The 67,682-nt window shown below is 32.3% G+C and overlaps 7 protein-coding genes across 15 annotated transcripts; 3 read left to right on the top strand and 4 right to left on the bottom strand.

Annotated features, from left to right (window-relative positions):
- Window positions 1-4,102: 4,102 nt before the first annotated feature.
- On the top strand, window positions 4,103-7,731 carry LOC137824386 (rhamnogalacturonan I rhamnosyltransferase 1). The gene is made up of 8 exons (XM_068630022.2): window positions 4,103-4,877; window positions 5,128-5,195; window positions 5,304-5,392; window positions 5,566-5,731; window positions 5,828-6,117; window positions 6,209-6,413; window positions 6,493-6,650; window positions 7,280-7,731. Exons 1-8 carry the CDS (start codon window positions 4,565-4,567, stop codon window positions 7,524-7,526), a joined length of 1,536 nt encoding a protein of 511 aa, XP_068486123.2. The 5' UTR covers window positions 4,103-4,564; the 3' UTR covers window positions 7,527-7,731.
- Window positions 7,732-19,793: 12,062 nt separating this feature from the next.
- LOC137824387 (transcription factor BIM2) lies at window positions 19,794-23,538 on the top strand. 2 transcript variants are annotated; one of them, XM_068630023.2, is made up of 7 exons: window positions 19,794-19,994; window positions 20,179-20,275; window positions 20,411-20,480; window positions 20,578-20,673; window positions 21,319-21,749; window positions 22,820-22,949; window positions 23,238-23,538. In XM_068630023.2, exons 1-7 carry the CDS (start codon window positions 19,898-19,900, stop codon window positions 23,346-23,348), a joined length of 1,032 nt encoding a protein of 343 aa, XP_068486124.2. In that variant the 5' UTR covers window positions 19,794-19,897; the 3' UTR covers window positions 23,349-23,538. The 2 variants fall into 2 exon arrangements, with proteins under 2 accessions (XP_068486124.2, XP_090150657.1); XM_090294531.1 differs by lacking the exons at window positions 19,794-19,994; window positions 20,179-20,275; window positions 20,411-20,480; window positions 20,578-20,673 and adding an exon at window positions 21,167-21,225.
- Window positions 23,539-25,363: 1,825 nt separating this feature from the next.
- Window positions 25,364-30,884, bottom strand: LOC137826026 (O-fucosyltransferase family protein). The gene is made up of 10 exons (XM_068631869.2): window positions 30,337-30,884; window positions 29,808-29,892; window positions 28,786-28,856; window positions 28,608-28,696; window positions 28,252-28,495; window positions 27,708-27,820; window positions 27,523-27,613; window positions 27,315-27,443; window positions 26,604-27,151; window positions 25,364-26,293 (listed from the first exon to the last, which is right to left on the bottom strand). The coding sequence occupies exons 1-10, from the start codon at window positions 30,526-30,528 to the stop codon at window positions 25,831-25,833; spliced, it is 2,025 nt and encodes a 674-aa protein (XP_068487970.2). The 5' UTR covers window positions 30,529-30,884; the 3' UTR covers window positions 25,364-25,830.
- A 9,433-nt stretch (window positions 30,885-40,317) lies between these two features.
- Window positions 40,318-44,601, top strand: LOC137823968 (phosphatidylinositol 4-kinase gamma 7). Of its 2 annotated transcripts, XM_068629371.2 has the most exons (4): window positions 40,318-40,515; window positions 40,718-40,806; window positions 42,013-42,076; window positions 42,196-44,601. In XM_068629371.2, the coding sequence occupies exon 4, from the start codon at window positions 42,262-42,264 to the stop codon at window positions 44,185-44,187; it is 1,926 nt and encodes a 641-aa protein (XP_068485472.1). In that variant the 5' UTR covers window positions 40,318-40,515; window positions 40,718-40,806; window positions 42,013-42,076; window positions 42,196-42,261; the 3' UTR covers window positions 44,188-44,601. The 2 variants fall into 2 exon arrangements, with proteins under 2 accessions (XP_068485472.1, XP_090149592.1); XM_090293466.1 differs by lacking the exon at window positions 42,013-42,076.
- An 858-nt stretch (window positions 44,602-45,459) lies between these two features.
- On the bottom strand, window positions 45,460-50,034 carry LOC137823967 (calcium/calmodulin-regulated receptor-like kinase 2). 3 transcript variants are annotated; one of them, XM_068629367.2, is made up of 8 exons: window positions 49,649-50,034; window positions 48,922-49,311; window positions 48,508-48,661; window positions 47,534-47,660; window positions 47,248-47,330; window positions 47,103-47,174; window positions 46,091-46,294; window positions 45,460-45,976 (listed from the first exon to the last, which is right to left on the bottom strand). In XM_068629367.2, exons 2-8 carry the CDS (start codon window positions 49,242-49,244, stop codon window positions 45,674-45,676), a joined length of 1,266 nt encoding a protein of 421 aa, XP_068485468.2. In that variant the 5' UTR covers window positions 49,245-49,311; window positions 49,649-50,034; the 3' UTR covers window positions 45,460-45,673. The 3 variants fall into 3 exon arrangements, with proteins under 3 accessions (XP_068485468.2, XP_068485470.2, XP_068485469.2); XM_068629369.2 differs by having other exon boundaries at window positions 48,922-49,398; window positions 49,486-49,896; XM_068629368.2 differs by having other exon boundaries at window positions 48,922-49,398; window positions 49,649-49,858.
- Window positions 50,035-54,282: 4,248 nt separating this feature from the next.
- On the bottom strand, window positions 54,283-56,076 carry LOC137827041 (uncharacterized). 4 transcript variants are annotated; one of them, XM_068633241.2, is made up of 5 exons: window positions 55,928-56,076; window positions 55,790-55,833; window positions 55,529-55,688; window positions 54,985-55,043; window positions 54,283-54,783 (listed from the first exon to the last, which is right to left on the bottom strand). In XM_068633241.2, exons 1-5 carry the CDS (start codon window positions 56,037-56,039, stop codon window positions 54,511-54,513), a joined length of 648 nt encoding a protein of 215 aa, XP_068489342.2. In that variant the 5' UTR covers window positions 56,040-56,076; the 3' UTR covers window positions 54,283-54,510. The 4 variants fall into 4 exon arrangements, with proteins under 4 accessions (XP_068489342.2, XP_068489343.2, XP_068489344.2 ...); XM_068633242.2 differs by having other exon boundaries at window positions 54,283-54,780; XM_068633243.2 differs by having other exon boundaries at window positions 55,553-55,688.
- Window positions 56,077-62,694: 6,618 nt separating this feature from the next.
- Window positions 62,695-65,073, bottom strand: LOC137824425 (Galactose oxidase/kelch repeat superfamily protein). 2 transcript variants are annotated; one of them, XM_068630068.2, is made up of 2 exons: window positions 64,909-65,073; window positions 62,695-64,786 (listed from the first exon to the last, which is right to left on the bottom strand). In XM_068630068.2, the coding sequence occupies exon 2, from the start codon at window positions 64,638-64,640 to the stop codon at window positions 63,324-63,326; it is 1,317 nt and encodes a 438-aa protein (XP_068486169.2). In that variant the 5' UTR covers window positions 64,641-64,786; window positions 64,909-65,073; the 3' UTR covers window positions 62,695-63,323. The 2 variants fall into 2 exon arrangements, with proteins under 2 accessions (XP_068486169.2, XP_068486170.2); XM_068630069.2 differs by having other exon boundaries at window positions 62,695-64,653.
- Between the last annotated feature and the right edge of the window lie 2,609 nt (window positions 65,074-67,682).

Below are 67,682 nucleotides of genomic sequence, written 5' to 3'. Positions count from 1 at the left end.
TATGGATAAAAATATCTGGAAGCCACTAATCACCTACGGATAAAAATATCCGAAATGCAATAATGAATTATGGAAAAATTTATGCAGAACGCAATAGTGAATTATGGATAAAAATACCCGGTAGGCATGTCGTACTTTGATGGTTCTTTCGATGATGTTTCCTTCTCCGACTTCAGAAGCTCTCCGTCGTGGTTACTGCTCTGCCTGCGATAATGAAGGTCACGGTGGCTGCAAACGAATGGAGAAGAAGATGATGGCTCACGGTGGCTGTAAATGAATGGAGAAGAAGGTGGCTCATGGTGGCTGTGACAGCTATTTCACTCACAAAGGAAGAAGAAGAAGAATAGGGTTAAGTGGTATTCTGAAATTCATTAAGGATAATTTTATTTTTTTCTTATATATAATTGGATTGCCAGTTAAAATGTGTTTGGTGCATGGAGAATGAGCCTATTGACAAAGGTAGTAGTAAATGTTTTGCACCTACAGCATAATAAAACTTTACTCGACAAGTAGTATAACAAAGTTCAGGGTTTAGGTTTTCCAAAAACTATAATTATTAATAAATGTAGTAGTAAACAATTTGCACGTAAAGTACTAAAAGATTTACTTTATAGGTATGGTAACAAGATTCAGATCCCAAAGTCTATCTAAGTTGATCCGATTGAAATCTATTACTAAATCACAGCATCTTTGTTTTTTGAACTCCATTATTTTCACTTCCATTCCCATTTTTTCCATCCCATATGAGAAATTAATAAAATATCTTATAAGTAAAAGTTAAAAATCAAACTATACTCATCCATTATTCACATTGCGTCTCTCTATACCTTCATGTCCTCTTCGTCTTTTCTCATTCCTTCTATTTGACAAGAAGTTCCCATTTTTTAAATTGCAAAAAAAAATTCTGGAATATATTTTTCCTAACTTCAAATCCACACTTTTGAATCACGTATATATTATAAAATGGTTTAATCATAGTTCTCGGATTGTTTGATCAGAAATTACAGTAAAATGGTGTTTCTCTCAAATCATACAATTTAAAATTATCAAACGTATAATTTCAGATTATACAACTTCATATTTTGTAACATGCAAATTGTAAAAATAAAATATACAATTATTATATTTTGAATTATCCTGCCCTGAAGACTCTCCAATAGCGTAAAATAGATGTCTTAAATAATAGTTTTCTTAACCATAAAAAAGGTAAATTATTGATAAACAATAAATTACTTAAATAATAAAATCACCAAATCTAAGATACACAAATAAAATAAAGAAATAATTTAATAAAATAAAACATAAATCCACCATTATATATTTATCCAGCTTGCACAAATTAACTGACTTAGACTTTTGGAAAGTAATGAAAAAAAACAAATATATCATGAATACTAAATGAGTCTTCAGATTTAGTTATTAAAAGAAAGTACTTTCAATAGAGTAATCTATAATACAATTTTGTTATACTTTTTATCTTTACCGACTATATACACTGAAAACCAAATTATATTTTAAATTGTATAATTTACAAATATATAATATATATAATAATTTCAAGTTATATAATTTAAAAAAAGACCTCATTCTTTTCATTCCGAATTAAGTAATTGAAAAGTTATCATCAACCATTTCAGGACACAAGTGTCCAGAAATAATAAGGATTTAAAGTTAGGAAACATACACTGCATAATTATTTTTGACAGTGACAGAAATAAGAGATAAAGAGGAAGAGAATGGAATGTATATATAGAGCTACATGGTTATATGAATAATAGATGAACTGTGCTTGACTTTTTAACTTTTACTGAACGATATTTTAGTATTTTTCCATGTTATGGGGTGTGTAGAAATGATGGAGATAAGGAAGAAAGTGTGACATTGCCAAGTCTTTAAGCTTGAATATAATATAGTATACAACAAAAGTGTAAAACCAAAAGGAAAAGTGTTGCACCATATGCCTGTGACTTAAAATAAGTATTGTCACATGCTGTTTTTTGTATGCAGAAAGGCTACTTTTACTATCACGGGAATTGATCAACTATGCCACACAACTTGCAAAGCAACGTCTCTCTTCCCAACTTCGCTTTCTAAATCAACTCCATGTGAGTGTCACCCAACAAAGCTCCTCCTCTTTTTTTAACTATTTAATATGAGTGTGATATATTCTTAGTGTACACTTCCCATTTGGGATCGAAATCGGATCAGTCCCACAAGTATAAGTATAAATATTCTAGTCTATCAACGTATTCAAAATATATTAAGGATTAAGAAATGATTAATAAGAGTAAATCGTATGGAAAATTAGGTGATACACCTTTAATCACGATCCATACAGTTGATCTCGACTTAACCGTAATCAAATTCGTTATAAACATATAACTTTCAAGAAAAATACTTTATTATTACACTAAATACAGAATACTCATTTAAGCGTTCGAGCATCTTTTGTACGTGTTCTTCCAACAGAGAACGGACAAAGTAAAAAGAGCTTGGTTGGAAGAGAGGAATGAGAACCAAAGACAGGAGTGTAAGTCTATGAAGTCCAAGAAATAGAAAAAATGAGCATGTGTTAACCGATCGAAGTGAAGGAGTAAATTGTTCAATTGGTATGAGTTATCTCATGACCAATGAATCTTGATAATTGATTTATTGAATATATTTAATGATGGTCATTCCAAAAGTCTTGAAATTGTAACTCTCTTATTTGCTTATTGTTTTCGCAAGTGCTCATTTTGTATCTACACGAAAGAGAGATAATTAATTTTGATTTTCTCAAGAGTGGTATCATAACTTGGTTTTGATACGAGATGGAAGCAGACATTACTCATGAGAACTGGTGTGACATGTTGACCAAGGCAATTTCTGTTAAGAAGTTAGGGGAGCTGAATTTTGTATACCTCAATTAATTCGGGAAGGAGGGAAATTGTTGGAAATATTTCCTTACTTTAACGAGGAACATAACCAATGAATCTTGATAACTTATCCATTGAATATATTCAATGATGATCATTCCAAAAATTTTAAAATTGTAACTCTTTTATTTGTATGTTGTTTTTGCAAATACCTATTTTGTATCTGCATTAAAGAAAGAGAATTAGTTTGATTTTTCCAACAATATTCTCTTAAAATGTAGAATTCTTTCAAGTTAACATTTCTGATTTAATATTTTAAACTCTTCTTCTTAGCAAACACTTAGAAACAACCTAAACCTCACTCCATAGATAAACAATATAAAAATAATGAAATCCTTCCATGGAATATTCTTAACTTTTGTTTGATTCAATTCTGAATATTTTCCATTTTAGGTTGTATTGTTGTCTCATCATCACTGTGCAGTTATCGTTGGTGAGTAATAAATGAGAAGGAGGTGGTCCTTCGTTAAATAATGCATATAATGATTTACTCCTATCACATACAGTGTGTAGAGAGAGATTCCAAATAGATGAAAATCATTATCAGTAACTCACGTGCCAGTTCAACTTTAAAATAACTTCTTTTGGTTTTATTTTAATTTTTAATTATAAAATGTTACAATTCCTTTTACTTTATTTTCTACTTTTGAAAAGCTTATTCAGTTTTCAGTGAAAATAACCTTTTCTTATTGTTTTATGCTTTTCAGTTTCAATTATTTCATAGAAAATAATTATTTCCATAAGTACTATGTTGCCTTCTAGAGAGATTCATAAACTGTGCTGTTATTAGCTTTTTGTTCTTAAATTAGAACCTTTGTTTTGCATAGATTTACTATTAAATGCGAAAAATATTCTCATTATTTCTCCCATATCAAATTTTAAAAAGTTAAACATTAACATATGTGACTGTGATTAGTATTTGGTATGATAGTCTTTATTTTAGAAGTTTATCAAACTCAGACTTTCACCTTATAAAAATAGATTTTGTTTTCTTAATTTATTTAAATTATACATGAAATTATTTTTCTGTAGACATCTCTAAAGTGTTTAATTTTTTATTTTTTTTATTAATAAAAAAACGAATAATAAAATAAAAATTAACAGAAATACATAAAGGAGCATTTCCATGTCATAATGCCACGTCATCTCTCCCCGTGATTAACATTTGAATTTATATTTGTGAGTCCGAACACTTTCTCATTGTGTTTTTTTTTTGTCTGGTTTCTGTTATTTGTTTGGAGTTCAACGGTACTCTCTCATTCTACCCATCAAGATTAGAACCAGTTGAAGGAATTCCAATAGGAACCCACATATTCTTTTCTGCCTTTTCTTCATTCTTTGACACTTCAAGCTCATACAGTCATATGAAAGCCACATTGCTGATGTTGTAGTTGCTCAAGTTTTGGAATTTCAAGGTGTAGGTGGTGTGAGTCAGTGCAGTGCATCACCTTGTCTGGTGGGTGGGTGGATAACAATTTTTGGCCTTAGAATAACCTTAGCCTTGGCTTTATTAGCATTTATTTTATGTTGGAGGACCCAAAGAGGAAGTGGCATTATCTAGTTTAGCCTTGGTTTGTGAGCATTTATTAAGTATCACTTAGTTCAAGGAGTTTTATAAGAGTTTTGAAGAGTTAAGTTGAAGTAAGAGTATGATACCAAAAGCAATGGTGTTGAGATGGCCAAAAGAAAAAGACTACTGTGAAAGTGATGGGATAAAGATGGAGCTCAAAGTTTTGGCTGCAGAGAGAATTGAGAAGCATGAGAGTTTCATTATAAGGCCTAGAATCAAGGTGTGGATGACTCGGGCCATTACAATTGTGGTACTTTGGACTAGTCTTGTTCAGCTGATTGCACTAGGGGAATTGTTGGGGCCAAGTTTGTTGAAGGGCATGCCTCATTGTTTCAGTACCCCAGCTGTAGAGAAGGATTTGGCTCCAGCCAAGGTTTTGCTCCCACCCAAAAGTGAGTTCTAGGCCTGTCTTATGAATACTTATTTGTGGTGCTCTTCTGAGTATTATGAATTTGAAAATACAAAAAATTGTCACATGAATGATGATTTGCATATCTGTTTGATTTGATGCTGGTTGTATGTTCTTTCTTCAGCAGTCTTTCTCATTTCATTTCCCCCCACACCTCTAATTTTCTCCTTTTGTGCTAAAATTTTATGATTTCTCATGCATGTCTCTTCTGAATTTGATCATTTCTGTCACAGGAACTTATAGGAATAACGGTTATCTTCTGGTTTCATGCAATGGAGGACTCAACCAAATGCGAGCAGCAGTAAGTTCTTTGTTTGGGGATCTACACTGCAATCAGCATAACAATTGGCATTAAGAGTATGATTAATTTCTTTTGAAGTCTTTATTCCTCACATTTTTTTTCCTGCAGATATGTGACATGGTCGCCATTGCTAGACACTTAAATGCCACTCTCATAGTTCCAGAGCTGGACAAGACCTCTTTCTGGGCTGATTCAAGGTTTTCAGATCTTTCATTTTATCATAACTTCAATTTTTTTTTTCTAATAAAAGCTTTAGTGTTAGACATATCTTGAATCTTAGGCTGGCACCTCAAGTAACATCATAATTTCAATTTTTGAAACGCCTAGTTTTTGGACTATTATGATTGAAATTGTTCCCTTGATTTGGCAGTGACTTCAAAGATATATTTGATGTGGATCATTTCATTACCTCCTTGAGAGATGAGGTTAGGATACTAAAGCAGCTACCACCTAAGGTCAAGATAAGAGTTGAAAAGGGACTATCCTACTCAATGCCACCCATTAGCTGGTCTAATATCTCATACTATGAAAACCAGGTGTCTGCTTGGTTCAAATTCTCTCTGCAAATATCAGATTTTCACTTGGCATTTTATTGTAAGTTAGCAACTAATTGTCCTTAACTACTTAAACAGGTCCTTCCTCTGCTGCTGAAACACAAGGTCCTTCACCTAAATAGAACAGATGCAAGACTTGCAAACAATGGACTACCTGCTGAGATTCAAAAGCTACGATGCAGAGTAAATTTCAATGCCCTGAAGTTTACTTCTCAGATAGAAGAACTTGGCAGAAGGGTAGTCAAGGTTTTGAGGCAAAAGGGACCTTTTGTTGCACTTCATCTTAGATATGAGATGGACATGTTGGCCTTCTCTGGTTGTGCTCATGGTTGTGACAAAGAAGAGGAGGAGGAACTAACACGAATGAGGTAAACTGAATCATACATTAATGAGTTGCAACATCCATTTTGTTTCTACTGTTTTCCTTTGAATGTAATTTTGGCAAATGGTATTTCTTAGATATGCATATCCTGGGTGGAAGGAGAAAGTTATTAATTCTGAGCTTAAGAGGAAAGATGGTATATGCCCTTTAACACCTGAAGAAACTTCCCTAGTGTTGACAGCACTTGGAATAGATCACAATGTTCAAATTTATATAGCTGCTGGAGAAATATATGGTGGAGAGAAAAGGATGGAAAGTTTACAAGGAGATTTTCCTAATCTGGTGAGTAGAGAGAAGCAAATAATATATGCTGTATTTATGCTAATTCGTAGCACTAACATTATCTCTGACTCTAAATTAGGTAAGGAAAGAAACTTTGCTGGAACCTTCAGAATTGATGTATTTCCAAAATCACTCCTCACAAATGGCTGCAGTGGATTATCTTGTTGCTTTAGAAAGTGATATATTTATTCCAACATATGACGGAAACATGGCTAAAGTTGTGGAAGGCCATCGCAGGTATTATTACCTTGTCGCCAATGATGTCTTTTAAACAAACTTAGAACTGTTTTGACTTCATTCACTATTTTCTTAGATGTACAATGATGGAAGAGTTCGCAGAATTAGCTGCACTTTTGACACAACCTGTTACTTATAGATAATAAACCAGATTTAAGGGTCATTGTACGCAAGTAAATAATGAACCTCTTCTGCAAACTCTAGTAACTTCACAAATTACACTATTAATCAATAAGACACCATGATTGAACTTTTAAGGTAGGTAGTTATTGTTAAAATCGACAAACTTGTCATCTATGATAATTTGTGATTAATTGGCACTGGTATGACTTTTAAGAGACGATTAATGTTAAAGTCAATAAACTCACCATTCATGAGAATTTGTTATTATTGACATGGAAAACTACACACATTTAGAAATAACATTTTCTAATATAGGTGTAAATTTTATAAGATTGAGTTTGACTTAAAAATTCACTTCGTATCAGAATTATTTAGAGTCGAGAATAATGAATACCATTTACTCTTTTCTATTTAGATTTTTCATTTAATTTATATGATATCATGTGCAATGATGAGATCTAGATTATTTTGGCTAATTATCTGGAATTATACTTGCTTCTCTTCAGATTTCTAGGATTCAAGAAAACTGTACTACTGAATAGAAGGGTTCTGGTAGACCTAATAGATCAATACTACAATGGGTTGTTGAGTTGGGATGAGTTTTCCACTGCTGTGAAAGAAGTTCATGCCAATCGTATGGGAAGTCCTAAAAGAAGAGCTATCATTCCTGAGAAGCCCAAAGAAGAAGACTACTTTTATGCCAACCCTCAAGAATGTTTGCAATTGCTAGATGAACCATTGAAAACCTCATAATCTTGGCTCTCACTTAATCACATTTCAGAAGGCAAAGCTAATTGTTATTAACTATTTTGTACATAAAATAGGCTCCAAATGAACTAATAAAGAATCTTGCTTTAGGCTTCTTGTACAAGGAAATGGAAAAGATAGAGGAATTTATTTTCTTTGTAGCATTTCCATATACAGTTCTTTATCATATGAATAATGACATATTTTCTTACTCTATCTTCTTACTGATTCCCCTAATACTTTATTAAATAAAAAATAATATTAAATGTATTTAATGTTTTGATAACATAAAATACATTCAATTTTTTTTAATTAGAGGATTTATAAGAAGATTTTATTGGGACTGTTCTCGTTTAAAAGAGACTGAGATAATGGCTAAACAATTCACTTTTTCGCTTCGATAGGTCTTATGTGTTCCTTCTTCCACTCTCCAGACTCGTTCGTTTTGTCCTTCCTTCATATTCTCTCGTTCCTCTACTTGTTGGGAATCCCTCCTTAATTTAGTGGAAGACCATGACCAATGAATATATTCAATGATGGTCATTCCAAAAGTCTTGGAATTATATCTCTTTTGAAGATGTGATAAGCCATTAGCTCTGATTTTCCCAATAGTGATATTAGAGTATGGTTCTGTTACAAAATGGAAGGAGTTCATTATCCGTGACAACTGGTCCAATTTGTTGACCAGGCCAATTTTGGTTAAGAAGCTAAGAGACTTAATTATTGAGAATTCCTCCTTAATTTAGTGGGAGACCAATGAATATTGGTAACTAATCCATTGAATATATTCAATGATGGTCATTCCAAAAGTCTTTGAATTATAACTCTCTCTTGAATTTAGTGGGAGTTCTTTACTCGTCGTGACAACTGGTCTGACTTGTTGACCAAGGCAATTTCTATTAAGAAGCTAATAAACTTAATTGTTGGGAATCCCTCCTTAATTTAGTGGGAGATCATGACCAATGAATATGGGTAACTGATCCATTGAATATATGCAATGATGGTCATTCCAAAAGTCTTGGAATTATAACTCTCTTTTAAAAATGAGTAATGAGCTTTAATTATTCACTATCTTTTTATATGATAAGTTTTCCTCCCATTCTCTACATAAAGGGAACTTGTGGGAAGAGAAAAAAAAAAGCAAGGGGAAGAGAAACATAGAGAGAAATGAGAGAATAGATAACCACTATAATGTTGAGATTAGAAATCTCAGTGAAATTAGAAATTTCAGTGAAATTAGAAATATCAGTGAGATGCTATCCACCATAATGTGAAATTAAAAATCCCAATGAGATCAAATAATTAGTAACATATCATATCAGTGGTGGATCAAATAATTATATATATATATATGAGATGATGCATGTGGACCAAACTATGATTTTATCCTCTTCAAATTTGTAAGTGAAGAAGGGTATTGTTGTAAATTGCGACTTCAATTTTATATTGTAACAGTAATAACTGTATGTTTAATGTTTAAGTAATGATTAGGATCCTAAATAAGTGTTTCATATCTTAATCAATCAAAATAAGGAGACATGTTATTCTCTCTATTCACAGATCCCTAAATTTAAACAAATGCTATAATCAATATGGTGCCTGGAAGACAGTGTTTATGAGTTAGTGATCCAAAAAAGGCTTAGAATTTCTAGGAATAAGCACTTTCCAATGATATACTCTCTTTTTTTATATCTACATTTAACTATAACGTGAAACCAAACATTTAAATTGACTTTTTTATTTAAAACAAACTTCAAATTTAAATGGAAATAATGTTACAAGTAAAAAATTTAAACTCCTTTAAGTGGAATTTGATGAAATTTCATTAGAATTTGATTCTATTGCCTCAGAAACATTATTTATTTTCCATTTTTAGTTAATTTTACTGGTTTGTCTTGTTTGTTTTGTTTTGTAAAATAATGAAAATGGATAAATAAGTTTTTTTTTTTCATGTGAGGCTATGTAATTTACTTTCTTTTTATTCAATGCTTCATGATGAGATCATAACCAAGGAGGATTTTGAACAAAACTCATTATTCCTAATACATATATTTATGGGAAAAAAACATTAATAAAAAACACGTTATTTACATATATTTATGAAAAAACTTTTAATTTATAATTAGACATCCTCAAACTATATCCTAGCTTCAAACAGATATCTTAAATTTTAATTGTATTCCAATTAATTCTTAAACTTCATTTTTTTGAATAGAGTCCTACAAATTTTATTTTATTTTAATTATTTTATAAAGCTAATTAAATTTTGTTATAATTTTTTAAAGAGTTTTAAGTTAAATAATAATAATAATAATGGTAATAATAGTAATAATAATAATAATAATACTAATAATTTCAAGAAAATTGTTTAACAATAACACTAACAGCTTTAAGTTAAATAATAATAATAATACTTTAATGAAAATTATAAAAAAAATGTAATAAGTTTAATGTCTATTTGAAAATAAGATCAAATTTAAGATCGATTGAAACAAAATTAAAACTTAAGATGTCTATTTATTAATGAATAGTATTAGCAACAATTAAAACAGAATTTAAAGTTTGGAATAGTAAAATTTAACTAATGAAATGGTATTGTTAATTTTAAGCATTCTAAATTATAACATAGCCTAACCTAATTTGATTTTAACATATGCTAATGTCATGTGATTGTCCCAATGTTACTTTTTTGGTATTCCATTTTGACTTACCTTACTTCTGCCTTAAGTACTGCAAAATAATTTATGGACACCTACTTTCGATCACAGCTTCACAGAAAAATAATAAAAAAATGCAAGTGTAATAAATGAGACATATATGATAAAAAAATAATAATATATGATGATAAACTTTTTCTTATATCATTCTGATTTATATATGTAGTTATATAATTTTAAAATAGAATAAGATATTCATAATAAAATATTTGAAATTACGCACATTGCGCACGCACAAACCATTTTAATTATTCTTAATAGTCCAAATATACAAAATGTAATAACATAATATCAACATTATAAAAAATAAAATAAAACATCCAAATTTAAAAGAATTAGAACTTACTTAGTACGAGAAGACAAAAAAACAAAAGATAAAAAATAAACAATAATGACAAGTGGAAAATCAAGGAAGTGAATATAAAAACTGAAATAAAAAAACTATAACTGGAAGTAAAAAATGTGAAATGTGTAGCTGGACAAATGAATAGTTTTAATTCAAATTTTATAAATTTTATGATTATTTTATGTTCTTACAACAAGGACCAAGAACACTTGAAATGGGTTAATCAAGACTAATCCTTCAATCTTGGGCTGAATACTATCTTGGGCCGGGTACTTCTCTCCTTGATGAAAACTCTTGGCTTTTCCTCTCGGCTGGTGCTCTCGGCTTCTCCTCTCGGCTGGTGCTCTCGGCTTCTCCTCACAACAGGTGGGGGTACCTGCAAGTCGCTCTGATGCCAAAGTCAGAAAAGGTTTAACGTTCATCAGATAAAATCACTCTTACCTTTTTCTTGTGCTGACCTCCTATTTATAGGGTTTCGTTGATGGGCCTTTTACAGTACTTTTGGACTTTCTTCTCACACCTTTTTATTACTTTTACACCCCCTTGTGCAAGTTCCTTATTTAAATTGGGCTTTATTATGATTTTTATTATCCTTTCAGGTTTCGGTTTAAACCTCTCGGTTTCAACCTTTTTCCCTTGTTTACTCAATGTTGTTCTCGGCCTAAACCTCTCGGTTTTAGCCTATCAGTACACTAGTCCCCGAGACAAAAATATTTTTATTTCAAGTTTAAAGAAATATTTGTGTCTTAATATAATATAATAATGTTTGACGTTTGATTTGATTTGATATGGAACGCTTTGATTTCTGCGCTTTATTTGGCTCAGTTTTCATGACTTGACAGGAACTTGCTATTTTGACCGTTAGATGACATATGTTTGAATGGTGCCACATTGTTTATATCGTTTGAAATTCTAGGGTTTTGCCTGGGCTATAAATAGGTTTGCCATTGGGTTTTTTATGATTGTGTGAGCTTTGCTGCTGTTTAGAAGGAAGCATATTGTCAATCTTCGTTCAATTCTTGCGAAGGTAATGTCTCTTTCAAGTTCTTCTGCTACTGATGAATTTTCAAGCACGGGTGGTGAATCAACTGGCCGAGTGGTTCGAGAAGAAGTTCCTCCTGAGTCAAAATCTTCTTCTGCTACTCCATCTTGTATGAATGATTCAAGTGGAGCTCCTGCTGTTGATGTTCCTCAAGAATTTGGATTTATCATACCCCAGAAAAACCTTCGTCCTGGTTATCAATGGGTCAATCCTAAAGTCCGAGAGTATTTCTCGAAGTATCGTTCTGCTAACGAACTTCGGAGTTTTCTTTCCCGTTCTCAAATTTATTATTCTGATATTGAAAATGATATCATTTCATTTCGGCGTGTTGGTGATGTTGATAATGTGTGTCATGGCCGAGAAGGTGATAGCTATGAATTTTTTTATTTTTATGCTTGTTTTTTCAGAGATCTTCATATTCGATTGCCTTTGAACAATTTTCAAATGGGCGTTCTTAATTTTCTTAATGTTGCTCCTACTCAGCTTCATCCTAATGGTTGGGTTGCGATGCAAGCATTCAGTATTTTGTGTAAATTATTGTCACTTTCTCCTTGTCCTTCTGCGTTTTTATACTATTATAGTTCTCGGCCTGGTAAACGGCCAGGGTGGCTATCCCTTATTAGCAAGTCCAATGTGTGTTTTCTTAAGCCTTTTACGTCGTCATATAAGGATTTTAAAGGAAGTTTTTTCAAAATTCTAATAGAGCCACTAGGAAGAGAATATTTCTTTAATGGAAATTCTCCAAAATTTCCTCTGTATTGGACGAAAGATCCTGTGAAGTTTAACTCAATATCCTTTCATTCGATGGGTGTGGCCGATCGTCATGTTATTGAAGTTTTTAGTCGTTTCTCGTATCAAGTTCCCACTCGTGCTTTGCTTCAGTTGTATACTTCATCACATCCTCGAGAAGATCTTACTGGTACGTGGTTATTCCGCATTTTCTTGCTTTTTAGGATAAGTTTTTTAACTTTGCTAAATTTTTTGTTGATTTTCAGCTCTGATGGCAAGTACTAATCCGAAAGCTCGATCTTACTTTTCGAAACTGCTTAACAAAGTGGGTGATGTTACTCCCCGACGCGAGAATGTGGTAAATCCTGTTGTGGAAGTAGAAAACGTGGAGCCAGTTGCTAATGTTGACGTGGTGGAACCGACAAGTAATGTTGATGTTGCTGGTCCTTCGAAGAAATCAAAGAAACGGGATAGGAGCAGCAAGAAGTCACATTCATCTTCTCGGCGCCATCGCCATAGTGGAAATGTTTCGTGTGAACCTCTTCCCGAAACTATTTTTAGTGCTACGAATAAATATGCAAAATTCGTTCAAACATCTTTTAGTGAATCAACTTACAATATGCTGAAAAATATGGATGTTGCTTCATTAGCGGATTTTGTTATTGAATTATCAAGTAGAAATCTTTTGATTGGAAAAATGATGAAAGAGAAGAATGGAAACTGCGTGTCGTTGTCCGAATTTGAGAAGCTGAAGAATGATCTTGCTGAGTATAAGGATAGAATGAACTCTTTATCATTAGAGTTAGAAAAGGTGGTAGAACAGAAAGAACAACAAGAAATCGAGAATGAAGGTCTTGGAAAAGAAATTTCTGATTTGAAGAATGAAAACCTGAAATGTATTACGGAGAATGCTCAATTGTGCAAGGAGAATCAACTTTTGACCGAGAAGGTATCGGCGCTATCTTCTGCTAATGAATCTGACAAGAACACCATCAAACTTATGGATGAGGAGATTAACCAGCTAAAGACCAATGTTTTTGAAGCCGAAAGTTTTATATTTGATCAACACAAACTTGGCTTTGAGAAGGCTCTTCAACAAGCAAAATACTTTTATAAAATTCCTATTGATGAAGGTAATTTTGATGTTAAGAAGGACTTTTATAATGGTGAGCTAGTTCCTGCTAATGAGATTCCAGATAATGATGCTGAAGATATTAACATTGAAAATTAGGTATAGGGTTTTAAGGTTTAGTTTGTCGGATACTTCTCGGTTACTTGTGGAGAAGTATAATTGTTTTGGAATGCTAAGCTTTGTTGGATATTTGCATTCGTGATGTAATTCCTTTTTTTGGGAACTTTTGTTAATATAAATGTTTAAGCTTTTGTGGTTATTATCGTAATTTTATCCTGTTATGTTCTGATAATTCTGTTATAATCGTTGAGGCTTGCTAATTTTCAGTTCTTTTGTTGAAAGCGTTAGAAATGTTAGAATTATTTGAGTTTACCTCTCGGTTTGGAGCATGAAGATATTAACCGTTATGACTTGGACCTTTCGGTGTTTTTTTTTTTTTTTTTTTTTATTTGTCAAAAAATTGTGAAGTATAAAATTATTAATCAAAAACCTTTAATTTATTAAGGTTGATTCGTAATTGATATATTATTGACTGGAATATGCAACTGTCGGTTTAGTAATGTAAGTTGTACGAGTGACTTTCGGTTTTTGGAATTGTGTTTTAGCTCTGATCTTTCGGTTTTCGTTTGAGATAAAATGTTTTAAGATTGACAAATTTTAAAGGAAGATTCTGATAGCAGGGATTTTCAAAAAACGAAAGCTAATTCTGATCTTTCGGTTTTCGTGTTTTTTGAAGATTTTCATGAGCATTTGTTTGTTCGGGAGGGATTTCACCTGAAATGAAAGCATCCAAGCCCGAAAAAGCTATGTAAATCAATTCTCGGGTGGGATTTCACCTGGAATGAAAGCATCCAAACCCAAAAAAAAAACTGTAAATCTATTCTCGGGTGGGATTTCACCTGAAGTGAAAGCATCCAAAGCCGAGAGTTTATGTAAATCTATTCTCGGGTGGGATTTCACCTGAAGTGAAAGCATCCAAGGCCGAGAGACGAAGAATGTATATGTACATAATGAAAGATAACAAAACGGATTGTTTCTTGAGAATTCCTCTTCATTATATGATAAGTAATTTACATCTATTCTAACTGAAATAAAATTTTAGATGACTTGCATTCCAGGTTCTCGGTATCATTTTCTCTTCCAAAGTTTCTAACCTATAAGCTCCATTTTGTAAGTTTTCTAGCACTCTAAAAGGTCCTTCCCAATTGGATGCCAATTTTCCATGTCGTGGATCCTTTTGAGCATCAGTTCGCATTCTCCACACCAGATCCCCTTCTTTAAAAGCCCTAAATCTGACTTTTGCATTGAATCTCTTCATTGCTCTTCGTTTGACTGCCGTCTCTTTTATTTTTGCTTTTTCTCTAAGTTCTTCAATAAGATCAAGATCGGTTCTCAAACACTCATTGTTGATATTCCAGTCTTCCATTTGTCTTCTTAATGTGGGTTCATTAACTTCTACTGGTAACATTGCGTCTGTTCCATAAGTGAGATTGAACGGTGTTTCTCCAGTTGATGTTTGCAGTGTGCAACGATATGCCCATAAAATCTCCGGTAATTTCTCTGCCCATAATCCTTTAGCAGTCCCCAACCTCTTTTTTAATTGTCCAAGAATAACCTTGTTTGCGGCTTCAGCTTGTCCATTCATTTGTGGATGCTCGACCGAAGTGGTTGTGGGCTTGATTCCCAAATCTGCATAAAATTCCATAAGTTTTGTCAATGAATTGTCGGCCATTGTCACTTACAATAGTATGTGGGATTCCGAATCGACATTATATTTTTCCATATAAACGTTTGGACTTGCTGTGCCGTTATCTTTGTCAATGCTTCTGCTTCTATCCATTTTGTAAAGTAGTCTACAGCTACTATCATGAATTTTGTTTGGCCTCGTCCAAGTGGGAATGGGCCAAGTATATCAATTCCCCATTTTGCAAATGGCCATGGAGATATGATTTCTTGCAACTCCTGCGCTGGGATATGATTTAAGCTCCCAAACTCTTGGCATTTTCTACATGTTTTGACATAAACTTCACAGTCCTCTCGGATTGTTGGCCAATAATAACCAGCTCTACAAACCTTTGTTGCCATTGTTCGAGCTCCACAATGCAGTCCACAAATTCCTTCATGAAGTTCTTTGACCACATATTCTGCTTGTTCTTTGGTCAAACATTTTAACAAGGGCGTAGAGTATCCCCTTTTATATAGCTCATCACCGATTAGAATGAAATTAGCGACTTTCTTTGCTATTTTGACATCCGGCTGAACACCTTGCTCCTGGGTCTTTATGATTTCGATGTATGTGTTTATCCAGTCATCTTTGGCTGTTACAATATTGAAGCATTCGTCGAGACTAACTGTCGGATGACTGAGGGTTTGTTGTATGATGGAATTGTGTTGCACTTGTCTTTGTTGGCTTGCTAACTTAGACAATGAATCTGCTTTCATATTTAATTCTCTTGGAATGTATTTCATCTCGGCCTTGTTAAAACATTGCATAATATTTAAGACTGATAATATTTCATTAACAAAGGGTCTTTTACCTGATACTCCCCGTGCACTTGTCCCACCGACAGCTGTGAATCCGTTTTGCAAAGGACATTTTCCACTCCCATGTCTCTGGCTAATAACAATCCTGCAACAAGAGCTTCATATTCGGCCTGATTGTTGGATGTTTTGAACTCGAATTTGAGCGCCATTTCGACTTGGAAGTTATCGGGTCCTTCAAGTACTATTCGAGCGCCATTTCGACTTGCAAGTCCACTGGTCCTGTTGTGCTGATGTTGGCATCTGAATGATAAAATCTGCAAGAGATTGGGCTTTGATTGGTCCTCTTGGTTCGTACTTGATTCCATATTCCGAAAGCTCCATTGACCATGTCACCATTCGACCTGCAAGCTCTGGTTTTTTTAAAATTTTAAATATTGGAAAATCTGTTCTCACTATTACCTGATGATTCTGAAAGTATGGTCGAAGGCGTCTTGCAGCATACACTAATGTTAGGGCAACTCTCAACTTTGGGATATTTGGTTTCGGCATTTTGTAGGGTTCTACTCACAAAATATATCGGTTTCTGCTCTGGGTTTTCTTGGATTAAAGCGGCTCCTATTGCTTCATGTGAAGTAGCTAAGTAGACTATGATGGGTTGATTGGGTACAGGTTTTACTAAAACTGGAGGTTCAGCCACCATGCTCTTTATTTGAGATAAAGCTTGCTCACATTGTTCACTCCACACAAAATTTTCAGATTTTTTCAACAAGTTTATAATCGGTTTAGTTTTCTCAGCCAATATTGGCAGAAATCTTGATAGTGAATTCAACTTCCCTACTAGCCTTTGCACTTCTTTTAGGTTTTTTGGTCTTCCCATCTGCATGATTGCCTCACATTTGTCAGGATTAGCTTCAATTCCTCTGTTTGTCAACATAAATCCCAAAAATTTTCCTTCTCTGACGCCGAAAACGCATTTTTCTGGATTAAGTCGAATATTGTATTTCCTTATTTGAGCAAACACTTCTTCAAGGTCTTCCAGGTGTTTCTGTATCTCATTTGATTTAACAACCATGTCATCAACATACACTTCTAGGTTCTTTCCAATCTGTTCTTTAAACACTGTCCATCAATCTTTGGTATGTTGCCCCAGCATTCTTCAAGCCGAAAGGCATGACTTTATAACAATAATTTGCATCAGTGGTGAAAGCTGTTTTCGGGATATCAGGTGCATACATCTGTATTTGATTATACCCCGAATAAGCATCAAGGAAACTCATCATCTCTTGGCCAGATGCCCCATCAACTAGTCGGTCTATGTTAGGTAATGGATGTGTCTTTCGGACAAGCTTTGTTCAAATCGGTGTAATCGGTACACATTCTCCATTGTCCACTTGGTTTTTTGATGAGTACCACATTAGACAACCACGTGGTATACTTAGCTTCTCGGATAAAACCAGCTTGTATTAACTTTGAGTTTCTTCAATTGCTGCTTGTCGTCGTTCTTCTCCTAACTTTCTTCGTTTTTGAGATACTGGCTTTGCTTCCCGGCAAACAGATAATTTGTGACACATTACCTCTGGATCAATTCCAGGGATATCAGACGGCCGCCAGGCAAATAAATCCTTATTACTACGCAACAGTGTGATAAGTTTGCTAAGCAATTCATCAGGCATACTTCCACTTACATAAGTGCATTGTCTGTCGTCTTGGCCTAACAGTACTGCTGTCGTTTCTTCTTTCGGTTCCAGCCTTTCCTCATTCAATCTGGGATCCAAGTCCACCATGGCTACTATTTTTTCAGCCTCTTTATCCACCTTCAAATTCATTTTTAAACCTGCTGCATAACATTCTCGAGCATCTCTTTGATTGACATAAACTGTAGCTATCTCTCCTTTTTCTGTTGGGAATTTCATGGCCAAATGTGGTGTTGACACGATTGCTCCTAACTTATTTAAGGAAGATCGTCCTAGCAACACATTGTATGAGGTGGATGCATCCACCACCAGATATCGGATTTTAATTTTTCTAACTTTGCTACCTCTTCCAAATGTTGTCACCAAATCAACATATCCCTTTGTGTTAACTCTTTCGCCTGAAAAGCCAATGATTTGCTCTCGAAAAGGCACTGTCTTCTTCTCTCAAATGTAACCTTTTGAACGTATCCCAGAACAAGATATCGACCGAACTCCCTTGATCAACCAGGGTCTTCATGACAGCATATTCGGCTATTTCAACCGTGATTACCATAGGATCATGATCTGGATCAATTTCTTGGAAGTCTTCGTCTGTGAAAAGCATTGGTGGTAAAGTTCTTCTTTTGAAAACATGATTAACAGACCTGATATTTCTCCAATGTTGCTTTCGTGCAGATGAGGATTCCTTCCCAGAAAAACCTCCTGAGATCGTATTTATGAACCCCCTAACCGGTCTTCCCAAACTTCGCTCTCTGCTTCGTCTTACTGATTGAGTGTTTTGATAGATTCTATCTCTTCTTTCGTCTGGCCTTCCAACCCTTCTTTCGTCTCTTTTTTCCACTTGTTTTTCTCTCCTTTCCAACCTTTCAACCCTTCTTTCACCCAGCTCTCGCCCCCTCGTATCTCTCTCTGGACTCAACCATACTCTTGGATTTCCCCTTTGAACAAAACGTTTTAACTGTCCGGCATGAATCAACTCTTCTATTTTATCTTTCAACCCAATACATTCTTCTGTATGATGACCATGATTTTTATGATATTCACAATGTTTGGTGCGGTCTGCCCTTTCTGGTGTTCTTGCTTTTCTTGGTGATGGTATTATTTCGGCTGCCATGGCTTCCTGTACTTTTGAACTTTCTTCTCACACCTTTTTATTACTTTTACACCCCCTTGTGCAAGTTCCTTATTTAAATTGGGCTTTATTATGATTTTTATTATCCTTTCAGGTTTCGGTTTAAACCTCTCGGTTTCAACCTTTTTCCCTTGTTTACTCATTGTTCTCGGCCTAAACCTCTCGGTTTTAGCCTATCAGTACATTTTAAATATTGATTTGTAAAATAAAATACTTTTCAAATAATATCTACTTAATTTTAATATATATATATATGTGTGAGAATACGTCAATTAGAATACATAAAGAAAACAATGTATGTTTGGCACAATTAGAGAGATTGGTTTTTTACTATTGTTTTTTCAAAAATATATGTTAATAATAGATAATTTTACATAAAAAATGCACCTACATATATATGTTACACATAATTCTATTTTATATAATGCTTCGTTTAAAAAAGTAGTTTTTATAGAATATTCACATTTATAATATTAATTATTAAAAATGAAAAATTACACACATAGGCCTTTTGCATTACAAAATAGATAAAATAGGAAGCAAGTTAATTGCATAAAATAAAAGGTATGTATAAAGAGACAAACTATATAAAGTAAAATAAAAATGCGTGTTAGAAAGTCTTATATTTATAAAAAATAGTTTTTTGTTTAGAGAGAAATTTTTTATTTTGAATGTTATTATTTATCTAGTAGAAATTAAATAACTCTAAGAAGCAAATGTCAGACCTAATTATTTTATTATATGATTCAATTAAACAATTCGGATTTAAATATTAAGTTAAGGTCAAGCCTGAAATATAATTTAATCTCATTTCTTTATATATATATATATTATAACTGATCAAAAGCTAAACTAATCGAAATACTATAAGATAAAATTGTATAGTAATTAAGATTTTATGTTGATTAAATTGATGTGTTGTGTTCCTAATAAAAATTAAAATTAATCAGAATTTTTTTGGTTAGATTAGGTATTGATTCAGTTAAAACTCGTGGTGTCCTCGTACACTGCTACTACTTTGGTTCTACACATTACACTTCTCATACCACTTTCTTTCTCTTCCATTTTTCTCTGCACAAATTTTCCATTTGGACGAAACTAATGGCTAGGTCTGCAAAAGGGCATCAAGATGAATTGGAGGACGATGAAGAAGAAGAAGAATTTCTAACTGCAAACACCTCTACCTCTCTCAACAAAGGTCTCTCTCTCTCCTCTCTCTCTCTCTCTCTCTCTGGTTTGGCTGTGCAACACCCGACAGGGTTTATCGATTGATTCGTTGATGGGGGTCTCAAAGTTCTTATCTTTTTACCTCTTCGATAGCATTCTGCAATTCAATTTTCAATTTTGAACATAATTATTTGTTACGTTTTGTGACTTGGCAGTGAAGGTGGACGAACCCAGCACGGGAAAGAGGGTGAATACGCATCGTTCAAAGCATTCAGAGACTGAGCAACGTAGAAGGAGCAAGATTAACGAAAGGTGGCCTTTTGAATGAAAAAATCATTATTGAGTTAATTGTTCGTGTGTATAGATTTTGAGTGGAAGTATGATGTGATTCTGTATTAGTATTTATTATTTGGCAATGTTTGAAAAAAAAATATGTTTGTGTGCCAGGTTTCAAGTTCTGAGAGATCTCATACCTCAAAATGATCAGAAAAGAGACAAGGCATCCTTCTTGTTGGAGGTGCTTCATTCGACATTTAACCATTTGTTTCTTGTGTACATCTAAATGGATGATTTTACTCTTGTAAACTAAATTAGAATTTTGTTTTTTTCTTCAGGTTATCGAGTATATTCAGTTCCTACAGGAAAAATTACAAATTTATGAGCAGTCTTATGAAGGATGGAGTCAGGAGCCAACGAAATTAATTCCATGGGTAAAGTTATATGGAATGGTGTAATGTAAATGTTTTTCCGTGTGTGTGTTCACTCTGGACCTTGATTTATGAAATGTTGCGAAATGCATGACAATAGCTTTCCTCACTGATTTGGTTCCACCTATTATCTAAGATTGGATCTTGTAATGGCAGTCTAGTTGGACTTTGGACCTACACAATTGCACGACATTGTGATGTGAGACTTGCAATTCTCTGGTTATATAAGGATTCATTTTATACAGACTGCAAAAGAAACAACAATGACTACAAAGCCTTATTTTCCCTAAGTAGGGTCACCAACATGGATTTGGGCACACCAATGTACCTGGTCATTTGTCATGTCCTCATGGTTGCCAAGTGCATACAATTTCTTATACAATAGTTTAAGTTCCTTTCATGCTTAGGATTTCACTACTTTATGCTCTTTCTCTGAATTCATACGTCTCCTTGTAGAGTGTTTTTTTTTTAATTTACAATATCCTTTTTCTTCCAGAGCAAGTAGCCCAGTATGCATATTTGAATGAGTTCAGGGATGACATTGTGGCAACTTAGGTGAACTATTTGTCACAATGGTTGGTTGTGGCTTACTGCCTTGAAATAGTGACTGACTTTTTATCTAAAGTTTATTTGTCACAATGTTTTCAGAGAAATCATCACGGGCCTGCAGAAAATCCTACAGATCCTTCTCAAACTATACAAAATGGGTCTGTTGATGAGAAAAATAACAGTGCCTCTCCATTGTTTCACGGAAATATACCGAACCCTATGGAGTCTGATTTCTCAATGATGACTGTTCAGAAGGGCCACATCCCTGGTTCATCTACCGATGCGGTTCCCTTGACCATGCAAATGCGATTGGACATGTTTGATCCAGTTGTTAGCAGTGGTATGACTACCCAACATCTTCAGGAATCTGTTTCTAACGTTGACATGCATTCCCATACCCAGCCACAATTATGGCTTGATAAATCAAACAAGGACAACTATATTCTTCCACATGATAGTACAATGAAGGAACAGGAGGAGCTAGTGATTGAATCTGGATCAGATAGCATTTCTAGTGCCTATTCTCAGGGGTGAGTTTTTTATATAAGTTCAACAGTAGTTTTTCTTCATCAATCTTGTGTTAATTGTTTGCTTGAAACTATAACTAGAAAGGGTGAGCAGTGTGTGTTAGGAGTCCCACATTAAGTATGATGAACTATTTGGTGTGGTACTTAAGCCTAGAAGTTCTCCCATCTAACAGACTAGTCTTTAGGGTTGGAATCTCCTCTTGTGCTTAAGTCCTGACAGTGTGTGGCCAGCATGAGCATGACCATTCCCTGTCCTTTTCTTAAAAATATAAAAAACAAATGAACACAATTATAGAGTGGATTGTTTTAAGTCAAAATGCTAGTTGTTTTAAATCTATAGCTCTTCTCTCTTGCATTTTATTAACATTGAACATTTTTTGTTATTGCACCTATTATTCTCTCCTACTTTTCTAAGATCAACTCTCGAATAGGTGTACGAGGCTGTCCATTAAGATTCTTTTTATAGAACACATATGCAAAGGCATCATTACAGTAGTTTATAGGTACAATAGTCTTAACTTCTCAACTAACTTGTTAGGCTGTTACTGGTAGTTGGAGGTTCATTACAGGTAGTTATATGTTTGTTACAGGCAGTTAGAGCTCTCTTGTATTCTGTTAAGCTTGTTTCAGATCCATTAGCTATATACTTGATTGTTCTCTATTACTCTTCAAGGATTACAAATTCATTTTCACATGAAATCTGGAATCTCCTTTCTCTTCTCTTTCAACCTTACATTCTTACTTTCTTATTTGAAATTACTATTATCAATTTAAATCTTGTATTAAAGTGAATGAATTCATCTTGTCAAAAGTAAATTGTTGGAAATTCGTTGTACTTACAATTGATCGTGGGAATCTATCCTCAAAAAAGGGGGAGGAAATTTGGCACAAGAATTTTTTGGTTCCCACAACCTTGTTGCATTTGACATTTCTTTCTTCCTCACCTGCTTAATATGCAACTGCACCTTTTAGGGACATTAATTCTTTAGCACTTGAGTCAATTACCTCAAGCATCATTAAAGGGAATATATCATTTTTGTCACTGTTGATCCAGTTTTTATGTGTTTTAACAGAATTTTAGATACTCTCACGCAAGTGCTGCAGTCTTCGGGGGTAGATATGTCCCAAACTAATCTCTCGGTGCAAATTGATGTTGGTAGACGAGCAAATGCTGAGTTGGTCCCCTCTGCATATAGTTCCAAGGTTCGTTTATGCTCCATGTTCTTAGCACCAACTTTGTTCTGACTTGAATTCAATTGAATTATTTTTTGAACATACTTTGCAGCATTGTTATTTCCCTTTTGACATAGAATTAGCCTATGACAGTATTATTCATTAGAAAGAGAGTAAGAAGAAATTGCTGCTAACGTATATCTTTATACATGTGAATTGAACTGGCCAATTTAGAACTAGTAAATCAATATTGTCACTGTTGCAGTGCATTCTAATCAAATTCTAAAATTAATATCATATATTATTTGATTCATTCAGGTTCATGAAAATCAATTTGTGAGCAACCCAGCAATATCACGTTCTGGAGTTGATTACTGCAATATTGAATCCGAACAAAGTTCGAAGAGGCTCAGACAAGAAGCAAGCTAGAGGTCCCTCTCATGCTTATTTTGTGGCCAGTTTCATTATTTTTTGTCTTCGGATGAGAGTAAAAGAGGGATTGGGTGGATCACTTCATTTTTGCCATGCTGGTTAGAGCCAGATAAAATGTATATTTCACGATACTGGTTTTGGTACTATGACATTCAGAAATAAAATATTACATATGCTTGTGCTTCCACTAATTTTCCATTTTATCGCCTTCAATGTCATAGAACATTCATGGTCGTGTGATACAACATGGCCCTATTCATACAAAAACTATATGTATTTTACATTCTGGTTTTACAAGCTACTTTTTGGCTAAAAACATCACCTATTTATGTTGTTGCTGATATGAATAAACAAGGAAGTTATTATCTTAATATACCCTAGTGTCTCCTTGTATCAAGCACAAAATATTATTTTAGTATAGCTGTAGTGAAAACCTAGTATTTTGAAATTTCTTTAACAGATAAGTTTTAGTAGTAATGCGGGTAATTCTTGAAGGCCAAGTTCATTGGATTGCCAATCTGGATGAGAGTTTACACGTGAGAATTAAGTTACATCAAAATTTTGTTAAGAAACTACACACAATATAATGTTCTTAATAATGAGATTACTTCACGTAAATGACTTGTATCCAGAACTTGTTCAAGTAGTGTCACCTAAAAAATGAATGTTCTGGTAATAAGCCATAAAGCTGATAATCATTTATCAATATTTCTGTTTGCCAATTACTTCGTTTACTCCCATAAACAAATTTGTTAAATAATATTGCTTAAGTTAATCATTCTTTGCAAGCAAATTCATCATTGAAGATGATCTTATCATGCAAGTTCAATGCGTCAAATCCTGTGCAAGCAAGAGAAAATAGTTCATAGATAGGGTATAGTGTAGGCAAATATCCTTGTCAGGAAAGCATTCATGGACCACAAAAGTATTTGCATGAGATCCCACAACCAACTGGGGAACATTTCTTCGACAATTACTTTATTTCACCCCTGTAATTGTGTCCTGCAATTTCTCATTACTCATTACAGCAGAATATGATTAAATACTGGTATCACCCAACTTATAAACTAAACTACAATTTTGCACAGGCTCATGAAGAAGTTTTTGCAATAAATGCTAAAAACTAGCAGCCTTCATAAAGTTAGATTTTTTATAATTCAGGAGAGAACTTTCTATAATAGTTTTTAAATTTTCCCAGAAATGTATTCTTCAATGATAAATTGTTTTCATGAAGTTAGTTGCAAGATCAATAATCCAAAATGGTTAAACACTAATTCTATATTATTTATTTTAGATTTCTTCTAAATTCCATTTTTTGAAAAACTTCCAAAATGTGTAAGTGTAAAGATTTTGAAAAGTTATTAGGGTCATTCCATTGTAATAGAGAGGTCCATGGAAAGCAATTGTACATTTCTTCCTGCATCCCAAAAGAAGGCTTTTAGTAGGGTTTGTTGCATATGCTTCACGTTTGTCACAGAACAATGCCAATTTAGAGTTTGACACAACTAGATTGAGCTCGCCAATAAACTCACATTCTGCTATTTGCAATGAGGTGCTGGTTCATATGGAAGGCATAGTTTTCTTGGACCACACTTGGAGGTATTGCTGCTTGGACCACACTTGGAGTTATTGCTACTTGGATTGGACCACACCAGAATAAATTGATGCTTACCAATAATAGGCGGTTTCTACGTACATGCATGAAAGAATACCATCCCGTCTTTTAGTTCTTCAGGTTATATATACCTTTCATACTACTATTATCTGATTTTGCACACTACTCTATATCAGTTCCCCACTTCGCAAAATATTGTAAGTTTCTTATATTTTAATCCATAATTCCATTAAAAAAAATTAGTATAAAACTGTTTAAGTGACTGAGAATAAAAAACGTTTTGTAAAACAAAAAGAAATTAGAAGTTTTAATGTTTTATATCAGAAACTAAGTAAATAATGTTCACAATCTTATGGGCTAGGATAGAGATTTACTTGAAAGAAAAGTTGGAAGAAAATTTATAACACTAGTCATATCTTAGTTCTATTCCTTCAATAAATAAAATGGATGATTTACTAGTCTCACAGGTATAAAAATGAATTAGACTAGTACAGTCTGAGTATCTGCAGCAAAAATAAGCAGGAAGTTTTAGTAGCAAAGAATTCAAACTGCACTTGAACCTAATATTAATTACGAAGATAATGCAATGTTACAACAAAACTGACATGTCGTCAACAAATTAGCCTATATATTGAGAACTTGAGCCAAAGGGATAAATCACTAATGTGATGGGATGATTCTCAGCAAACATGTTTTCTGAATCAGAGTTTAGGAGCCATATTTACGCGGCTTTAAGTGCTTCTATCACCCAAAACTGAATCCAGTAAGCGACAGTTGGAAGCAGCAATTGATTATGTACATGAATCTGAAGAATGGAAATCCATTATTTATTGTTAGATGAAGCAGCAACACATGAGCTTGATGTCACCTATCCCCACCCTCATCTTCTTGATCCTCAAATTGATTTTCTTCTTTAGTGATCACTTCTGCATCACCTTCATGATTTTCAGCACTTTGTCTAAAGAATAACTCGGATACAGAATCATCCTCATCTACAACAACCTCTTCATTTTCCTTATCTTTTGATAGAGAAACTGGACCGCTGTCCATCCATGCAGGACACCGGCGAGCAACGCCAAGAGCTTTCCATAACTGGGAAGTGGAGGGGCTAGAAGAATTCTTTGATACTTCAAAGGAGTCACGCCGTGAACAGGAGCATTCGGGTACTGGATGAGAGAGAAAGGATTGCAGCTTTGATTTATTTGATGCTTCTATAATTCCATCAAGTAATGTTTTTGTCATATGCCTGCGAACCGATTCTAACCACGTACGATTTGCATGATGCATGTGCTCCCGAATCTCGTCTAAAAGTTTAGCAGCTTCCTTTCTGCATCAATGTATGCATGATTACTAAGTATCATAACTGCCCATCTTCAACTTTAAATGGCATTAATGAAGCTTCTGTTTGTAAACATATGAATTTATAAAAATGTCCTAATCATGTTGCTCTAACTAATACATTGCCTTCAGTTGCCTTGGATTTTTAATGACACAATTGACAAGAAACATTATATTAAGGCTTTGGAAACATCGACAACCTTATGTTATCTTTTAGTTAATAAGTTTCTCAAATATGAAAGAATTTGAACTTTCAAGCAAAAATTGCATTTACATACATTGAAAATAGAGGAATTTACCTGTCAGGTCTAAATGTCTTTGATGCTGCTGACTGATATAACCTGTGCCCCATCACCAAGCTAGCAAAATTTGGATGCCCCTTCCCATCAAGGTCAAATCCAGGGATGAATACATCAGCTTCAACACAAATCACATAATCAATAGCCTCCCATAGTAATTTATGGGCATTGATCCTCAGTTCCATAACTGTATTATCAGGCTCATTATCACTCTCAGCAACCCAACCCCACCAACCTTCTATGTTGTATGATTTTGGCCTTGCTGGAGGTGGAGGAAGTGGGCGAGGGCGTGGACCTGCATTTTTCCAAGCTGCACGCTTTGTCACTTCTTCAGTGAAAGGTGGTGGTCCAGGAGTATTAACAAGGTTCACCTCTTGCCCATAGAGCCTAATCATCTCCCAAGGAGTGCTTAGAGAAGTTCTATCAATAACATTTTCGAACATAGCATGAAGAGGAATCAACATTCTTTGACCACCAAAGACTTCTCCCCCAGATACATATATAATCGCATCCCTTGAGTATCCATATGCGCGCAGAAGAGTACCAATCTGCAAGAGACCATATAATCAACCAGGGTAGTAATCTCTCTCAAAACATATGGCATTGGTATAAATCTGCAATAAGTGTAAATGACCAATCTTTGGAGAGAGTATACAACCAATTCATTGCTGATGAACAATTTGACTATAAAAAACTAAAAGAAAATCTTACCTCCTCGGGCATTAATGGACAGGAACCTTTTAGTCTTTCCTCGGCTGAGTTGATTAAAAGCTTCCCCTTGACAATGCCACGTTTAATCATCCAAGACCGTTTGTGTTGAATAAGTTCAGTATGTACATCCTAGCAAAAAAATCATCATAGCTCAAATATTAAGAGATGAGGAAGTTTAAGAGACAGTTATCACAGATTGATCATATACCTGGAACAGTTCTGCACAACCATGATACGCTAAAGATTCTCTAGTCATGCCAGGGTCAAATGCAATGAATGGACGGCCAGGAGCTCGTAACCTACAATCATATAATGAACTGTACATAAGCCAACAGGAGAGAAAGTGTATAAATGAGAAAAACAAACTTATATGAGAGGAGAGAGTGAACTTGCCTCTGCAAAATCTTAGCAGAAAGTTCCTGGATTTCTTGTCGAAACTTAAGAGCGTGAAAAGATACTCTGCATCTCAACCTTTGATATTCTTCAAAATCGGGAGGAAGAGTGGCCTAAGAAGGGAGGGGAAGCAAAGAGAAACAATCACTTGTAGGTACTTTCAATAAAGGCACGACAAGAACCATTTAAACTAACAGCTTGCGTGGTGTAGTGCAACTGCAAGCTGAAGAACTAAAGACAGAAGAATAAGAAGGATAGCAGCATGAATGTTGTATGTCACTCAATGTGGTAAAACACTAACATAATCTTTCCAAATAAGCTCATCACAGGCAATCCCCCAATTCAGAAATTAAGAATATCAATCCCAGGAAAGTAATAAAAGAAAGTTCCTTATACTGCTCTTCAACACATCATAGGGTTCCCAAAATTAAAATATCGGCAGTGTTTATTGGATTTCACCAAGTCAATTGCATTCAAACAAAAATAAACAAATTCAAAAAATAAACCTTTGAATTTGAACTCGTTAAGCAAAAGCTTCCTTTACCTTCAAGCATCCACCTTCAGAAACAACTAGTTCAACCACCGAATGTGACTTTAATACAGGGAGAACATGATGAAAATAATAAAAAGGTGATGCTGAATATGGAACTCTAAAAACAGGAATCTCTTTCTTTCTCCTTGCACCTTTTAGGTCTTTTGGAAGAGTTCTCACAACAGTGACGTCTTTTGCTAATGATAGGACAAATTGCTCTTCATTATATAGGTATGCAAAACTCTTGAACTGAGAGCTGGATAAAAATAATTATACAAAAACACAGTGAAATAGTTTAAACACATAATTTAGATCACATCAGACTGAGTTAAATGTAAGCTTCTGTAATTTCATGGAAGGATAGTAACCTTATTCCCTTGCTGCTGGTTGTTGATTGGATCTCAGGCATAGCTAATGTAGCATTGAGAAGACGAGCAACCACAACAACATCACATATCTGAAAAAACAAGATAATGCTACAGGTTCAGTTCAGAATGATTTAAATATAACATGTTTCAAAACCTTAAAACTTAGAACCACCCTTACCGAATTCCTGATCTCATGAAAACCACCTAGTATCCGGACAAAAATAAATCCATTTGTTTGTGAAACAGGATCTGTCAGGAAAGATAGAGATATTTTCTTTCAGAGAGAGAGAGATAAAAGATTAAACAGTAATCTACAGAAACAAAAGTGTCTTCCCTCCTGCAAGGAACTTATTTAGTTTTACATGTAATATAAAGTATGAAAATAAAGGCAATGTTATTTAAATTACAGTGTATCTTACATATAAAAACATAGGGAAACAAAATCAAATGCATGTTGAGCAACACATTTAAAGATCCAAATGTTTGATAATTTGCATGGTGAAATCTTTGGGATTATGAATGACAAAAAGTCTGACAATCTTGGTATATACACATGAAACATTACAGAAAATGAAAGGGAGGAAATATAAGATCAGGGCAACACATGATCATACTGGTCAAATTTTCTTACAGAAGACATAAATATAGAGATACACAAATTGAAGTCCAAACTCCACAGACCCCTTCGGATAACTCGATATCTTATATTATCAATGAAGCATGTTATTATTAGCTTATTATAGTAGGTGATATAATTGCTCATCAATGAGAAACACAAACATTCGCAGTACTACTCCAAGGATAATACATAAATTTAGACATCAATTATCATGGACAGGAAAGCAATTTTACCTCAGGAAGAAGCACTAAACGGAAAGGAACGAGTTCCAGTCACACAACATCAAATCACATGCTTATATATGATAGAGGCACTGCATTGGCTTTACATAACCAGATACTCCTAAGTCCATTCTTATAGTAGCATAAAAGAAGCCACGAAGAGCCTAAAATTTCTATAGATTGCCTATTTTTTTTATACAGTTCAGAATCAATAATCAACACACTTTGGCAAAAAGACTACCCCAAAATAAATCACAAGTTTGGTCAGCAGAAAAGTCAATATCAAATAGACCAGCACAAAAACCTCTAAAGTTTCAAGCAATAGAAATGTTGAGCAAAAAGATGAAACACGGAACTCACCAGCATAATTTCCTTGCGGATTTGAATCCGGATAAAGTGATTCAAGACGCTTCACCGGACCCCATAATCTTCTATGAGAAGGACTCTGCAGCACAAATAAGAACAACAAATATTTGAAACAGAAAAATAAAGGGACAAAAAACAAAATAAAAGAAAATCCATAAATGAAAACAGAGTCCAAAAGCTCATTGGGCAATGAATCCGAATACATAGGAGCCACACCGTGCTCCTAGTTCAGTTAAACGTGGCAACCGACTGATCCAAACCAATGAACAAAAGCAACGTTGTCGAGTTAATTTCCATGAAAAAAGAGAAAAACATAAACCAGCACAACAAATAACTAGACCCATACGCGGAAAATGACACGGAATGTTGTCCCTTGTCATTTTCCGGAGCACAAAGCCAAAACTTTGAACCGCCAAGACTCCCTAGAATGTTGGGGATACCACAGCAATGCAAAGGCAAAACCCCACTTGAAATTGCAGAAAAAGGTGAGATCTTTGCGTGAGATATGTGATTAGAGGATTACATTTGTGATGGGAATTGGTTTCTCGAAGATGGGTCTCCAAGAGAAGATTGTGATGGAGGAGTCATAGTCTGCAACACCCATTTGAGTGAATCTAGCAAGAAGGAAGTGAATAAAGATAGAGAAGGCAGAGAGCACAAGGCCAAAGAGGCCAACCCATTTCATCTTTGACTTCATTTTGAGTTCCCCTTTCATTGAGAAGTGAGAGAAAATGTCTCACTGTTTCTCTGTGTGTCTCTGCAGAAGAGGAAGTGAGAAGAGAAGAAAGGAAACTGAGGAAGGAAGTGTGGAAGATTCAGAAAGGCGTTGGAAGCAATGAGATTGAAAAAGGCACGTGTTAAAGCATGTTTTCTCCTGTCTTCATACACAGACCACAAAGAAGGGAGTGTTTTGTTTGTTTGAGTTGGATCAGGACAGGAACACTTTCTCTATCTTCTTCTCTTTCTCTTTCTATTTTTTTCTTTTCAAATTTTGTTTTGCCATTTTTTATTTTTCTTTTCTTCCCAACAAAATTTAGCAGTTTCAAGGACATGGAAACGGATGCTGCGCCCTTGTGTTCACATCTTCGTCAGCGTTATTAGCTGACCCATCATACACAGCAGGTAAATAGTAACTTTTGTGTGATATTTATATAAAAAATAAAAAAACTGTTTTTATTTATAAACAACTTTTGTAAATAGCTCTTATCATAACATACTTATGATTGTGGTTTTAATTAATAACATTTATGTAATTAAAAATTATTTTTATTTGATAAAATAATTCTTTAAAGTATTTTGGCATTTCCTTTTACAAAAAAAATAAAAAGCTATGTATAGATCTCATAATATTATGTAATAATTTTGCTAAAAAAAAGTAGTGATAAATTATATGTGGTTAACTAAAAAAATGTGTTCAACATAAATTTAGACTTCTTCCTTTCTATTTTTGTATAGTAAGTTAATTTCATAACATCTCAATCTTTGATTAATTGTTTAAAAAAAAAAATTGTTTATCCTTCTTTCCTTATATTTTCATCACAATTTCACCTTAAACTCTTGAACTATCTCAAACACTTCAAAATATGATCATTTATCCAAATTAAACTCATGAAAACATGTGTTTTTACCTCCCTTGTAATGTAATATAAGATATCTTATAAATTTGTCCATATATAACGAACACTCATAGTGAACCTCATTTTTATTCAAATGTCATTTAAAGAAAATGAATAAAATCAAAACAAAAAAAAACATAATTTTATTATCGCTCATACACTTTCAATGCAATGTCATCCCACTAAAACAATCAATGATCTTCAACTCTAAACATCACTTTCCATTGAAAGCCCCAATTTATGAACAAATGCAAGAAAAAAAAATATTTACCAATTTTAAAAAACATGTTTCAACTAAGCACAACCAACAAAAAAACACACAATGACAAAACACTGTCTTCTTCACCTCGCTTCCAGTCGCAACAACAATGAGACAATTGTAACTTCTCAATAACAAACACATTATTCTATACGGCAAATGATTAAAAAAAATGGGTCAAATGAAGTCACTATTTTGTTTCTCCTTCTAAATACAATCACAAAACCAATGGATTAACATGGACATTATAATAAAGTCTATTATAAAACTCATTAATGTGTATGTCTAACATAATATCTTACCTAACTTTACAAAATGTAAGAATTTAATAACACTTTTAGTGAGTGACGAAATTCAGTTCTTCATCAAAGTTCAACAACTAAAAATATATTTAACCTAATTTTTTTTCAAAAAAAAATTGTATTAGACTAAGATTATGATTTTTTTTATAGATATATTTACATTGGATTTGGATAAAAAAAATAACTAATGTTTTTTATTTGTTTAAATGAAATTATATTTCTTAAAAAAAATATAAATTCAAAACAAATAAATATAATCAATAATAAATTACTTCAGTTCGAAATAATCATCCATATTGATATAATATTTACAATTTTAATTTTAAATAAAGAAAAATACATTATTAAGTTCAACCAGAAATTGAATTCGATTAAGTTTAAAAGCTTATAAATCCATTGAATTAATTCCACGAATTTTATTTCGTAAAAATAAAATTAAGAAACAAGGTGAAATATAGTTTGACTAAAAATGTATTTATTTAATAATATAAAATATTTTAAATTACTATGTATTTTTTAAGTTAATATATATCTATAATAAAAAACTATATTTTATAAAATTTTGTCTATATTCATAATAAATTTATTAATTCGTACTATAATTATTTTCTAACTGATGGAAAAAATATATTATTTTCCACACTACCATTATTGAGACGAGCCACGTGTGGTGACGGTGAGATCCAAGGAAAAGAACACAAACTTATCTCGTATTTTGATCGTGATTTTTCGACCATAACGAGGATTTTATTTTACAATAATTTCTAATGTAATTTTTATTTATGAATTATGAAAACGAAACAATAATTTGAATTAAATAACGATACTAAAATACTTGAAATTGTATTTAATTCTGGTTAAAAATGAAAGGACATTCTATGGGAATAATACTGGTTAGTTAATTTTGCTTTAAAATTAATAAAAAAACGTAATTTTGAGTTTTTTAAAACTACCAAATTATTTGTATATAATTTTTAAAATTAAATTAATCATTATTTATAATTTCACGGAATTAAAAAATTATAAAGAGACAAAGTTAAATCTTTTAAATATTTTATAAAATTATTATAAATAATTGATATAGTGATTAGGAATTAAAATATACAAAAGCCTTAATTTATTAATTTGTTTTAATATTGAAACCACCTGATATAGTGCTACATTAACAGATAGAAAACTTTTTTTTTTCTTTGACCGGAGGACCTAACAAGTAGTCAAGTACCTAATTCTTATTGGACAGCTATGCCACTAAACCTAACTTTTCATATTAAAAAAATATCTTTTACCTTTTTTAATCTAAAATGTGTCTTTTTAATGTAACCTTATATTTTTTTTAAGAAAGATGTAAGCATATAGTTTTACTACTAGAGTTTTATATATACAAAATTTACAACAAATTATATATTATAAAATATTTTTATTTTTCACATTTTCCTTGTCCACTGACGCTTATGTTTAAAGTGGCAAAAAAATATCGTTAAAGTAGCACGATCAAGTTTCTATTGTTACGCAACAGAAGAGCTGAATAGCATTTTACGATCACATATTTTGAATTTTATGATAAAAATCCTTCATATTATATATTTATGAGTAATCTAATAGTGAATGACTTGATAGGAATTGATAGGAAACGATATGATAAAATTAATAATCTTTTACTAAGATATGTTTTAAATAGGGATGACAAAGTGGGGCGGACCGGTCCGCGGCCCGCTGGTAAAAAATGCGGGACGGACTGACCTTTTCAACTCGCATTAGCCCGCAGCCCGCGCGGGCCAACAGCGGGGCAGGGTGGGCTGGCCCGCTAATCAGCAAGAAAAAAAAAATTGGCACTTAGCAGCCGTAGGACAACATAATTAGGTTTTCACAAAATTTCAAAGAAAGAAATACAACACAGTCGCGTCAATAATGTTTATGTTGATGTTTAATGTTTTGGAATTAGGTATTTTTAATGTTTTGGAAGTGGAAAAATAGTGATATTTGATATTTATCTTAATGTTTAATGTTTTGATGTTTGACTATGTTTGAAAAGGAAAAAAAAAATTAGGTTTGATAGTAACAAATATATAGGTTTAATTTAACAATTTTTTAAGAACAAAATGTAAAAAAAAAAACGCGGGCTACTCTGTATACCCGCGGATCAACTCTTATGCAGGACGGGTCGAGAATTCTAGCCTACAATAACTTTGCGGGGCGGGCCAACCCAGCCCGTATTTTTACGGGCCAAGCACGGGGCAGGCCAATGCGGGACGGGTTGGCCCGCTTTACCACCCCTAATTTTAAATTACTCTAATATCATATAAAGAAATAGACTTAATTAGTCGTAATGGAGAAAAAAGGTTTTGATAAACCCTAATTGTAGAGAAAACTAAATATAAAATAAACTTTTATTCACTTGTATATTATAGAGTAAAATACATGGTGTATATAAGAGAAAAATTAAAACCTATGAAACAGAAAAGGAAGGTTGGGTCAAACAAACAAAGCCCAATAATTTAAAATGGAAAATTAAATATGCTAACAAAACTGACTCCTAAAATAATGTTTATATTTATATAGTATAAAATGTTATGTTTAGTGGATGTGATCTTAAAAGTCTTGATAGAATAAATAGATAGAATGGAATTTAGGTTGAAAACAATGAATGAGAGAAGTTTTGGCAATGGGAGAGTGACGTTGATGATTTAAGTATTGGTTTGAAAAATGGGAGTGTTTGAATGAGTTGCAGAGGTGGGTACACAACTGTACCAATGAGTTATTATTTTGGGACGCTTGACGATGACTTCTTGATAGAGATGCTATTCATTCCTCATTTCCAACCTTTCGTATTCCTACTCATTTCGATGCTTCATCTGCAATCAACCCAACTTTTATACATTATTAATTTCATTTTAGGAAAACACAACTAAGAGTATACTTATTCCTTTACCATATTCACAAACTTTTCTTTTATGTACTTATTTATTGGTAAAAAATATTTATTTTGATAAATACTTAATATAAATTAATCATATATTAACATTTGTCACTGGATAATCTCTTATAACAAATTGGTTTTTAGGTTTTGAGTGAAGTGAACCTCAACTTAGTAGTGAATGTGTCAAAGTCCCAATTTATATTTCAGGTTCTAACTCGAAAAACAAATGGAAGTTGAACTGATTTTCTCTGCAGTTATAAGTTATTCTAATGTAACATAGTCTCCAAATCCAACACCACCTAGATCGAATGAGTGGCTTCCTCCTTTTTCGACAACCTTCCCTTTTTTCGACGGGATATAACACTTAAATTCGTGAAAAACTGATCTCCATCTATAAATATGTATCTCCACTTTGCTCCAAAAACACATCTCATTCATGGCTTCCTCTCTTCTCTTTTAATCCTTTCTTCTTTACTTTTACTTTCTAATATTTTTTGATATTTTGGATTTTTACTATAGAGAAATTTACTTGCTAGTTCTGATCTTCAGTATTATTTGAGAAGTTCTTATTATATTCTGGAAGACTTCCACAATACACTATGTATAAGTCCTAACGGACCGAGATCATTCATGTTCAGGAAACTAATAAATTCATGTTCTCAACTTTAATTTTACTACATTTAAATGGTTGAGTAGTCTAGTTTATTATTCATGTTATTTATTTTTAATTAATTAATTATAACATTAGGGGTCAAACGGTCTCAAAACACTTACTCAATATTGACTGCCATAAGAAAAATGTATTAAAGTAAAGTATATGTTAATGCATTAAGGTAAAAAGTATATTAACATAGAATAAACTATATAGAAAATTAGATAATACACTTTTAATTATGGTAGATAAGTTAATCTTAACCCAATAGTGATATGATAAACCAAAATCATATAAACAAACACAACAACTAAAGCAAATATACATTATTATTACAATATTTATTGTATCAACATATCCAGTACTCATTTGAGTGTCAAATAACCTTTTGCACGTGCATTTTCAATCGAGAATCAAAATATAAACACTAAAAGAAGAGTTTAAAAGAAAAAAAAAATGACGAATGAATAACATGCTCAACCAATAGAAATTGTTGTCTCAACTTCTTATAAAAAAATATTTATATTTTTCATACTTATAAATTAATTAGACCTTACGAAATATTGTTCAAGATTTGATAGTAATAAAATGCATTTGCGCAAGGAAAAATTATTTTTTCTATTTGTGGAATTTTAAAATATAGTAATGATATAGAATTTGTTTTAGAACTCTACTCTTATCTTATTTCTAGTGAAAGATATTTCAATTAGGAAAAATAAGTTCACATATTTGTAAAATTTTCACATCAAGAATATAAGTTGGGTGGATCATAAATACTCCTATTTTCATATCTATTCGCACGTGAATCTAAAATTGTTCCAAATATTTAAAGATGTGATTTTAATTTTGTAGAGTCTAACAATATTCCATCTTTAACAATATATATCTGCTAATAATTGTGTTTTAATTATTTTTTTTTTACAATAACCATATATCATGGAATTTTTAAATCTATCTGGGTAGATAGATACGTAGAATTATAAATTGAAGAAAAAAGTTATCACAGAATGATTAGTTAAAGTAAAATTTAAAAAATGAAAATTATAAAATACAATTTCAAGTCATGTCAGAAATTAAAATAGAAAAGTTATAAAAGAAGAATCTGACGGGAAAGTTCAACATATCCTTTTTCTAGAATAAGTTAAATATATTACTGAAGTAAAAAAAAATATTAAAACTTATCAATATATTGCAGCAAAAAATGATATTTTTCCCACTGATATGAATTAATAATGTGCGAAAATGTTTTTTTTTTTCAGCATGAAGTTGAGAAAACAATTATTTTAATTTATGTAATACTTTAATTGAATTGGCTATGCCTAGAAAATATCTTGTGTACCTATTACAGCACACCAAGGCATGTGCAAACAATCTTATAGATTATGTTTCGTTTTCATGTACAATAGTAGGTGAGTTATTTTTATTTTTATGTTATTTTTTATTTGGTGTATATTTAGATGATAAAAGAAAATAAAATAAAATGAGATAATGGATCACATAAAAAAATATATTTTAAAATTTAGGATCTGTTTGTATTCAGTGTAAATTGACGAGGAATGGAAAAAGCAAATAAATTTAGAAAAATGAAAAAAAAAGTTAAAAAAATAAAAAAAAATTCAAAACATGAAAAAAGATTTGAAGAGAAAGTTGATTATATATTATTTTTTATAAAAATAGTAAATTATATACTGATTATATATATAAATTATATTTTAATATATACATATAACATTTATAATTTTTTATTAATTATTAATATTAATTTTCATATTATAATAAAATAAATAATAATAAAATTTTAATTATTAATATGTATTTTTATTAATATTTAATTTAATTTTAATTTATCTTAATTCTAATATATATTTCTAAATTCTTTTCTGTTAAATTCTTTTATAATTTTAAAAAAATATATTAAAAAAATTTTAAACTTATATTTTATACATTTTAAAAAAAATTTAAAAATCTTTTACCATCTCAGAAGTTTATCAATTTTTCTGATAAATTTACTCTAATATATGGCAATCTAAACAATTTTAAATTTTTTATGGAACAGCAGATATTTTTTTTTGTCTGATATGTTTAGTTTACAGTTTATAGAATTTTTCTTGTTTCCTACAAAACTACAAGATACTTAATTGAAGTACATTGCATTAAATACTTGTGTCCAAAACCACAAGTTTTTTTGTAGGTGTCACTGGAGTTGGCCCACTTTCCTTAATTGTACCACACTTCAATTGGCTCCACATCATGTGCCCAAACTCAAAACCTCATGTTCTATGAACATCTTCACAAGTACAATCTCTCCAATTATTACCCATCTATTACTACTATAAATTATTATATCAAATATTTGTGTATAAAATACTTTATACAAATATGTAACATAAAATTCTTAAATGTAATGTACACAACATCTTCTATTAACTAAAATGTTTAATTAGTGCTCTAATGATTATTTATAATATACATTTTTTTCTTATATTAAATATGATACTACCAATATGTAAACTTTTTGTTGATTTATTGTTATTTGATGTTTTAAATTATATTATTAAACTATCATTAAAATTATAATACCTCATTTACTTAATGATTTAATATGTATGATATACGACAACACATGTTCATGGAGGATTAGACATCTACAATGGTTTCACTCTCACACAGGGTCACACTCACAAAAAATCGCATATCACACAAATGTTGCAATATGTGTGTATCACCTTATAGACGACTAATCATCATTTTCAACATTCATATATATTGTCATATATATTACATCCATACATCGCTTGAAGGACTTCCTCTAACTCGAGTGACCTCATTTTCCATATATGTGAAAAACTTTATTGCTTTAGTATTATTGTGTTATTTGAGCAAGATACATACAAAGATCAAAACCAAGTTTTGTCCCTTCCTCAATCAAACGTTCACTTTCACGTTTGAACGATATGTTTGTTTAGTCACTTTCAAAAAGTTATAGAAACATGAAACTCATCACTTTATCGACACTTAAGCGAGCAACCCTTATTTGAACACCTTGACGTAGTTGCATGATTTATAATATTTCATACCTTATGCAACTTTACCACTCGTCACGTTGAGCAATCAATACATTGTTTGAACATTAACATTAATGGTATATTTGTATCCAAGCGTGAAATGACAAGGAAAGAGAGAAAACAATGGAAGTTGAAAAAACGAGAATAAAAACACGAAAAACGATGAAGTTTTTGTTTAAAACTTTATATACTTTGATGAAGAGGTTTGGAGAGAAAGACAATTATATATTATTTTTTTTATAAAATTAATAAAATATATATTGGTTATATATACTAATTATATTTTAATATATATATATATAACATTTGTAATTTATTTATTAATTATTAATATTATTTTCATATTATAATAAAATAAATAATAAATTAATTTTAATTATTAATATGTATTTTTAATATTTAATATTATTTTTTTAATTTGAATTTATTTTAATTCTAATCTATATTTATAAATTCTTTTATAATTTTTTTAAATTTATTATTTATCAAATTTGTATATATTTTAAAAAAAAAATCTTCCACAATATCATATCACTTACAAACTTCAATCAACTTTCTTCACAAATCAATTTTTTTCACAAATCTACTATAACATATCATAGTCTAAACAACCTTACTTTTCTCTCAAATCACTCCAAATTCTCCCTCAAATTTTTTCTCCAATCCAAACACATTATAAGAGTTTTTAATTTTTTTTGTGTGAAAGATACAAGAGATATGTACATTTTTAATGTTTTTCGTCTAATTGCGTAAAAAGTAATAATAACTATTAGGGTGCTATACTCTATAATAAAAATATTCACTTAATATTCTAATAAATTAATATTTTAATTATATTTAATTTATTTATTTTATTTAAAATATCATTATATTATTATAAAGAGTTATAAAGTGAGTATTTTCTATTATTGGCAATGTCAAATAAGCTTTATGCTAATTATTATTCCAATTTTTTGTTGCTTTACTCTTTCTTGATTTTTCTCCAGGTTCACACTTTCTTATGTACTGCAACAAAAAGCTGATGATGCAGATACTCTATCTTTTCCAACTTTAAACTAAAAACATTCCTTAACAGGAATCTTGATTATAAGAAAAAAAAAAGTCACCACTAATATTATTTTTTCTATTTTCATAATTTAAAAATATTATAAAATTTTGTACCTAAAATTAGTAGTCAAACAAATTATAAACCCATCATAACGTGATGGCACCGGATACATGTGTTTTTTTTAAAGATTTTTTTATAACATATTTTACAAATTATACAATAAAGAAAATATATATAATAAAGTGCATGGTAGGGTAAAGAAATAGAAAAAAATATTACATAAATTTAGTTTTGTCTGCGACATATCCAAATGGCAGAAGCTTTATGTCAAATCAATATTATTATTAGACTAATGTTAATGATAATAATCTTTTCATCAACAATTTTCATGATAATGATGATGGTATGATATACTCAAAGTACATTATTACAATCTACATTAGATTTTCTGTTTATAATTATAAATTATAATGTCATCAAACTAACTTAAAATAATAATAATAATAGAAAATGAAATATCCATTTGAAATACTGCCACGTGTTTTTTGGTGGACCCACACTTCCCCACGTGTCTAAATTTTGTGGATGCAGTGTACTATTTTGTGAATTAAAAAATGTTAAATATTATTTAAAAATAATAATTGTGGATTTGATTTAAATATGAATGAGTAGAAGGAGAATAGACCGTACTATCTCGTTCGCAAGAAAACGAAAAATCCTGGGCGGCGAGACAGTACCAACTGAAGCATATCATTCCCTCTCTCTTCGGATCTCACCGCCGCCGTTCACGGCGGTGCCTCCGCACCACTCGCCTCCGCTCTCACATCGAACCTCCTCTTGCCGGTCACTCTTCTTCTTCTTCTTCTTCTTCTTCTTCTTGTTTTTGTTTTTCTTGTTTCCAGAATATACGTTTGAATTGATTTTCTGAACCGAATCGTTTTCTGTTTTTTTAGGAATCGAACGGTTTGAATTTTTTATTCTCGTATTCGTTTCTCGATAATTTAAGGCTTAAGATTGCTTTGTGATTTTGTTGATGTTGATGTAGATACTGTGAAGGTAAAGTTGTTAACGATGGCGGAAGCCTCTGGTTGTAGGCGTTGCGGCTTGTTGGCTCTTTCTGGAGGCTGAAGAAAGGCGAGAATCTTATCTTATTCTGTTTTCTTGTCAATTGATTTGAAAATCTCTGCGCAACGAATCAAATTTTAATAAGTCGGGAATTGTGATGTGTTGTGGATGGATCTCTGAAATTTTTAGTCGTTTTTTACTTTTAACTTCTTCTATCTCAATTTACCGTTCAATAACAGTAATGATTATTATAGTTCGTCATTCAATTGGATTGTTGTTGTCTTGATTTTTAAGTAATTATTAAAAATATAAAAGTCATTAATCTTGACACGTTATATGTGATTAGATAATAACATAAAATAATATTGTTAGTGGATTTTAATTATTAAATTCATTAGAATACTGAGATCTGTGAATTCTTACTTCAAGGTAAAGCTTTGTGTTCCTCTAATTTGTGTACTGGCAGAGAAAAAAAAGTGTGTTTTCTCTGACACTGTGAGAAAAGAAGGATCCAAATTCATTGTTGGAGTTGTCGAGTTCATATTTGGCTATTTCAATTCGCATGTTACAGTCAGATTTTACTCATCAATTTAGGTAGTGGACTTCGATCCTGAGATAGAGTATGCATTTAGTGACGTTAGTGTCAGGTTTATGGCCGGTTTGCTTTAAATAATGATGGACGGTTTGTCTTCAGTTGAGTAGTTAGGGAAGTTAGAGCGTAGAACATTTAATTAATTAAACTTTTGAAAGATGTTTCAAGAAGTTCTTTCTTTTGGGGACCACTTAGTACGATGAAATGCTAGCCAAAATAAGTTATACTTTATGATACTGTTTTAGATTAGGTCGAGCAAGGAAAATGAAAGAAAATTTAACTTTGAAAACATAAATTGCGTCGTACTTTCCCTCTTTCAAGTGAATGGTCGTAATTTTAGTTCTCCCCTTGGGGTTACTTGAGATCATTTGCCTCATTTTTCTTTTCATCAAGCGCAAACTATCCTGGTTCTTATTGTCACTGGTGAACACTGATTTCCTTAGTCAGGTTAGGAGCTCCTGTTATAGATGTCATTATATATATCGCACTGATGGGAGGTGACTATGATCCTTCAATAGCAATTAAAATTTCTTTTTATTAAATTCGTCAGATTGCTCATTTAGGATAAAGTTTAGCATCCTTTCCTGCGCTTGACTGAATATTAAGATTTAGAAAATGAATTTGCCTTCAATATGTCTGTGTAGTGATTTTATTTTTCATTTCCTAACAACTTGCGTTATCAGGTGACATCTCCGATGTAGCAGTTTTGTTGAGTGAAATCTGTGTTGTAGAGTAAGCTGCTGTCATGTGAGAACATTAGGAGTTTTTTTTTATCGCATTTACCCAATTTACTATGATTGTTTATGGAAAAAAGTCTTTTCTGCAACATCAAGTGCCGGCATTCGAGTTTGGTGTTTGCCTGACAGGGAAACTCTCTGCCACTGCCACCTTCGTAGCTGGCATTCAAGTTTGCCTCCTCTCCTTTTCCTTTCATGTATCCTGATTTGGACGCCTGTTTACATGATGAGATGGTGGTTGCAACCTTCAAAGGACCTCATAGTCAGTGTTGTGGGAATAAGAAAATGGAAAGAAAGCCTTCTGGGAGAAGACGTGTATTTGTTCAGACTGATACTGGGTGTGTTTTGGGAATGGAATTAGATAGAAGTGACAATGCCCATACTGTGAAAAGGAAGTTACAAGTTGCATTCAATGTTCCAACTCAGGAAAGCTCACTTATATGCGGGGACATGGTCCTGAAGAATGACCTAAGTGTGGTTAGAAATGATTCTCCTCTTCTTCTCACTAAAACTTTTTTAAATAGGAGTTCATCTACCCCATGCCTTTCACCTACTGGCAGGGATCTTCAGCAGAGGGATCAGGGTAGACCAATAGAGGTTATAGGTTGCTCAGATATGTTTACAGGAACCAAACAACTAGCTAAGGATATTATGAAGGCAATAAAAATTGGCATTGAACCAATCCCCATTCAGGGTGGATTAGGTGGTGCATATTATTTTCGGAATAGTAACGGTGAAAATGTTGCTATTGTGAAACCGACTGATGAGGAACCTTATGCACCAAACAACCCTAAAGGTTTTGTTGGCAAGGCTCTTGGACAACCAGGACTGAAACGTTCAGTGAGAGTTGGGGAGACAGGTTTCAGAGAAGTTGCTGCTTACCTTCTCGACCATGATCATTTTGCCAATGTGCCCTGTACTGCCCTTGTGAAGGTCAGACATTCTATTTTTAATGTTAATGACAGGGTCAATGGTAGTATGCATCATAACAAGAAACAAATTAGCAAGATTGCATCACTGCAGCAGTTCATTCCTCATGATTTTGATGCAAGTGATTATGGAACTTTCAGTTTCCCTGTTGCCGCTGTTCATAGGATTGGGATTTTGGATGTGCGAATTTTAAACACCGACAGACATGCAGGAAATCTTCTGGTCAGGAAGCTTGAAGGGTTTGGAAGGTTTGATCAGGCGGAGCTTTTTCCCATTGATCATGGTCTTTGTCTCCCTGAAAGTTTGGAAGATCCTTATTTTGAATGGATCCATTGGCCTCAGGCATCGATTCCTTTCTCAGAAGACGAACTCAGTTATATATATAATCTAGACCCATTTCGAGATTCAGAAATGCTTAGAATGGAACTGCCCATGATTCGAGAAGCATGCTTGCGAGTTTTAGTTCTCTGCACAATCTTTCTCAAGGAAGCGGCAGCTTTTGGTCTTTGTCTAGCAGAGATTGGTGAAATGATGAGTAGGGAATTTCAGGGACACGAAGAAGAGCCTAGTGAGCTTGAGCTTATCTGTATTGAAACAAAGAAACAGTTAGATCAGGAAGAATTATTTTCTTTTGAAGCAGAAGTTGTAGACAAGGATGTAATTCAGTTTGAGTTAGAGTGTGAGGTTCAGGATTTGAATTTCAATGCAAACGTAGAAGAGAAACTGTCCGTGATTTCGCCTTTTCAAGTTGGAGCAAGAAATGGAGTCATTAGGAACACACTTTCTAAACTAGAGGAGAGTGTGATGGAGGAGGAGGAGGAGGGTGGAAGTGAAGGAGAGTTACCCCCCTTAGGTGGTGATGAATACAATGGTCCTGTGGGAAATGGGGTGCCTAATGTTTCAAACCTGTCTTTGTCTGTGAAAAACACGAGAACTGGTGAAAAAGCTTGGCAGCAATCGGGTGTAAAGCAAAAGAGTGGCTTTTTGGCTGGTACCTCATCTGGAAACACAACTGTGAATGACTTGCCTGCAAGCTCAAGTTTTGTGAAGTTAACAGATATGGATGAAGACAAGTGGAATCAGTTTCTTGAGAATTTCCAGAAGCGGTTAATCCCAGCATTTTCTAATTGCAAACGAAGAAATGTGAGCAAGAAGCAGAGACAGAGACTTGGAACTTCATGCCAATTTTAGGGGGACCATAGATGAAAGGTCAGGTGAGCCAATAAATATTAGAGGCTTTTACAATGTGTTTCATGGTACACATTGAGTTATTATACATAGATAAATAAGTACAGAAACTTTACTTTCGCAACACCAGGAGGAAGAACTATGCTGGAGTAGATAAGATAGTAAATGAAGATTTGCAGGCATGAGAAAATAGAGGGGGGGGGGGGGGGGGGGGGGGGGGGGGGGGGATTTTATTCAGCAGTGAGTGTGGAGACTGTGTCCTGATTTGCTTCTTTCTATTTTTCTACTTTATGGTTTCTGGTTAGTAGTATGTTGAATAATCGAGAGTAGTAGATGCCAAAATAAATTGTGTATACCTAATGTTTTCCTTGGAGATTTAAATGATATTTCTAGTGTGGTTTGTTTGTTGCCTTTAAATTCTTCTCTCTCTCTCTCTCTCTCTCTTTTCTTTTTGGAGCAGTTCATTAAATCATTGTATAAATCGGCTATTTGTTGTGATAACCATTCCTTTGTTTGAACGTGAAAAGAAATAGGAAGAAAGTAGGATAAAAGAATAAATTAGAAAATGAGGTTTTTGGGTTGCTTATATTAAAATAAATTAGAAATAAGAGGTTGAGTAGAAAGAAAATTTGATTTTTTTATCTTTATTTTTCTAATATGTGAAATTTGCATGTTTTTTCCTTTTATCTTTTCTTATTACTCTGAACATATTTTTAGAATGTGTCTAATTTTTTCCTCAAAAGTGAAGTAGCATTTACGTAACAAATTTATACTATTTGTTTTACAACAATGACGTGTATAGGATGAAAAGAGCGCAATGTAAAATATTTGTCGTAATGTAATAATGTAGATAAACGTTGTACGTAACTATGTATTATAATCTCAAATCTACTATTCCAAAATATGACAGCACATAAGTTATGTATTTTTTTATTTTTTATTTACACGTTCATAGCTATCGAGTATGAAGATGTGCAAGAATGGTAACACCTCTGCCAGGGTCAAATCCTCTGACAACAACAATAATGGCATTTCAACCTGTATTACTATTTTGAACTTCTCTATTCTTTTCACATGTCTTCTATGCGCACTCTTAAAGGCAAAGAGAAAATTAATTCATATGTGACAGGCTGAGTAAGTAGTGTGAGCTAACAACAAATCTTCTATTTTTCGTCTTTTAAAAAATAAAACCTTTTCCTTTCCTTCAATCACCATATCATCTTTATTTGTTTGTCCAGCAGAAAGCATAAATATTTATGGGTAGATGATGGTCCAATGTAAAACTTATTTGTTATTTAGCTACAAAAGAACTCACAAGACAATTGATCATTCACAAACCAAAATCATGTTTCAGGGTAGCATGAGATCCACCCTTGTTATCTGTACATCTTGACTCACATATGCAGCTAGTGACATTCAATGATTTTTTGTACAAATTTTCTTGAGTTACTCAAAAAGAATTTTCACAACAAAATATATGAACATGTGTTCACCCCATTTCCCTGTGGTTCATGGTGATTATTCTACTTAATTCAATCTGTTGTTCCTCTATTTGACTCACACTTCGGGAGAAGTTGGTGCTTGCAAATGACATGGTGTCTTCTTTCACGAGGCGCCTTTGCCTAATCCCCAATATAGCCTGCGAAACCTCACCTATAGAGGGGCGTTTCCTAGGTGATTTGTGCAAACATTTATGTGCAATTTTAGCAAGCTGTCTCACTTCTTCAACATTGCATTTTCCCACAAGTTGCATGTCAAGAATCCCATCTACACCATCGTAATCCATTGCAGCCTTGCAGTAAATGAAAATTTTATATGAAGAAAAAATCATCAGTCTAAAGATTTATAACACCAGCTCTTAGAATTCAAGACGAAGTAGTTACTTTTCAAAGCAAAAATAACTTACAAGGTTGATATATTCCATCAAATTTTGATGTGGGTGGATGGCAGTGATGAGCTCAAAAATTATTATACCAAAACTGTAAATGTCACTCTTCACTGTGAACTTGCTCGAGGAAATGTATGCTGGATCCATGTAGCCATATGTACCTTTAAGGCCAGAATTACGGCCATCAAAGATCTCTTCCTTTGAGAGCCCAAAATCAGAAACCTACATAATCAGTAACTTTGTTTCTTTAGAAGTCATCTGCTTTTGGGGAAACTTCAACATTGGAATTGTTCAATTCAGTTCCATGACGAAATATTCATTGAGATGTTTCCTAAAACAGCCTTTCATTATTATCATCATAGGTAGATTGTCCTAATCCATGACTCTAATCCCTAAATTTATGGGATTGATTCTCTCAATATGTATACTACTATTATCATAAAATAAACACATCATTCTTTAGTGTCAACACATCACAAATAAGTTTTACATATCATTGCCCTGCCGCCAATTTTAAAATTTAACCAGTTAGAAAATCAATTTATCCAATACCTAATTAAAATATACAGAAGAAAATTACTTGGATTTTTTAGACGGATTTTACAGTCAAAAGATTGGAGTAAGTTTTGAATGTCTTCAGTTATTTCCTCACATAAATCCTTGGCCTAAAAACTACCAACAATAAAATACCTCCAGGAACTCATTAATGAACACCAAATGATTTGTCTCGTTATTTCTCTGTAAAAGAGAACAGGAAGAAAGGAGGGGCAGTATCTGTCTCAGGTGCATAAAAAACTACATTTGGTTGCAGAATGCGGACACAAATTTAGCAGAACTAATTCAGCAACAATTTGAAAAGATGTCACTGACAGTTTCCAAATCAGTCCTTTTGAAACTTCCTTATTATGCTTAATTTACATATATTTCTTATAAACCACACTACCTGGAAATGACTAAAATGTTTGAGTTGATATCATATCAAAACATGAGAAAATGAATACATCAAAAAGCAATAGCAGAAGAAGCTTACCTTAGCTCTCATTGAGTGATCTAGCAGAATATTAGCAGATTTCAAATCACGATGTACAATGGGTGGTACTGCCTGTTCCATACATATTCATGTTAACCAAAGACATTTTCGTATGGTATAGGAGAAAATATAACATGAAACATACCCCTTCATGAAGGTATTCTACTCCGTGTGAAATATCAACAGCAATTTGCAGCCTTTCATCCCAACTCAATTCTTTTTCATCACCTACATCCATGCACAACAACTATTCTTAATAGAGGTTACATAAAACTTTATTTTTAAGATTAAAGGGCTAAAATAAAAATAATTTTTTTTCTGTTGTTACTCATACAGGGAAAAGGTGAAAACTACGTTACATGTACTAATAATTGTGGACTACGAAAAACATGTAAAAAAAGTAAGAGGATGGTGGAAGATCTTCCGTTTACCATATAAAAGGTTTTCTAAACTTCCATTACTCATGAACTCGTAAACAAGCATAAGCTGTCCTTTATCTACGCAGTACCCTAACAAATTCACAAGATTCCGATGATGCAGTCTTCCTAGCAGAAGCACCTGGATCAACATCACATTAAAAATCATTGACCGGCTAAATTGGTGAGCGATAATTAGTGATAATTCATGGAGCAATACTTGGAGTTGCTCAAACAAGAACCAGTATCATTAAAGTGAAATCCAATGGAAATGAATGGACATCGCCACGATTTAAAATTAAGTATTGCACCTGGAGAATCAGGAACTTATTTTGCCTTAGTAGGATTTTATGTATCAATGATGATGACCATAGTGCACAATGAAAATGCAAACTCAAATAATTTTTCAGATCATCCCATGTATGTTCCAAACCAGTTCTATTAAACAGCACACAACACTAGAGTTTCCGTGTGAAGTCACTAAAATTGAGTTAGAGCATCTGCAGTAAAGGATCTTATAAAAAAACTCGCATGTTCCTATCATATCACATCAATTATTATAAGCAGCTCACTATACTCTTACAAATTTTAATTCAATGGTGAACCTCATATCACACCCATTTGACTCCAATGATAGTTTTGTTCTTGGATTCAAAATAAAGGAAAAAGTTCTGCATCCCACAACCTTTTGTACTACTAAGCCATGACAAACCAGAGTTAGCCGAGCAGTACACCTGGTAGGCCAGGTGGACCTTGGCCTATGACAGTTCCCGAGCTGGTTTTGTTTGTCCAACACCTGTTCTTTCAAGTAAGAACACCTAGTACTAAAGTGGTTGTTTGCAAAGAGCCTTAACTATATCAACTGGGCGGGCAATGAGACCCAAATCCTAGGATCAAATCCCAGCCAGGCAGCTTTGACCCAGCAGCCCCCCTCTCTACACAAGGTCACAGACCTTTTTCATAACCCAAAAAAAATGAGCAGCATATACCTCCGTTAGAAATTCTTTCTCCCCTTGTTTGGAATTGGGTGCAAGCATCTTCACAGCTACCACCTCTCCTGTAGGCATTGTGGCTTTATAAACTGTGCCAAATGACCCTTCTCCCAAAGTATTTGTGAAATTTTGTGTGGCCTTTTGAATTTCCCTAGCAGATATAAAATTTCAGTTAGGCCATTGCAAATGTTAATATCCCTGGATGCATTTTTCATCAAAGCAATTCCAAGTGCCATTTTCTCCTTTTTCTTCCAAACAAAAAAGCAATGCAAATAAAATTTATCCCGATTCCACAAACCAAGTAATCAACACTTTTTTAATGAAGATTTACATGCCTAGTAGTTATGCAAAAACAAAAGCATTGTGGAAGAAAGAAAGAGCACATATAATGTTCAAGAGATATGTACTTACTTGTATGAGTACCTCAGAATGCCTGATACAGAAGCAAACGCATCTTTATTCTGATGATTCCACCCAGCTGGAGAGTTTTTTGAAGGATTTGGTGATCTATAAGTGGCTACCGAACTGGTGAGGGAAGCACTGAAGTCAGTGCTTGTTCCTAATCCATTTGTTCGTATAGGGATAGCTGTTAAACTAGGCTCATTCGCAGATCGGCTAAGATGAGTTCGCTTATTGTACCACCTTATTCCAAAATACACTAAGCAAGCCATCAAAACCCCAAGGGCCACTCCAATAGAGACACATATGACAACTAAATCGCCTTGATCAACCATCCCTTGACCTCTCTTGATATTCAAAACTCTCAATCATCTTGCATAAGTCTAGCACTAGAGAGGTTCACTGCCACAATAAGCTAATTCAATACTTTATCCAGCTAGAACAGACACCAATTCAGCAATTTATCCACAACCAACTTTGAAGACGAGTCTAAGCAAAAATTCAAATCAAAATACAATAAGAAAAGCTTTTAACTATTCAACAATCACTAACATGCCAAAAGACTCAATAATTTACCACTTTAACGTTGGTGTCCAAATAATAACTCAATTGACTCTCATGAACATTGGAAATAAAACCACCCACCAAGCAAACCCATCATCATCCATTAAACTCAAAACCCACCAACCCAAATTCTTCTTTTTCCCAAACCAGACAGCAAAATCAGGATAGAAAGAACCTTGATTCAGAAAAACAGCTTCCACCGTGGTAGTCACGCTTAATAAGAATGAGGTGGCGAGATGAAGAAGAGAGAAAGAAGGCGTAAAGGGAAATTAGAACTGAAAAAGGTGGATGAAGAGGTCTGAGTTGGAGGCTTCTTCATGCTTTGAAGCGGAAACAAAACAAAACGAAAAACGAAGAATAATTTGGTGGGTCTTTCTTCAAACACAACGACTGCGTCTTTCATCTTCATTAAAAAACAAAACCATGTCATTAATTTGCTAAGTGCTGTTCATAAATGCTTACATTTCTTCACTATTTTAATATTTTAATCCTAATTATGTATCCGTTTCCTTAATTTCATGATTAACCTTTAACGCTGTATGAGAAAATATCTCAGTTTCCATTGTGATGAATATGGATAATGATATACAAACAAAATGCACATGTTTGATATTTTTTTTTCTACTTTCCTTTTTATCATATAACTTATTATAATTTTTCTTCTTCTCAAAAACGTCAAATAATGCATCTTTATCAAAAAAAGGAAATATAAACTACACATTAACAAAATTTATTATATCTAATAATAAATTAGCATAAATAAACAATTTATCAATTTTATTGTAACTACCTTAAAAAGTATAGCAACTATAATATGTAAAAATTTAACAGTAGCATCAATCACTATTAAACTAAAAAAATGCATTTCAAAAATTGACTAAGTCTATAAGTAGGTCAAGTAAGTACTACCAAACACGAAAACGTCATAAGATAAATTTTTTAAAAATATCAAATTGAGTAATTTTTTAATATTATTTAATATTACCAATTTACGATTTTTTTATTTTTTATTTTATATATTTTTCAAGCATATACATGAAATTAAGATTAAATCTCGACATATACTATACAAACATAATCATCTCTCCATAATATCACAATATATTAATATTAAAAATATTTTTTAAAGTTTCAAATTTCCATAAGTTGATGAGACTCTTAAAATTAAAAATTAAAATTCAATCTATTTATATGAACTTCATGCTTTTATATAAGATTTTAGGTGTGTGGCCAATCACCATTTTTGTTTTAATTCTCTAACTTTTCTTTGACAAAAAACAAAAAGAGAAGTGACTTGGTCAAAGATGATAATTTCGTAATTTTTTCCATAGTAACTTTTTTTATTTTATTTTATTTCTTTCCATGAGTTTACTCTAATACTTCATGCTTGTTTTCTCTATTTATTTATGTTATATAATGTAAATTAAAAAAAATATTTATAAATTATTTTATTTTTTGTTTTAAAAGTTAAGAATTCAATGAAGTGTATTACATAGAGTTTTTTGGAAGGGTTTCTTATAGAGGTTATGTTTAAACATTAAATGAAGAAATTAAGAAAGTTATTGTCTATTTTAAAAGCGTTTTGTTTGCATTGATAGAAAAATGATTGGTGAAGACTTGTCTTCGATTATGATAAACAAATTCAAAATTAATTATTTATTTCATATTCTCACACTTTTATTGCAACTTGCTGCAATAAAAACGTCTGCATCACAAATAATGCAATCACATTACAATATTTGACCATTCTCCACAAATTTTTATCTATAGATAACTTTTTCTAACCTATGTAGATAAAATAATAAATCATAAATCGAATTTACTTGTGATATAATTTATTTATTTAATATCAATAAATAATACTATGTATTTTATCGATTTTTTATATGTTTGAAATTAAAAAAAAAATCTTAATATGTTATTTTTTTTATATTTATTAATCTCTGGTATCTCATATTTTTTTTCCCACCGATCCATTCTTATGACTCATTCCTATATTTTCATGTTGAATTATTCAAACAAACTAAGTGTTAGAAAAATTTCTAATTTTTGAAAAGAAAAATGTTCCATAAGTGTTAAGGAGTTTATGAGTCTTGTTTGCCATAAGTAGTTGTTGAGTGTCATGTGGATATAAAACTTTTAAGGTATGAATAAGACGAAGAAATATCGTGAATTCAATCAAAAGATATTTTTAGACCAATTAGGGAAAAGGCTCACATGAAATTTAATATTGTAGGTTGCAAAATCATTTTTGTTATATTAAGATAACTTAGTTGAATAAAATTTATTTACTTTTTATATGACCTGATAATAATTACGCATAAAAAATATCATTAAATAGAATTTAATTTTATAAAACTAAAAAATAATTAATTATTATATTAATTAAATTAGATACTATTTTAAAAACTTAAAATAATTTCTATTATTAATAAATAGTTTCTAAATTGATAAATGATTACTAAATTGATATATGATTAACTACTTATACGGTGTGCTAAACAAAACTATAGTTGAGATTGAGTACTCTTGAAGTGTTCATTTTTATTTTATTTATTTATTCTTTGCTGAAAAAAAATCCTATGTTTTAACTATCAATCATCTAGATTTTAAAGTTGGGATCTAAAACATTGATATCTAATTAGATACCAATTTAGAAACTATATATCAATAATTAATAATAGAAATTAATTTAGATATTGTTCCTATTAGGGAGATGGAACCTAGAGAACTATTGAAGTCTTCGTCTTTCGATCGGGCAGGTTGTTGGGTGTTTGACTGGGGTCCTTCTCGTCTTCGTGCTTCTCCTTCGGCTCTCGGTCTCGGGTGAACACCAAATTGGGGTACCTGCGGAAGGCACTCCGACGCTGCTCAAGTCAGTAAAGCGAGTGATCGATATTCGGGTAGGTGCACAATAATAAATGATGTACCTTTCTCGTTGGAATGTGTGTTATTTATATTATTTTAATGAGCTTACCTCATTGGGTCTAATTAGTGGAATGGATCTCACTTAGGGTTGTATTACCTAATTCTTAATGATGGTTTAGCTTCACTAACCTTGGTTTGAGCGTTAATGGTTATACGTGTTGGTCGGTCTGACCGTGCATCATGTGTCGGTCGGTCGGCCAGGTAGACAGAGACACGTCAGCGTATGTCTCGGTCATCTTGGACAGAGAGATCGAGACACGTCATGATGTTGATCGGCCATACCGGTACAGATACCAATAATAATATCTGTAATAATATTTAATCTAGTCAATATAATAACTAATTATTTTTTATCTTTTTAAATTAATTTTTATTTAATAATTTTTTTTATAATGTCACGTAAAATACACAAATTAACTCCCTTGTAAATAATAAATAATGTTTTGATGAATAATAACATAAGTTTAATGTTGTGTAAGACAAATCAACTTGTAAAGCGAATATGTATGTCTTTATTTGGACACACTCCTTCTTTGTAACTTCATATATTCTCAAGCCTGGTATTTATATAGAAAAATATTATTTTGACATCCACTTTTTGCATTGTTCCAAATTACACCTTTCAAATGATAGAAGTTGTGAAATGTAAAATGATATTTTTGTCATTTGAAGTAGTATAATTTGGAGCAAGAGACGTCAAATTATCATTGCTCATTCATATAAGAGAAGAATGTGCCTCGGAGTTTAACTAGGATGAGAAAAAAAACAGTAATATATGTCTTTTTATTTTTAAGATACCTTATAAAAGACTTAATGTAAAATAAGTTATTTTTTAAAAATAAATTACCAACAAAATATTGTCCACAAAATAATCTGTTAATAAAGTTATTTACGAACAAATCTATCAGTAACAGTAATAATTATCACGAAAAACTGTTTCTAATGAATTTTTTTCCTGTCAATAATAATTAGTTGTTGACGAACTTTTTGTTGTGGTAAGAAAAAAGTAAGAAAAAAAAGTTCTTTTGATAAATGAGTTTGAAATTCACTCCTTCTATCCTTATTATTTGTGAACTATATACTATTTATATAAAAATAAATATTAATTTTATTATGCGTCATGATCATCCTTAAGAATACAATATATTTCTCTTGAGTGTCTTCGTTTTTTATTCCCACGCATAAGCTAGATTTCGCTTCAAAATTCTAATAAATTATAAGAATTTAAAAGAAAAAATATATATATTATTAGACATCTTATATCAAATAAAGAGATACATAAAAATATATTATATAAATACATAGAAATACCTAACAAGTGGAATGTGTAAAACTTTCATAATTAAAATTTAATATCGTATAAAAAATTAATCCTGAAATGTTTAATAGGTGTTTATTAAAAATATTATTTTTGTCTTACTACTTTTTAAAAGATAATACATAAAATTGAATATCATCATTTTATAGACGGATCTATAAAGGTGAAATGATTGATATTTTAAAATTTTCTCCTTCACTTAACTGAATGTTTGGTCTTGAGTAACTTCAAAAGTCTTTTCAATTTGTTTTTCTTTCTCATGTTGGTGTCTCGATTTCCTAGTTTGTACGTACTCAATTAGAAATATTTGTTTTTCTTAAGTTGGTTAGTTAGTTGTTTTGCTCGTTGTGAGAATGATCTGTCTTTGTTAATAGAGAGTTGAGTGACAGATGCTAATGATGTATAAAAGTTAAATTATTCCTAAATGACTCATATTTATTTTATTTTTTCTTGCTGATAAATTATAAAAGCTTTACTTATGCCATTACGATCTATTCTTGACTTCAAACAAATAATTCACACTCGTAAACACATTCCCACTATCCACTTAAACATTCTCAAACTGCATGCATTCCAAAATATCTATTCTATTTTTAGTATGAATAGAAATCAACGAACAACTATATGTTTGTTATAAGTCCTATGTTTGCATCCTTTTTTGCCTCATCAAAAACTACAATATAAAGCAAAAACCTATATCATACACATATAGTTTCTAATTAACACAGCAACTTGGTGCAAAACAGTGAACCAAGATAGATAGCTAGATATCCATGTCATTACTCTTAATCTCAGTTTCTAGGCTCTTGGTTATTGATGGGTGGCCTGTGACTTGGTTTTCCCTTATAATCCTTATATATCAGGCTTGCAATCTCTTTTGCAGCCTCAGCAAATCTCTGTGTCTCATCTTTTTCACCACTACTTTTTCTTGCTTCTTCAAAAACTTGTTGTTCAGAATTGCAATCTTGTGAACATGACTTCGGGTTAGTGCTGGTGGAATCACTCCCTGGGATAACATATTTGGTGGATTTCAAATATTGTTTTCGCCCCATTATCACAAACTTCTGCATGAATATTAAGTATTGTCAACTTAATCTGTATAAAATATGTATCTAAAGATCGATTCATTATGGAAGTTAGCTTGGCTGATATGTTTATCATGCATATTGGAAAGAGATATATAGTCTCTTTATAAACTACACTACAACACTGTATCTTATTGAAACTGAAATTTTAGGCAATGTAGAAGTATCAGTGAGTAGAACCTGAGCATCATTCTTTTGGTCTCGTGATCCAGAAGGCTTCAAACCAGCATTATCGTTACCTGTAGAATGGAAGCAAACATATGAGGAGCCATGAGTACAATTTCTTTGGTAAATATTAAATAACACACTATGATGAGTTAGCAGAAGAAGAAGATTGGTTTAATTAGTTGATAAGGTGTTAGCATAAACTTTCATCAAAGAAAAAGACAAGGATGTGTTGGGCTTTTCAAAGAGTAAGAAATTGCTGCAGATTCATTCACACAAATCATAATATGTACATAATTGAAGAAAGCAAGTTTTCACTAACATGATAAAACAAAACAAGTTTTTCAGTCTAAGATGAGTGATGCTATCTACACTCACAAGTGATAAAGGGATTTCAATACTCAGTTATGTTTTGGAAGGTGGTGCCTGGGTCCCTGATAATCAACAGTGAAAGCTACAAAACCATCCATTTTCAGCTTTCTTGGTTTAATAGTACTTTTCCTCCCTTTACATTTTACTATTTTATCATCTCCCTCCCTTTCATCATGATCAAACTCACATATTCCATCAGAATAGGTTGCACCTGAAATCTTTGAAGTCTCTCCATCTGCTCTTTTTCCATTCTCAAAATCAACATATTTCACTTCCTTTCTGCTGAATTTCTTCCCTCCAAGTCCTATCTTCCTCACATGACCAGCTCCACCTCTCACAAATGATTCCTACATCATTCATTCATTCCATAACACATGATCATTTGTATATGATTATGATAAAATTAATTAATTAGATAATATAGTTCATAACAAAAATTGATATATACCTCTTGAGCAGACACTTCAAGCTTGTGTTTGTATCCTACCTTACCTGCAGTTAAAGTTGTGATAACCAGAATCTTTAGCTTGATCTTTAACTTTTGGGAACTAATTAATTAATAAACGCGGAATTAATATTATTTTACCTGCTGGAACAACTCTTGCTGAAGAATCCCCTTGGACAGTGATGACCAAGAAACATCCTAGTAAAACTGTTGAGAGCACCGTGATCTTCATCTCACTGTTTCTTGTTTTCATGAGTTTGTGTTTTTTTTTTCTTTGAACAACTGCTGAAAGAGAGAAAACTTAACTAGTGCAGTATGGGATTTATACAGTGTTCAAAGCTCAGACCAAGTCAAAGCTAGGGTTCCGACTCCTGTTCTTTTCATCATTATATTATTCCTCGGTGTGTCAAAAACTTAGGAAAACTGAAAATCATGCTAATAGATTAATAGAAGTGCAATTAATTACACTAAGTTTGTTTTTATAAAGTACTAATAAGTTATTATTATTAAATAATAGGGTGTTCCTCATAATCTCAAGCTAGAATGCTATATATGGTAGGTATTAAAAATCAGTCAAGTCTTTATTCGCATAGAGCAATATTTTTTTTTTGCGAAGATCGAGTGATGTTATTTATATAAAAAAAATGTACATAAAAGTTATAAAGGGAGAAATGTTAAATAAAATAGATAAGTGATGTAAAAAACATTAACACTAATTTAATTTTTAAGTATTTTCGTTTTACACATATTGCCTAAAATTTATAAAACTTGCTAAGCATATTACTGATGTAATATGTTCTGTTAAGTTTAATACTCTCATATTACTAAGATGTCGAAGTGAAGAACAATTTAGTTTATATACACATTCATTTCTAATCTATCAATACGTCTTTTAAAGATAAAATCGTGATAAAGTTTTAAGTTTCACAACAGACAATATCTTAAATGCAATGATTAATCTTAATAATATTATCTTAACGGACTTCACTTCTTAACATAACATAATACACTAACTTCTATCAAGTTAAAAAAATATAGGTGTACCTGAGTGGAGAGATGGGGCCAGGCACGGTCGGTTGATGTAGTATAGTTGCTGACGTGTCGGTCTTCTTCTCTTTCGGTCGATCGCTCCTTCTTGGTGTTTCCTTCAGGCGGGGAGGGTACCTGCGAAGGCACTCTGACGCTCAAGTAAGTATGAGATTCTAAGAGTGGTTTAGTAAGTGAATGAAAATGTACCTTTCTCTGGCTTGAACATAGTATTTATAGGATTGCCTAATGGGCTTTCTATCCCTTGGGCTCGGAGTGGTTATGGATAGGTCTTGTCAATCGTGCTCCGGAATACTCGGGGAACATATCTTCTTTTAACGCGTATTCCTTATTTTTCAGAGGTGTATCTTAATTGCTTTAGCTTGTTACAGGTGCACTTACATTTATTATGCGTTCGGTCGGTCGGCTACGTGCGTTCGTCCGGTGCCTATCGGTACAATAGGTATAAACAATCCATATATACTCAAATTTAAAAGAAAAACTTGCATATATATATCATCAAAATTGCTTTTTTATTTGATGTTTATGCAAACTTATTCCATAAGTTAACGATCTTCTATAAGAACCTTGAGTGACTCAAAGGGATTCTTAAGTAGAGTGGTTTGTTATTAAAAAAAATGGAATGGCCTATTAATTATGTTTGCTTTTTCACGTTAAGTTGTACTACACAATGATACGTGTAATCAGAGATATCCTTGTAAGATTGGAGAGAGGAAGCAAATGGTAAGTTTTTTTGCAGTCAAATATGGGTAAAGGCTATGTTTGACCTTGGTTGGTTAGAAAAGGAGTAGGTTCTGTCTCCACACTTGAATTATTTAATGAGGAAACACCCACTTCTCTTATACCACGTTGAACAAGATATAGACCAGAATGGTGGTGTTTTAAAACAAAAATAATGGTCGTGTCAAGAAGAAGACAAAATGGTTTCATTGAAATTTGTTTGTTGATGATAGCATAAAATGAAGAGCCTAGGATTGGTTTTGCATGTGCATGGAATTGCGAAACCATTTGAAGAAGCAATGAATAGATTAATTAAAGTATTAAGGTTTTGTGTTGTACAGCAAAGTTTAAGAGCACGAGGGCGTGACCTCCAACTTCATGCTAGTGCTCTCTTTTTCAGAACGCCGTGCCTTCACCACCAAACTCGCTTTCTTTTCATATCAATATCATACTTTTTCTACAATCTTCTTCAAACTTAAATCAACAAAATACTAATATTCTAACAAAATAAAATCTTTTATTTAATCTTGTCATGTCATATTTTCATCTCAACTAGAAATAAAAACATTTTATAATTGAAGTAAGAATATGTTTCAGTAAAAATTATATCTTAATAAACTATGTATGAATTGCATTGGTAAGTGAGATTTGAAGTCATCAAGAAGTGGACTTTAACCCTAACTCAACCATATAAAATCGGCTCATGAGTTTGAGGTTTGCACCCATTTATATACAATGAATTGTCCTCATCTCTAATCGATGTGAGATTCCAACAAAAGTCACGAAAATAAACACATCTTTAAATGTAAAGTGATGGATCATTCTAAAATTTTCTCTTTGGCTCAAGTGAAGGTTTGTCTTGGATAACTTCAAAAGTCTCTTTAGTTGGTTTCTCTTTCTCAGATTGATGTTTTGATCCCCTGGTTTGTATATACTCAATTAAAAATATTTGTTATTTTTAGGTTGGTTAATTATTTATTTTGCAGATTGAAACATTAAGTGGTAGATGTTAGTGATATATAAGGATTGGATCACTTTTGATCAATATATTTTTTTTCTAATTAAAAAAAAAACTTATAAACTTATTTTATAGGATTTAGTTAGATTTAAAGTTTATTTTTAATATATTTAGATATAGAACATAGGATATAGAGATAATGTTAATTGATTTTTTAAGTTAGTCCAGTATGATATCAAAACTTATAAATTATTTTATAAATATTTGTGATGAAGAAAAGTGTTTTAAATTGAAATATATACGTTATTAATTTTTTGGTAGTTCTTATCACTGTTTTTTTTTTTTTTTTGCCTTCTTAATTATATGAAAACTCTAATGAGCTTGTCATAGTGTAAATTGATGTTTATATATAAAAGAGATTCACCGACAAGTAGCATATGTTGCTTATTATAATTTATGTATCTTCACTTGGATTCATTGTCTTATTCACCTGGTGTTTGGGGACACTCCATTTTTGAAACATCACAATTTTATATCACATTTCCACAAAAAAAACTAAAAAATCACGTTTTCGAATCATAATATTGTACGTGTCTAGGTATATATCTTGATAATATTGACTGGTAAATCCTCTAGTTACAATATAATGATAGTCGAAGATAATATGATTAGTGGATATATATTATTATATTATTAGTAAGTTTTAAGAATAATTCAATTTTATAAAATTGATTTATAGAAATAAATTTTTAAACAAATTAAATTTATTTTAATTTTATAAAATTAAAGTATAAAGTTAAATTTTATACGATTATATTAAGATGTAAATTTTTAAGTTTAATTCAACCTTAAAAAATAATTTCATAACACACCTACTCGTTATCTATAATCCGAACATGTATTATCCATGTTAGTTTTGTAGAAATAAAAAATATTTTTTTGAAAAAAATATACATATATAGGTCGCTTACGACATCGCAAATGTGGAGTCTCTTAGTTGAAACTTGAAGCAGTATTTTTAAAAAATGAACTCAATAATAATGCTTGTGAAAATCCTGGTCAAAAACAAAAATAAATATGTTTATATATATTCTAGAAGAATTTTAAAAAAGGTACATTTATTTATTGAAATGTGAATAATTTCATTTATATAGTTGTGTTTTTAGTGATAAATAGTGTATAAAATCGTTTGCGTCTAACAAATAGAAGATTATCGTAAGCACTTTTTAAAAAAACTGCGGTGTGTGATTTCTTTTAACAAAATAATTTCAATGGTTTGCATCTGCATACTATAGTTTTAAATTTGAAAATAATATTTATCTTAAATTTATTAGGTAACTAATTTTTAAAAATATTTTTTAAGGATTAAGAAGACTTAAATAGTATCAATATGATATTTTATAAGCCTATAATTCCTATTTAATTAAAATATTTAAAATTATAAAAGTTATTTATGTGTGTAGTGTAAAGTTATTTTAAACATGTATCATGATCGACTTTTCTAACTAGTTTATGAATAACAAAAAGAAGTAACATTTTGCTTGAGAAATAAAATAGCCAATTAACCAAAACTTGTATTGAAATTAATTAATTTTGAATTTGTTTCTCCATATGAATAAGCATGGTTTTTTGTTACATACATGTATGTGTGGGAAGGTTTTGAGGATTTGGGGGCTTTAAAATGAGTTCAATTTTCAAAGAAATGAAAAAATGTTCACCTTTAATGAACATAGCCACATGCTATGCCACCAAAATCGCATTTAGAAGCACTACAAGAGGATTATTTAACAACCCAAGAAAAGATTCCCCAAAGACTAGACCTTATAAATTTGTCATTTATCACTAACTAATTTTAGGGTTTTGAGATTTTCTTCTTGTCATTTATCAATAAATTTGTTATTTATCACTAACTAACAACCCAAGTAAATTCAGTATTTTGAGGTTTTTTTTTTCTAGTTATAATATTTTGCATGTAGTTTTGCTGGTATAAAAACATTATTGATTTTTCAGCAAAAATCTTGATTGTATGACTTTCGTATCTATGTTTTTTTTATGTATACAAAGGTCTTCCTGTTATTTTGTGTCATGTCTGGTGTGTTTAGAAATGTTTTTGGTATTGTTTAGTAGTTATAGCTCAATTGATTAAAAATTTTATATATGAATTGAAGTCTTCATAATATTTCCATCTATTAAATTTTTTTATTACCGATAAAAAAATCACTAACTAATTTGATGGTACATTATATCTCTTATGCTTCAATGAAAATATAAAAATATATTCTTGTTGAATCTATAACCCTGGACACAATGCTTAAGAAAAAAATAACCATCTTTGTCAGCACTTGTTTTCAGTCTAATGGCATTTGTTTTCAGTCTAATAGCATGCATATCTGAAATTCATCCAACATTTCTTCATGAAATTTCCTCAAAATCCACTTCCTATTCCTAATTCTACAATTATTGGAAATGATGATGTTTATAATCCTCATACACATATCAAATTATTACACGATAAATTTAAATAAATTCACGTTAATTTTAACTTAACTTAACTAAGATGTGAAGTTATATAATAATGATTAATATAAAAACTTTTATAATATATGAAAATATAGATTTTAATATTATCGTCTAATGACAAGCTACTCCTAACATATTTTGCATTAACATGTAGTTTGATACTTATGCTTCTTTATCAATAATTAAAATTTGAGTTATGGTTTGATATATAATGAAATAAATTAACAAAACCTTCTTGCTATAACATATATACTCAGGAATGAAGAAAGAGTTATTTATATACTCAGGAATGATGATTTTAATTCATAATTAAATGATAATACAAAAGAAAATCCACTGTAATAGATACTTTTTTTTATGTAAGGGAATAAACTATGGTTAAGGAATATTATTCATGATTATGAAACATGGGAATAAAAAAAATCCCCATGATAATGAGGTTATAAATGTAATGATGAAGGTATTGGATGAAGTATAAGGAAGGAAAAGGAAAATAATAGTTAACATCCTTGATAGGTATGTTTACGCACTGCGGCATTAAAAAAATCTTACATACACTTAAATATTGTCTAATTTCTTACCTCTGATATTAGTTGATATTGATGAGTATTATTAGATATTGTTAGATATTTCATATTTATGTGATGAACTTAGGTGTGTTCAATATATACAAGAAATTTATCCTATTATTTCTTTTCTTTAATATAGTATCAGAGTCAAAGGAAATGAGGTGTTGACTCTAGAAAATAGTCATCTAATAGACGATGAAACGTTTGACGACGACTATACATCTAAAGAGTTAGTGTCGGTGGTGAAAAAAAAGAATATTAACTTGATTAGATGAAGACATATAAAAAAAAATGATAAGACTTAGTAAGGTAAGATTCACTTAAGGTAACTTTTTCTTTAATAACTACAAATGAAAGAAACAAAGATCAAGCTTGCAATCACGTCACTTAGTCATTCAAGGTACCAAACCAACGAAATTATGATACATTGCCATGAACAGATATTAGCAAGCATCTGTCACATAACTGGATTGTACTCGAGAAAATATCTAGTTTATCCATTTGCACAAAAAGTTGGGATTTTTTTCTACACTCTTTAAATTTGTTGAACCATTGTTTTCATTCTGGAATACTAAGTTAAAGGGTGCTGCTTGGACGCCAAAAATTGTTATTCATTGTGATGCACTCGCTTGGATCTAAATCCTTCCCATTAATTGTTACAAGGGATGCATCAAAATCTGGGAAAACAACCACAAACACTTGGCATTAGCATGACTTTATAAAAGAATCAAAATGGGTATACAAACACAAATCTGTTTGCACAGGAGTTACTAATGGTAGAATCTAGAAATTATAATTAAGGAATTCAGCCGAAAAGAAAAATCATCAGATAAGCTATATTTTATATCTTCATCTTTCAACCCTTATCATTAAATCACAATAACTTTTTCCTATCAGTCTATAATTTTGGCAACAATGGAGTGAATAATTCCAATAGTTTGGTCTCGGGTAAATTAACATAGAATACAACTAGATGCCCTGCACGCAGGAAAGATAGGAATGACTGCAAGAAATAGTAACTCTAGCATCCATCTGAATATCGCATCTCAACATTAAAAGTTTTTACCTGGGAATTAAAAACTAGAACAATATTATAGATAAATAACAATATCATTTTTTATAATCTGATCAAGATCAAAACAATATTTTAAAGTTAACCACTCTCTTTATGAGTAAAAAACAAAGGTTGGGAGAATCCATTTACACGAGAAAGTTACATATGGTCAATGTTTCAAGACAAGCTTCAAAACAGTTACATTACAACAGTGAGCCGTCGAGCAGAAAAGCAGTTAAAATTTAGGATGCAAAGTTTCAATGCCCTAAAGCATCTCCAATTGGTAAGGTAAGAAAATGTCTTCAAAAGAATCTTTCCCGCACATCAACAGCTGCATACCCCTTTTCAAACCCGAATGTAGAAGTTAATAATCTTTCCTTCAGCAGTGTACATCAACTCCACATCCCAGTCACGCTGTCCCACTGCCTCCAGCATTATGTTTCATCTTGAATTCCATTCAAAAAATCTGTCTATGGAGCTGAACCATTATTCAGAGTCAGGCATGCTGTTCATTACAGCTAGAAAGACATTTTACTGATGAAGAAAATCAGCCCATTGTGAAGAATAACATTATGAATGGTCAGAGAGATTGTCATTGCAAAGAACATACGTCAAGAAAATCATTGCAAATGTTGATGTACGACTGACATCATGTCATAAGACTCAAGCTTAGTAGATAGAAGCATCAAACCTCGGGTCATAGAAACAAACTTGATTGTTGTATGACTGAAGAGCACACGCACCAATCCATGACCAGATCTTTTTATCCATATCATATAGAAGGCCTTTCCCTTGGTTCCAAGACGTGAAGCAGATTAAATTATCCTGCCCAAAGCATTCAAATCGCTCCGCCGATAATCTGAATAAAGCCCGAAAATACTTCGGGGGCATCCTACTGATCTCCACCCACGTAAATTTGGTATGATCCAATTCCCAAATTCTCATACTCTGTATGGTACTATAAAGGCCAATCCTTCCAACAAGAAAGAGACGCTTTTGGGTACCAGCAACCAAATAACCATCCAACAAAGATCGAGGGAACTTAGCCGGAATATGTTCCCATTGACCTGTGTCTAATCTATACATCATCAGACCAAGCGGTGAAAGGGTTTCTAAGTACAATCTGGAGTCACAATACGCCATTTTTGAAGAGCAGAGATTAACTGCTGGCATAATCTGATGAACTGTCCAACTGTCGATCTTTGAGTCATAAACTTCAGTTGGCAATGACTTGTCACCGTAAATATCACTTGTGGCTATCACTTTAAATGACCGATCCACCCGATCAACAATCAATATCAGTTGCCTTTGTTGATTGTAATGCATACTAGGCAGTGCCCTCCAAGTTTGAGTTAGGGGGTTACACACCAGGGTCTTGAACATTAGCCCATCATGCCCAGAAAAGCAAACAAGACCACCAGAAGAGCCAACCAACCAGAATGCCCATGGTGGCAAGAAAGTGAATGGTATTCTGTACCAAGTTTTCAATGGCAAGCTGAAAACCGAACACTGCGGGATCGGCGTGTTCTTCCAAAATGTAAGGAGACACGGCCCATGTGATGGCACACTGGAATGGAATTTGAGAAAACTACTGTCTTGAAGCAGAGCATTCCACCGGTTACAAACCAATCGGAGCCGGAAAATTAGAAACGGGGGCACCCTAGCTAAGATCTCATGCAACAAATCCTCGGGCAACATTGCCCATATATTATCCTCCATTTGTACATCAGCATGCACTACCTTACCAAATGTGGCAAGAGTTTCCTCATCCAAGCCCCTTGGTTTGGTCTTAACAACCTTCTGCCGCAAAGGGCTCGTGTTCCTCGACCCTCCCCGCCCCATAGGACTAGTATTCCTGAACCCACCACTCCTTGGAGGGGAAGCTTGCTTGCAGCACCTCCCATCTCCTCCAAAACCTCCATTTTCTACTGATAGAGCAACACAAGCTCCAGACCCTGATTTGGAAGAATGCCCTGCGCAATCCATGTCCTCCGTCTATCTAATTCCTCCAAACCCCCAAATCAAGCAGAATTTCAGATTCAAAACATATATTCCACACCCTCACACCAACCAAAGAACAGACACCTAATTTTTCCAGTCCCCGATACTCCAGAGCTAAAATTTCCGACACCCTAGATCAAGATCCAAAATGGTAAACATCCCAAAACCCCATATGATCATATAAATAAATAGCGCTAAAAGATTGGATTTTTAAGCAGGAAGCCATGGAGGGGGTGAAGAGAGAGAGAATTACCTGGGATTTTGGAAGCACGCAGTCCAATTGATGAGGGAAAAAGGTGATAGAGGTGGAAGAATTGAGATTGTGAGAAGAAGATGGAAGAAGGAACTTTGGTTTGGGTTGGATTTGATTTACTTTGCCACTAATTGACAAAGGGAACACAAAATTCAATAATCATTATTACTGTGTGCTACTTATCCCACTCCCTTCTATGATCAGGTGCGAACGCATCCACAGTATCAACCCCTAACTTTCCGCCACCTCACCACCTCTATATTCATCATTAATCCCTCACTGTTCATTGCTTAAAGTACTCTTTTTAAATTTAGGGACTAAATTGCAAGGTTTACCAATTCAATAATATATTTGTATGCAATTGTTCTAAAGGTAATTTATATATAAGAATAACTGTAATTAATTGTTCTAAAGCATTCAGCAATTTTTATTATAATAATTCAATTTTTATAGAAGCATCTGGTGGTTCATCGGACGGCTGATAATGCTGGACAATTGTGATCGGAGGGAGAATAGTGCTGCTGTTTGGTGGGCCCAAAGAGATTGTGAGGGTGACAGAAAAATAAAGTCTTTTCAATTTTGATGATTCATTTCTTGATATATTTAATTTGGATAATTTACATTTTATCTTAATTAAATTTATTTAAATTATATTAATTGTGATTTTGTTCTATGTTTATGTTTTATTTTAATTAACTTTATGTTTGCGTTTTTTTATGTTACAATTGTCCTATTTTCATTTTTAAATATTTTATGTTTCTATAATTTGAAATTATTCGTTCATATAAAATAGGTAACTTTTCACAAACCTTATCAATTGATCGGTACATGTTGTTTTTAGTGTCTTGTTTTGATGTGAACATATATTTCTATGATTACTATAAACAAAGATGATTTTATGTCATCCTTATCCCAACTTTTTTTCATTTTTTTGGGTTTTTAACCATACAGTATCCAATATTTTAGAGTTTTTTTAGAGTTCTCATCCAACATTTGTCCAAAATAATTTGGTGGTTTGGTTATTTTTGGTGTGTTTTTTTTTAGTTTTTATACAATCGCGTATTTTTTTTATTTTATATGATAAATTATTTTTGAAGTATTGTATAATTTAAATTTTATTAATTTATATTTATTTATGTCCTATTAGAATTTGATAAGTCAATATATCGACTATTCTGAATGACATCACGGTCTCTAAAAGTCAATATCGATTAAGAAAATAAAGTCTAATTAAAAATTATTGAATTTATACTAATCTTTATGCTTTTTAATCTAATTAAAAATTATTGAACTTATACTAATCTTTGCAAAAGCATAAGATCCAATAGAAAAATATAAATAAAGAGGGAATTTAATAATGATTATTTAAACTTTAAACTGAATAATTGAGTACATCTCATCTAACTTGAGCGTCAAAGATACATGTCTATTAAGAGTACAATAATTGAAGAGAAGATGGAAAAAACTTAATAAGAAATATTCAATCTCAAAAAATTATAAAAACAATTTAAAACTAATTTTTTAATTTTTATAACAATATTTATTTTTTAATCAATATATGCAATAAGATATTTCTCCTTTCTATATGATAGAGATGATTGTTATTGTTCTTACAACAAGGACCAAGAATACTCAAGAAAGGTTAACAAGACTTAATTTCTTTCCTTGGTGGGAACTCTTGACTTCATCTCTTGGCTAGTACACTCGATTAATGCTCTCGGCTGACACTCTCGGCTTCTCCTCTAGGCTGGTGTTCTCGGCTTCTCTTCAAGGCTGGTGCTCTCGGCTTCTCTTCTAGGCTGGTGCTCTCGGCTTCTCTTCTAGGCTAGTGCTCTCGGCTTCTCTTCTAGGCTAGTGCTCTCGGCTTCTCTTCTAGGCTAGTGCTCTCGGCTTCTCCTCACGACAGGTGGGGGGTACCTGCAAGTCGCTCTGATGCCAAAGTCAGAAAAGGTTTAATATTTATCAGATAAAATCACTCTTACCTCTTTCTATCTCTGAACTCCTATTTATAGAGTTTCTTTAATGGGCTTTCCCTTTACTCTTGGGCTTTCTTTCTGCACCTTTTTTATTATTTGTGCACCCCTCTTGCAAGTTTTTATCTAATTGGGCTTTTACAACTTTTATATTTTTGTTTTATTCTTGTCTTTATTGCTTTCGGTCAAAACCTCTCGGTTTTAACTTAATCATCTTAATTGTTATACTATGTAGTTCTCGGCATGAACCTCTCGGTTTTACCCTATCAGTACACTAGCCCCCCAAGACAGAAATATTTCAAGGTCTTGTAAAATATTCATGTCTTAATAAATTATAGTATATTTGACATTTGATTTGATTTGATATTGAATGCCTCGGTTTTTGTGCCTTAACTTGCTGAGTTAAGTTGATTTGACGTGAACTTCTTGTTGCAACCGTTAGATTATACCTTTTTGAACGGTTTCAGATTGCTTGCAACATTTCAAATTCTAGGGTGTAACTTTGGGTTATAAATAGGGTCTTCTTCTAAATTTTTACGAATGTGTTTCGTTGTGTATTGAGAAAAGCAGCTTTCTTTCAATCTGTAACCAATTCGTGCAAAGGTAATGTCTCTTTCAAGTTTTTCTGCTTCTGATGATTTTTCAAGCGCGGGTGGTGAATCAACTGGGCGAGTGGTGCGAGAAGAGGATCGCCAAGACTCGAAGTCTTCATCTGCTACCCCTTCTTGTATGAATGATTCAAATGGAGCACCGGCTGTTGATGCTCCTCAAGAATTCGGCATTGTATTGCCTCAGAGAAAT

This window comes from Phaseolus vulgaris, chromosome 8, assembly GCF_051622355.1.
Source record: "Phaseolus vulgaris cultivar YP4 chromosome 8, ASM5162235v1, whole genome shotgun sequence".
Lineage (NCBI taxonomy): Eukaryota > Viridiplantae > Streptophyta > Magnoliopsida > Fabales > Fabaceae > Phaseolus > Phaseolus vulgaris.
The sequence above is the reverse complement of the archived record's forward strand: the minus strand, read 5'-3'. Positions and strand labels throughout refer to the sequence as shown.

Bases quoted from the DNA above. Each gene is read 5' to 3' on its own strand.
- LOC137824386 (XM_068630022.2), top strand. From the start codon at position 4,565: ATGATACCAAAAGCAATGGTGTTGAGATGGCCAAAAGAAAAAGACTAC. The intron at 4,878-5,127 runs GTGAGTTCTAGG...TTTCTGTCACAG, and splicing joins GGTTTTGCTCCCACCCAAAA to GAACTTATAGGAATAACGGT. The intron at 6,118-6,208 runs GTAAACTGAATC...GGTATTTCTTAG, and splicing joins GAGGAACTAACACGAATGAG to ATATGCATATCCTGGGTGGA.
- LOC137824387 (XM_068630023.2), top strand. From the start codon at position 19,898: ATGGCTAGGTCTGCAAAAGGGCATCAAGATGAATTGGAGGACGATGAA. The intron at 21,750-22,819 runs GTGAGTTTTTTA...GTGTTTTAACAG, and splicing joins TCTAGTGCCTATTCTCAGGG to AATTTTAGATACTCTCACGC. The intron at 22,950-23,237 runs GTTCGTTTATGC...TGATTCATTCAG, and splicing joins CCTCTGCATATAGTTCCAAG to GTTCATGAAAATCAATTTGT.
- LOC137826026 (XM_068631869.2), bottom strand. From the start codon at position 30,528: ATGAAAGGGGAACTCAAAATGAAGTCAAAGATGAAATGGGTTGGCCTC. The intron at 27,821-28,251 runs GTAAAGGAAGCT...CTCCCTTCTTAG, and splicing joins CTGAAGGTGGATGCTTGAAG to GCCACTCTTCCTCCCGATTT. The intron at 27,152-27,314 runs GTAAGATTTTCT...GGTCTCTTGCAG, and splicing joins GTCCATTAATGCCCGAGGAG to ATTGGTACTCTTCTGCGCGC.
- LOC137823968 (XM_090293466.1), top strand. From the start codon at position 42,262: ATGTATCCTGATTTGGACGCCTGTTTACATGATGAGATGGTGGTTGCA.
- LOC137823967 (XM_068629367.2), bottom strand. From the start codon at position 49,244: ATGGTTGATCAAGGCGATTTAGTTGTCATATGTGTCTCTATTGGAGTG. The intron at 47,331-47,533 runs GTAAACGGAAGA...GCATGGATGTAG, and splicing joins TTTAGAAAACCTTTTATATG to GTGATGAAAAAGAATTGAGT. The intron at 45,977-46,090 runs GTAAGTTATTTT...ATTTACTGCAAG, and splicing joins TGATGGAATATATCAACCTT to GCTGCAATGGATTACGATGG.
- LOC137827041 (XM_068633241.2), bottom strand. From the start codon at position 56,039: ATGAAAACAAGAAACAGTGAGATGAAGATCACGGTGCTCTCAACAGTT. The intron at 55,689-55,789 runs GTATATATCAAT...TGAATGATGTAG, and splicing joins TTGAAGTGTCTGCTCAAGAG to GAATCATTTGTGAGAGGTGG. The intron at 55,044-55,528 runs GTGAGTTTGATC...TCCATTCTACAG, and splicing joins AACCTATTCTGATGGAATAT to GTAACGATAATGCTGGTTTG.
- LOC137824425 (XM_068630068.2), bottom strand. From the start codon at position 64,640: ATGGATTGCGCAGGGCATTCTTCCAAATCAGGGTCTGGAGCTTGTGTT.